We start from the raw sequence: 55,225 nt of genomic DNA, 5'->3' as shown, positions 1-55,225 counted from the left end.
ATACAGTAACTTCTGAGGTCCATCCAGGTCAGTGTGGCGGCCCCACTATCTGCTGAAGCAAGTTTGGACTCTCAGTTTAATAAAATTCTAGAGTTAGTCTGGTAAGTTAAAAAAAAGAAAAGAAAACCAGAAGTCTGACAGCAACTTTTCTAAAAAATTTTTTAAAAAAGGCATTCATTTTGGTGAACTGCAGCTTGCTTCGCCAGATGCACAGAATGGCTAGATGGATGTAGAATTTGTGGACTTCAGCTTGGCTGGGGAATTCTGGGAGTTGAAGTCCTTAAAAGTTGCCAAGGCTGAGAAGCATTGAGTTACATTAACATGATCAGATACTAATTTAGGTCAGGGTTCCAATTTTGTCGAATTTTGGCAAATTTAAGGCTTGTGGATGTCCACTCGCATGCTGGCTGAGGAATTCTGGGAGCTGAAGTCGACAAGGCTTGAAGCTGCCAAAAGTGGAAACCCCTGATTTAGGTGGTTTCACAAGGTGAAAATTCCTGACGGTTTTGAGAACCATGTGGTACAGTGGTTGAGGTATTGGACAAGATCAAGGAGGCCTAAGGTCTGGTCCATCCTAGCCCTAGAAGCTCACTGGGTGATTATGAGTCTGTTGCTTGCTCTCAACCCAGTCTACATCATATGATTGCTGTTATGGGGGGAAAATAAGCGAGAGTAATATGCATATCACCTTGAGTTCCTGTACAATACAGGATAAAAACAGACCAGGCAGTGAATAAGCTCAAAACCAAGTAAACCTTTAGTCAGAAAATTCGGTCCTTGTAATACAAAATTAGAGATTCGGGGATCTAATCATATGGAAACCTTTTCACAGAGCAGGGATTGTTAACAGAACATTTGTAGGCCCCCGAATAAAATTCAAATTAGCTTCATCTTGCAAGCTGTCATGTGAGAAAATAAGAACAGCACCAGGTGAATGAGAAAGTTTATTGCTGAAATCTCAGCCAACTTTGCACTTTGTATCCTATACTAAATTCAGAAAATTGGTATGCTTTATTCGTTACCTAGATAATTTACAGCCTAAAAAGATAGCTGGATGATAAGTAATATAAGTAGATATAACTAGAGGATTTTAATAAATACATTTTTGGAGAATTTAATGCTTGGAAAAAAATCATGATCCCTGTATTCTCCACTGCACAAGCAATATTTACATCCGTTGTCATATTTACAGATGACAATGGAAATGTATGTGTGGATCTTTAATGCTACTACCGGTATTTGTTCCTTCCTCACATACAGAATAGAATAGAATAGAATAGAATAGAATTTTATTGGCCAAGTGTGATTGGACACACAAGGAATTTGTCTTGGTGCATATGCTCTCAGTGTACATAAAAGAAAAGATACGTTCATCAAGGTACAACATTTACAACACAATTGATGGTCAATATATCAATATAAATCATAAGGATTGCCAGCAACAAGTTATAGTCATACAGTCATAAGTGGAAAGAGATTGGTGATGGGAACTATGAAACGATTAATAGTAGTGCAGATTCAGTAAATAGTCTGACAGTGTTGAGGGAATTATTTGTTTAGCAGAGTGATGGCCTTCGGGAAAAAACTGTTCTTGTGTCTAGTTGTTCTGGTGTGCAGTGCTCTATAGCGTCGTTTTGAGGGTAGGAGTTGAAACAGTTTATGTCCAGGATGCGAGGGATCTGCAAATATTTTCACGGCCTCTTCTTGATTCGTGCAGTATACAGGTCCTCAATGGAAGGCAAGTTGGTAGCAATTATTTTTTCTGCAGTTCTAATTATCCTCTGAAGTCTGTGTTTTTCTTGTTGGGTTGCAGAACCGAACCAGACAGTTATAGAGGTGCAAATGACAGACTCAATAATTCCTCTGTAGAACTGGATCAGCAGCTCCTTGGGCAGTTTGAGCTTACTGAGTTGGCGCAGAAAGAACATTCTTTGTTGTCCTTTTTTAATGATGTTTTTGATGTTAGCTGTCCATTTGAGATCTTGCGATATGATAGAACCCAGAAATTTGAAGGTTTCTACTGTTGATACTGTGTTGTCAAGTATTGTGAGAGGTGGAAGTATGGAAGGGTTTTTCCTAAAGTCTACCACCATTTCTACAGTTTTGAGTGTGTTCAGTTCCAGATTGTTTTGGTTGCACCACAAGGCTAGTCGTTCGACCTCTCGTCTATATGAATTCTATATGAATATGAATATGAATATGATATTATATGAATATGAATATGAATAGTCTATATGAATTCTCGTCTATAGAATTCACCTTTAACTCAAAAAGACTAAAGTGGATTAATCGATCGAATTTTTAAAAAGCCCAGGAATATAAACGCGATCAAAACTTCAAAGAGAAATAGGCTGACAATAAATTATGAATGATCCTCTTTTCAAAAAATGTGTAATAATGCAATGGTTGACTACGCATTTCCCATGGTGTTTATTTGCTTAATTTTCAAACTTTCCATAACACTAAACAAACATCTTGGTAATTTTAAAATATGTGGATTTCAACTCCCAGAATTTCCTTAGCTAGCCAAACAGTGGACTAATAATACAAGTTGATTTTAAAAACATGATTGGGCCAAATGTGTTTGTCTACTTTGCAATTCAGTGTTGTGTGAAAAGGTTTAAGTGTAGTCCCAAAGGAGCTTTTCAAATGTGATGGGATTGGAAAAAAAGGCACTCTTTAGATACCTTCTTCTTCCTCCTCCTCCTCCTCCTCCTCCTCCTCCTCCTCCTCCTCCTCCTCCTCCTCCTCCTCTTCTTCTTTTCCTTTTTTCCCCCCTCCTCCCTCTTGAGCCTAGAGGACAGCAGCGGCCTTTATCCTTGAAATAACATATGTTAATCTTCATCTTGCAAGCTGTCATGTGAGAAAATAAGAACAGCACCAGGTGAATGAGAAAGTTTATTGCTGAAATCTCAGCCAACTTTGCACTTTGTATCCTATACTAAATTCAGAAAATTGGTATGCTTTATTCGTTACCTAGATAATTTACAGCCTAAAAAGATAGCTGGATGATAAGTAATATAAGTAGATATAACTAGAGGATTTTAATAAATATATTTTTGGAGAATTTAATGCTTGGAAAAAAATCATGATCCCTGTATTCTCCACTGCACAAGCAATATTTACATCCATTGTCATATTTACAGATGACAATGGAAATGTGTGTGTGGATCTTTAATGCTACTACCGGTATTTGTTCCTTCCTCACATACAGAATAGAATAGAATAGAATAGAATAGAATTTTATTGGCCAAGTGTGATTGGACACACAAGGAATTTGTCTTGGTGCATATGCTCTCAGTGTACATAAAAGAAAAGATACGTTCATCAAGGTACAACATTTACAACACAATTGATGGTCAATATATCAATATAAATCATAAGGATTGCCAGCAACAAGTTATAGTCATACAGTCATAAGTGGAAAGAGATTGGTGATGGGAACTATGAAACGATTAATAGTAGTGCAGATTCAGTAAATAGTCTGACAGTGTTGAGGGAATTATTTGTTTAGCAGAGTGATGGCCTTCGGGAAAAAACTGTTCTTGTGTCTAGTTGTTCTGGTGTGCAGTGCTCTATAGCGTCGTTTTGAGGGTAGGAGTTGAAACAGTTTATGTCCAGGATGCGAGGGATCTGCAAATATTTTCACGGCCTCTTCTTGATTCGTGCAGTATACAGGTCCTCAATGGAAGGCAAGTTGGTAGCAATTATTTTTTCTGCAGTTCTAATTATCCTCTGAAGTCTGTGTTTTTCTTGTTGGGTTGCAGAACCGAACCAGACAGTTATAGAGGTGCAAATGACAGACTCAATAATTCCTCTGTAGAACTGGATCAGCAGCTCCTTGGGCAGTTTGAGCTTACTGAGTTGGCGCAGAAAGAACATTCTTTGTTGTCCTTTTTTAATGATGTTTTTGATGTTAGCTGTCCATTTGAGATCTTGCGATATGATAGAACCCAGAAATTTGAAGGTTTCTACTGTTGATACTGTGTTGTCAAGTATTGTGAGAGGTGGAAGTATGGAAGGGTTTTTCCTAAAGTCTACCACCATTTCTACAGTTTTGAGTGTGTTCAGTTCCAGATTGTTTTGGTTGCACCACAAGGCTAGTCGTTCGACCTCTCGTCTATATGAATTCTATATGAATATGAATATGAATATGATATTATATGAATATGAATATGAATAGTCTATATGAATTCTCGTCTATAGAATTCACCTTTAACTCAAAAAGACTAAAGTGGATTAATCGATCGAATTTTTAAAAAGCCCAGGAATATAAACTCGATCAAAACTTCAAAGAGAAATAGGCTGACAATAAATTATGAATGATCCTCTTTTCAAAAAATGTGTAATAATGCAATGGTTGACTACGCATTTCCCATGGTGGTTATTTGCTTAATTTTCAAACTTTCCATAACACTAAACAAACATCTTGGTAATTTTAAAATATGTGGATTTCAACTCCCAGAATTTCCTTAGCTAGCCAAACAGTGGACTAATAATACAAGTTGATTTTAAAAACATGATTGGGCCAAATGTGTTTGTCTACTTTGCAATTCAGTGTTGTGTGAAAAGGTTTAAGTGTAGTCCCAAAGGAGCCTTTCAAATGTGATGGGATTGGAAGAAAAGGCACTCTTTAGATAGCTTCTTCTTCCTCCTCCTCTTCCTCTTCCTCTTCCTCTTCCTCCTCCTCCTCCTCTTCCTCCTCCTCCTCTTCTTCTTTTCCTTTTTTCTCCCCTCCTCCCTCTTGAGCTTAGAGGACAGCAGTGGCCTTTATCCTTGAAATAACATATGTTAATCTTCATTTTGATCCTCCCCCAAGGCAGTAATAAGAATTTTGTTTGGGAAAAGCTCTTTATCGGGAGCATCTGTTTGGAAGGATACGAAAGAGGAGTTCTGGAGACTCTGCCTCTGCCTCTCCTTTGATGCTTCCGTTGGTTGTGTGAGTGCAGAGCATTGCATGTATTTGACGGCTTTCAAATCCCGATAGGTTCTAGATAGATAGATAGATAGATAGGTAGATAGATAGATAGATAGGTAGATAGATAGATAGATAGATAGATAGATAGATAGATAGATAGATAGATAGATAGATAGATAGATAGATAGATAGATAGATCGATCGATCGATCGATCTCTGTATATAGATAGGTTCTGGATAGGTTCTAAATATTTTATATTTGCATCTTAAGCCACTAGATGGCATCCAAATCACCTTTTTTCTATTACCAATGCAGGCATCGGAAGAATTGGGTTCTCTGGAGTAGGAAAAACTGCAGAATTTTGAAAGAAAAAAGAGATTTTTAGCTTAAAACGTAAATATAAGCCAGCAGTCTTGTTTGCACAACTCATTTAATCAGGATGGTTAATACCGTTGGCCACATTTGTACAACAGGCTGAAACTATTTAATTTTAAGTGTGATTCACAACAGTCCTGGGGCCAACTTCACCACGTATAGACCAATGAAGGCTTAAGCTGCCGATAGCTCATTAGGAAAATGATCTTGGCGGCCATAGTTGATTCCATAAGGCTGTTGACCTATATGTGAAAAAGACAAATTCTATTGTAATAGTCGGTAGGAAAGGAGGAGAAAAATGATTACCATCAGCTGTTTGTTTTGGGACACAACATTATCATTGCATTGGAATGCAGTGTTCTTCTAAAGCTGGGGTGTCAAACTCACTGTGTCATGGCATTGTCACGTGATGTATTGGGACTTCCCCCCCGTTAGCTAAAGCAGGCATGGGCGTGGCCAGCGTGTGACGCATCCGGCCCATGGGCCGGGAGTTTGACAACCCTGTTCTAAATACTAGTTTCAGAAGACCCGTGAAAGGGAGACTATGTCTCAATATTCCCTTCGTTAGCATCTGTGAAAAACAAAATGCTGGATTCAGGTTGTCTTCTGGTCCACCTGGGCTATCCTAATTTTTTTTAGGATTGACCAAAGAATAATCTTGTTGGACCAAATCAAACGCACATCAAGTACAGTATTTTATTTCCAAAAACGGCTTATGAAATTATTTGATTACTTTCTGGCCTTTGGGTCAAGATCAAGGGATGAGTAGAAGTTACATTTATTAAGCAAATATTCTGCTTTTCCTACCGAAGCACAAGTTGATGGGCATAACTCTTCCTTTTCCATGAACCTATATCAACCAAGCTTCCATGTCCAGGGATGGACTTGAGCCTAGATGATCTCAGCCATAATCTGAATCCTTAATTTGGTGTTTCTCAACCTTGACGACTGAAAGATGTGTGGACTTCAACTCCCAGAATTTCCCAGTCAGCATGCGGCAGCTGCATTAATCGTGCCTTTTATAATTTTGTCAACAATAAACTTAAAGACTCAAGATCCATCCCACCACTAAAAGATTTTCTAACAACAAAGAATGCAATGACGAAACAGTCAAAGCAAACCTCTTCAACATTTTCTTTGGCTCAGTTTTCGTTAACTCCGATAACACATATCCGACATTCCACAAACGAACCAGCAATGACTATGATGATTTAACTCATATAGATTTCACAGAAGACAACGTTGCAAAAGCTCTTCACAACTTAAAACCATCACTTTCTATTGGACCCACTGGACTATGTGCATACTTCTTAAAAAATTTTTCCATTAATATAGCAGAACCCCTAAGTATTATCTTTGATAAAGCTTTCACTACCAGTTCTCTTCCCAAACTTTGGTCACTAGCCACAGTCATCCCTATCTTCAAAAAAGGAGACCCCAGCTTAGTCGAAAACTACAGACCGATCTCCCTTTGCTGCGTCACCTGCAAAGTCATGGAATCTATCATCAACCAATCCATTACCTCACACTTAGAAACTAACAACCTACTCTCCAACAAACAATTTGGTTTCAGGAAAAAATTATCATGTAACTTACAACTTCTCCACTGCAAAAACATATGGACTTCAAATCTAGATCAAGGCAAATCAATAGATGCAATCTACATAGACTTCTGCAAAGCTTTTGACTCAGTAGTACACGATAAACTTCTCCTAAAACTAACATCCTATGGCATCTCAGGACCCCTCCACAAATGGATATCTGCTTTTCTGTCTAACAGACAACAAGTGGTCAAAATTGGCAATGCTTTATCAAATCCTGTTCCTGTCAAGAGTGGCGTTCCTCAAGGCAGCGTCCTTGGACCAACACTCTTTATACTATACATTAATGATCTTTGTGACCATATCTCAAGTAATTGTGTTCTCTTTGCTGATGATGTCAAACTATTTAACACCACAGACAATACTGCTATCATTCAAAACGACCTTGATCATCTATCTGCTTGGTCTAAAAATTGGCAGCTCAAATTTCAACCAGCAAATGCTCAGTCTTACATATAGGAAAAAGAACCCAAAACTAAGTACATACTAGATGGACATTACCTTACAGACGACCCCCATCCCGTTAAAGACCTTGGAGTTTTCATGTCAAATGATCTAAGTGCCAAAGCCCACTGCAACTACATAGCAAAAAAAAAGCTCTAAAAGTTGTAAACCTAATTTTGCGTAGCTTCTTTTCCAAAACACCACACTACTAACAAGAGCATATAAAACATTTACTAGACCAATTCTAGAATACAGCTCACCTGTTTGGAACCCTCACCACATCTCTGACATCAATACAATTGAACGTGTCCAGAAATATTTTACAAGAAGAGTTCTCCATTCCTCTGAAAACAATAAAATACCTTATCCCACCAGACTTGAAATCCTAGGCTTAGAAAACTTGGAACTCCGTCGCCTTCGACAAGACCTAAGCTTAACTCACAGAATCATCTATTGTAATGTCCTTCCTGTTAAAGACTACTTCAGCTTTAATTGCAATAATACTAGAGCAACTAATAGATTTAAACTTAATGTCAACCGCTTTAATCTAGATTGCAGAAAATATGACTTCTGTAACAGAATCATCAGTGCTTGGAATACTTTACCTGACTCTGTGGTCTCTTCCCATAATCCTAAAAGTTTTATCCAAAAACTTTCTACTATTGACCTCACCCCATTCCTAAGAGGACCATAAGGGGCGTGCATAAGCGCACAAATGTGCCTACCGTTCCTGTCCTATTGTTTTTTTTTTCTTTTCTTCTTCCTATATATATGCTTATACCTCCTTATATTTACTCATATATGTGTTTATATACTATATAATCTTTTTGTATGATACCTACATATATTGTTGTGACAAAATAAATAAATAAATAAATAAATAAATAAATCATTCCACACACTGGTTTTCAGTGAAGGTACAAATATTTTTTCTTTATCTCTGATGCTTTTGGAAATTGTCATGTGAAACCTTGATGAAAGCATTCTCCTTTAATGAGTTAATTCCCTTTCAAAGCTACCTCAAACAGTGGTTATTCCTGGCAGTATATGTCTTATAATCAACCATGTCTTTGGAGGGCTATAAGAAGTAAAGGTACTGTACACAATAAAAAAGAGATGGAGCTTCATTCACATGATTGTGTCACCATTTTAAACTAATCTATAGTTATATTCTGAGGATGGTCAGGGAGAAGCCTTTTTAACTCTCTTTTTACTGTCCAAACTTATCTAAGCCAGAGGTCTCCAACATTGGCAACTTTAAGATTTGTGGACTTCAAGTCCCAGAATTCCACAAGTCTTAAAGTTTCCAATGTTGGAGACCTCTGTTCTAAGCTTTGCTGTCTCTTTGCCCGCTGGAAAGCAGTCCCTCCCTATTAGGAATCAAGACTATATTCCACTACAGCAGGGGTGTCAAACTTGCGGCGTCATGATGGCATCATGTGACATACCGGGACTTTTCTCCCCTTCACCAAACTGGGAGGGGGCAGCACATGATGCATCCAGCCACGAGTTTCACACCCCTGCACTACAGTGTGCCTCTGATATATGACTGTCCAACATCAATCCAGGTCAAACAGGTTGTTCACACTGTGAAGTTGCTCCTTAAAGGAGCGCTGGTGGCGCAGTGGTTAGAATGCAGTATTGCAGGCAAATTCTGCCCACAGCCTGGAGTTTGATCCTGATGAGGCTCAAGATTGATTCAGCCTTCCATCCTTCCAAGGTCCATAAAACGTGGACTGTTTTGGGGGCAATATACAAATAATGCTTACATTGTAAACTAACCAGAAAGTGCTGTAAAATGCTATGGGGTAGTATATAAATCTAAATGCTATTGCATTTAATCCAGCCTTTAGCCCTTGGAATCAGCAACAATTCTGCCTTGCCAGAATTTTTTTGTGTTTATATGAGGATAAATGCAACCTGAAGAACTTCAGAAAGCTATTAAAATGAGGCATTATCAATTTTCATCTTCTATAAACAGCAATTTTATGTTTGTTCACTTACCCTTGACATGAAATTGTTTGTATCTTGGAATCTAAACTTCCCAACAAATATTGGAGAAGTCTTGTCACTCAAAAATATATGTTTCAAAGATGCCTTAGCAATTTATGGATCAGTTAATGAAAAAGAGCTGTATTTTACACTATAATTTATAATAGTTTACAGTTCTGTTATTGAACCACACAGAGCTAAAGCCATTACGATGATTATAGCCATCTTTAGCAAAAATACAGTTGTATTAAGTTTAATTGAATGTGACACTCTCTGGGATGGATCTTTGACATGAACCTTGACAAACTCCTGAAGTAAAATAATAGTGCTACAATTATGACTAAATCTGATGCTATCTAAACATCCATCAGTGATATTATTGCACTCTTTTTACTGTCAATTTATTTTTGAAGGAGTGGATCTCTTAATAGGCTACTTAACTCTACAGTTCAATCCTTGTTAACTTTATGAAGCAAACATTATCCTATACAAACTAATTTTATGCCATATTGCTTGAATTATCCCTCCCAAAAATTAAATTAGTGTTCCTTAGTCTCAGCAACTTTAAGATGTGTGGACTCCCAGAATTCCTCAGTTGTTGAGATTGAGAAACTCTGGTATAAATCAGAATTCCCCATGTTGTTCTAATTTCCAAGCATATGTTATGTGTTCACCAACTAATTTATGTTATTCTTAACAAATTAGAACATCCTCTTAGCCACAAGAGCCACCGAATGGCTCCAAATGCGAAAAGTAGAGAAGTACGGAGATGACACTGAAGAAGAAATTCAATGATCGTTATGTACACAGCAGCTTTGCCTGGGAGGGGGTGAGAAAACCCCCCAAAATGCCCCACTTTGCTTCTATAGCAGGAATAGAAAGACTCTGTCAAGTTTGTATTATTATATCCTATAATAAGCAAGTTGCTGTAGTTTATGTGGTATTTGTTTCTTGTCCTGGCCTATCTCGAAAGGCTGAGGGCAGGGACAAGTAAAAGAAGCAGAAGGTTCTTCTGCTAGCAGGGTAGTATATTCACCATGGTGTTTTCCTGTCTCCGTTACAGATTGTTCAATAAACAAAGCTCTGCTTCCAATATCTTACTGTTGATCATCATCTTCGTTTAGCGGCCCCATAATCCCTTGCGGGGTGGAGTCTGGGCAACTGAATGGAGTTAGCTCAGTGTTTACTGGCCGGATGCCCTTCCTGACGCCAATGCGGAGCTTTGTTCAGCGGATATATTCTCATTGTGCCCAGAGAGAAATATCAGTCTCTATGTAGGATCGAACTCATAGCCTCCTGATTATTAGGCGAGAGCTCCACCTCTAGGCTACCGCACCACTCCCAATATCTTACTGTTGATGATAGCCATTAAATCAAAACAGCAAAAAACAACAACAACAACAACCAAAACCCAACCCCCCCAAAAAATCCATTCTCTCTTTTCCCAGAATAGAATAGAATAGAATAGAATAGAATAGAATAGAATAGAATAGAATAGAATAGAATAGAATAGAATAGAATAGAATAACAGAGTTGGAAGGGACCTTGGAGGTATTCTAGTCCAACCCCCTGCTTAGGTAGGAAACCCTACACCATTTCAGACAAAAGGTTATCCAACCTCTTCTTAAAAACTTATAGTGTTGGAGAATTCTGGAGGCAGGTTGTTCCACTGATTAATTGTTCTAACTGTCACTAAATTTCTCCTTAGTTCTGGTTGCTTCTCTCCTTAATTAGTTTCCACCTGTTGCTTCTTGTTCTACCCTCAAGTGCTTTGGAAAATAGCTTGATTCCCTCTTCTTTGTGGCAGCCCCTGAGATATCGGAACACTGCTATCATGTCACCCCTAGCCCTTCTTTTCATCAAACTAGACATGCCCAGTTCCTTCAGCCGTTCTTCATATGTTCTAGCCTCCAGTCCCCCTAATCATCTTTGTTGCTCTTCTCTGCACTCTTTCTAGAGTCTCAACATCAATATCTTAAGCAGAAGAAAGATTAGAAGTACCAAATTAGAAGATACAAAATGTCACCACTGAAGATTATTCAGAAACTAAAGTGGGCCCAGAATTTGAAGTATTGCTAGTGAGTAATTCTTCCAACAGATTGAAGTAATCAAGCATTCAGTATGACATACACAGCCAACTACATCGCTATAGTCAGTCCTACATTCTTAGATCTTCAGTGGGATTTTTACATGTCCTTTCTCGCATTCTCTGAACTTCAACTTCTAATTCTGCCTTTGCCATTACAGAATCTGGAATGCCTATTACTGATCTTGAGATCATCTCCTTTCTTTCTTACATTTTAGATGTTAGGGGGCATAACAGATTTCTTTTGGCTCGGCATTCTAGAGTTTGTTTGTTTATTTTTAAATAAAAACTTGTGCTTAATTATAAATAAAATCAAACTTTTTAATAGCCTTGGTCCAGAATACCATCAAACGCTGACACCTCTAGTCTCATTTCAGATATATTGTGCCAGTCTATGCAGTTGCAAAAATCCGACAAAGTCTTGATGCTAAAGCTAATTAATGTAGAAATTAAAAATATACCTTCAGTATCTCTGTAAATTAAAAAGAATCTCTACTTTTCAAGGGGGTGTTTATATGCATCCATATACACATCCTTGAGCAGGATAGTAACAACTTGCAAGAACTTCATAAATTGTGGGGTATGTAATGTTGTGGAGAAGAACTGAGAATAGATAAGAAGGCAAGGTGATAACTGTATGGTCTTTTTATGCCACCTTTCTCCTCCATGCCTGCTCTTTAATAAATTGTTCTTCTGGTGCCCACAGTTCTCACACAGGCAAGTACAACGTTACGTATCGACATGTTCAAGTTTTCATCTTGTCAAAGGTCAAAACTTTGGTACGAAAGGAAAGAGCAAGGATTGTTTCAGTCTTAAAATGAGCTAAGATGCTTTTCCGTGGAGGTTTGATGTTTGCAGGGACTTCTGTAACTTGACCGACTTATGTTTTCTTCAGCTAAGAATAGGCCATTCTAGGCGTCTTGCCACATACCAGGACTGGCAACCATTTAAGAGAACAAAATCCCACGCGTTCCACAGGAGGGAGGAGATGGGGGTATTACTTCAACAGTTCTGTAAGTAATCTCCCTTACTCCTGTTTTAGGTTTCAGATATTGACATGAAAAATAATTAATTAAAATGCCTGCCTAAAGATAGCCCTGCAAAAGTCCCGGGTTGGACCTGTCTTCCCTGAGGTGACTCCCATATGGCTGGGAGCTATATGTGAATTATGCAACTGCCGATCATGCGAACATGTCGCCTTCTCTGGCATCTGTCTTCTGATTGAATGGCAAAGTTTGGTCTATCTTGTTAATTCTTGGCCTGCGGTAGCCCATTTCCACATTTGTGACACGCACATCATAGTTCCTGTCTCGCAGTGCTTCTAAAACATCGGAAACTATATAGGGGAAGAGCTGGTATTAAAAAAAGCCCTTCCTAAGGATGTTTTTACTGAATGTTTTGGAAATTGAATGGTGCTGGGGTGTGAATAACCAGGGGAAGGATCGCAATGCAGGCACTTCCTGTGTTGCCTAGAGCGTCTGAGATTACACAAGATGATAGGAGCATCAGAAGTTCCATCTGTGATGGTAACATGAGAAAGGATCCAAAGCTGTTTTTATAGAGGCTTGCCATTAATTAGATGTGAAGCCACTTTGCATTATCCATTAGTTTTAGCTTCAAACGTACAAAATGGCATTGTGTGACACCGGGCAGCCTTGCCATTACTCAACAGGAAATAAGAAACGATAATATTGGAGTCCAAATAAAGAGCCTGAAGAGGGATAGCAGCTGTCAGACAATGAAAGGAAGATCTTTGTAGGACAAACAAGTTTTCCACATCTTTCCCAGATGGCAACCATAGAAGGATACCACTGCACTGCACAAATCCTTGTTAAATTTTTAAAAAAGAAACAGTATTACATTTAATATTAACTGAGAGAGTCACAAAGACAGTCAGTCTACTCTGAGCTATGGTTCTGGTCAGGGGTGAAAACCAGCAGGTTCTGACAGGTTCTGGAGAACTGGTAGGAGAAATTTTGAGCAGTTCGGAGAACCGGTAGCAGACATTATGAGTAGTTCAGAGAACCAGCAAATATCACCTCTGTCTGGCCCCAGGAGTGGGGATGGGAATCTCCTGTCTGGTGGGAATGGAGATTTTGCAATATCCTTCCCCCAGGAGTGGGGAGGGAATGGGAATTTTGCAGTATCCTTTCCCTGCCACACCATGCCCACCAAGCTATGCCCACAGAACTGGTAGTAAAAAAATTTGGATTTCACCACTGGTTCTGATAGAGAACAGGTGCTCTCTAATAGCATCCCTTGATCCCCCATCAACCATTTGGACGAGCCCTTGTAGTTTTCTTGTCAAGATTTCAGAAGTGGTTTGCCATTGTCACCTTCTTCCTAGGGCTAAGAGGAAGTTACTGGTCCATCAGTTGGCTTTGTTTCTAAGGCAGGACTAGAACTCCTGTCCCTTTAACCACTACACCAAATGGCTCTCTACCAAACATTTTAGGTAGCAACGATAGCATTGCCTTGTTGACTTTTCATTATTTTATTATTTTATTAGAAGTTTGAGAATATCATATTAGGAATGATTTAAGTGACTTGGGAATATGATATTGGCTGCTTTTCGGGAGTTTCTGCTGATTTCATCTGTGCTTGGGATGGGGGAGTCATCAAGTTGAAGCCCACCCCAAAACTCCTCTCTTTCCTGAAACTTTGCCCCACTCAGTTCCCACTCTTTAAGTAGCACAAGGTGTTGTATTGCCTTTTTATACTCAGAGATTGCCTGGCTAATACTTTGCTAGTATGTTTGCAACAGAAACAGTTGTAATGGCTGGCTTGGCATGACTTTGTTTATCTCAGCACTTAAAACCCCAGAAACCCAATTATTTTTGGATTTCCAGCTAAGGCTGATAGTCTTTTAATCTTATAGAATAGAATAGAATAGAATTTTTTATTGGCCAAGTGTGATTGGACACACAAGGAATTTGTCTTGGTGCATATGCTCTCAGTGTACATAAAAGAAAAGATCATCAAGAATTCTAAGGTACAACACTTAATGATAGTCATAGGGTACAAATAAGCAACCAGGAAACAATCAATATCAATATAAATCATAAGGATACAAGCAAAAAAGTTACAGTCATAAATGGAAGGAGATGGGTGGTGGGAATGATGAAAAGATTAATAGTAATGCAGACTTAGTGAATAGTTTGACAGTGTTGAGGGAATTATTTGTTTAGTAGAGTGATGGCGTTTGGGAAGAAACTGTTCTTGTGTCTAGTTGTTCTGGTGTGCAGTGCTCTATAGCATCGTTTTGAGGGTAGGAGTTGAGACAGTTTATGTCTAGTTTATGTCCAGGATGTGAGGGATCTGTAAATATTTTCACAGCCCTCTTTTTGACTCGACTCTTTTTGACTTTGACTCGTTATACTTGTTGATTTGTGTTTATTAAAATATTTTTATCTCCACATCTTTTAAAAATGTCAAGGTGGTTTACAATAAAATGCAACAGAAAATTAAAACAATTAGAGTCATTGCTTGTTGCCATATTGCACTCATCTCTAGTTCTTAAATGGATTGAACGAGAGATCCTGCAAGTGTTTATGTTTAGCCTGGAGTCATAAACCAGGTCAAATATTTAAGCCTTAGCTAGACTTTCATGCAACAACACCTGCTGAGCAGGATTAATAATGTTTCAGATGTTTAACAGAGCTGCTTGATCTTCCCTTAAGGTTCTGCTTGTTAAATTGACATTAACAGAACAGAGGCATAGAACTCTTCCCTGTGACCCAAACATTTGTTACTTTGCTAATCTTAAATTACAATTCTTGCTTTCATGAACTGAAACAAAAGATTAACTCAGGAGCATTGTTAAACATAGATTAATTTTTTGCCTCTTTTATCATGCCCTGGTAATTTGCAATTCTTCTGCCCCACTCTCACCCCCCTCCAATTTTGGTTTATTTCAAAACTTATTTTACTGTAAGTAAACAAGGAGAACTGGGAGTTGACTATGACAACTCCATAGAAGAATTAGCTTTCGATTTTTTTCATGGTCAAATTTATATTCTTAAATTTATATTCTTATATTCTTGTATAAACGGCAAAATTTAAAGCTGGATATATGGGGAAAAAACCAGCAGTACTATACACTGAACCATTGTAAATGTTCTCCACAGAAGTTAATAATAATAATAACAACAGAGTTGGAAGGGACCTTGGAGGTCTTCTAGTCCAACCCCTTGCCCAGGCAGGAAACCCTACACCATTTCAGACAACAAATGGTTATCCAACATTTGCTTAAAAATTTCCAGTGTTGGAGCATGCACTTCTGCAGGCAAGCTGTTCTACTGATTAATTGTTCTGATTGTCAGGAAGTTTCTCCTTAGTTCTAAGTTGCTTCTCTCCTTGATTAGTTTCCACCCATTGCTTCTTGTCCTGCCCTCAGGTGCTTTGGAGAATAGTTTGACTCCCTCTTCTTTATAGCAACCCCTGAGATATTGGAACACAGCTATCACATCTCCCCTAGTCCTTCTTTTAATTAAACTAGACATATCTAGTTCCTGCAATTGTTCTTCATATGTTTTAGCCTCCAGTCCCCTAATCATCTTTGTTGCTCTTCTCTGCACTCTTTCTAGAGTCTCAACTTTGTGTTTGTGTTTGTGCCAACACGAACATGAGCTGATCATGTAGCAACCAGGACTGCTATTGGCGAGTGGAATTTCAGATTACTGTAGTATTTTCTACCCTTAGCCACTTGAAAATGTGTGGACTTCAAGTTGCAGAATTCTCCAGTAAGCCTAGCTTGCTAGGAAATTCTGGGAGTTGAAGTCCACATATCTTCAAGCGACTAAGTTTGCCAAACACTGCTTTACTGATTACATTGCCTCTGTACATTATATGGCTTGTAGCCTAGCAATGCCAGAGGTGGAGCTAGTGACCCTTTTCACTTTTGCTGTTCCCACCTGTATGTTTGTCTTCTTCAGATATGTCTGAGATTGAGAGGAGAGCCAAGAGAGTCAAGAGACAAGGCTCTGAATTCGAAAGGAACTTAAGCATTTATTTATTTTTTATTTATTTTATTTATTTTGTCACAACAGTTCATATAAGCATAAGCATGAATTAACTATATAATATATAAGCATATATATGAGTATAAGTATATAATAACTATATTATTTGGATATAGTGAAAGGAAACAGTAGGACAGGAACGGTAGGCACGTTTGTGCTCTTATGCACGCCCCTTACAGACCTCTTAGGAATGGGGTGAGGTCAACAGTAGATAGTTTTTGGTTAAAGTTTTGGGGATTTTGAGTAGATACCACAGAGTCTGGTAGTGTGTTCCAAGCATTAATAACTCTGTTACTGAAGTCATATTTTCTGCAACCAAGATTGAAGCGGTTAACATTAAGTTTAAATCTATTGTTTGCTCTTGTATTGTTGTGACTGAAGCTGAAGTAGTCTTCAACAGGAAGGACATTGCAATAGATGATTCTATGAGTTAAACTTAGGTCCTGTCGAAGGTGGCGGAGTTCTAAGTTTTCTAAACCCAAGATTTCAAGTCTGGTGGCATAAGGTATTTTGTTGTATTCAGAGGAGTGGAGAACTCTTCTTGTAAAACATTTCTGGACCCGTTCAATTGTATTGATGTCTGAAATGTGGTATGGGTTCCAGACAGGCAAGCTGTATTCAAGAATTGGTCTAGCAAATGTTTTATAAGCTCTGGTTAGTAGTGTAGCGTTTCTGGAGAAGAAGCTACATAAGATTAGGTTAACAACTCTTAATGCCTTTTTTGCAATGTAGTTGTAGTGGGCTTTGGTACTTAGGTCATTGGATATGAAGACTCCAAGGTCTTTGACTGGGTGGGGGGTCATCTGTAAGGTAATGTCCATCAAGTTTGTATTTAGTGTTTGGATTCTTTTTCCCAATGTGTAAGACATTGGGAAAAATTGTAAGCATGTTCACAAAAGTCTCCTGCACTGTTATAGTCACCTGAATTTTCAAAATAAGCTGTACTAAAGACCTGAGAAGAGAAAAAAAATGAAAGATTTCTTCTTTAAACAACTATGAGATATTCATGATATGAAATTCTCATTTATTGCTTTCTTGAAATGAATTTGCAGATTGAAATCCAAGAGCATGTGATCCAGGTTTAAATTACCATTTATTCTCTCTACTAGAGAACCTCTACCAGTGATTTTAATTCTATGAGCTATGGAATAACTAACAAATTATCATTATATCATGAAATTACAGTTATATTTAGAATTAATTCATTATTAGTGTGTATATTTCCAGGGAATATTGTATTAGCATATTATTGATGTTTGGAATTAGCATATAAGAAGGAAGCTGAGCCTGAGACCTTATGGGCTGTAGTGTTCTTCACAAGGCATGAGATAAGGATAGAGAGAAAGGATAAATGATGCCAAAAATCAGAAAGTAGGATTGGGCATAGGAAATATGGAAGGACACAGTAGCAGAATGGTTGCATAATAGACTGTAATCAGATATTGTTATTTCTGTTAATACTGGGATATAGCTGCTGAGATGTTCCTTAAATAAAAAGGTATTGAATATGTTCAGCCATTGGTATCCTACTCGAGGTATGCTCAAAGTTTAATACCTCTCATACCATGTGCTGGTTTGAAACATTTGACCAGAAAAAGCCTACTGCTCTACAGCTTAAGAGTGGTGGCAGCTGATTATTCCAGAGAGATCTGCAAGACATTTGATGGACAGCAGACAGCTTAATACAGTGGAAAGAATGCTTGGAGACAGCAACATCAAGTTAAAAGCTTAACTTTTGTAAGAAAGTGCTCTTGCGTGAAAGAAAGATATTTAGCCATTTCTCATTCTAGCACTACATGTAAAAATCCGAAAAATGATGTAATGATGCATCCTGCCATCATCTATTTCTTTATTCAGGCCAATATTTTGTCATTGTAGGTCATGTTAATAAGTTGGAAAATAAAATATATCAACAGTCCAGAGTCGTCTTAGAATCTGATGATCACATGCCTTAACATTAATCACTTTAGTTTACTTACTTGAAAAGGAATGGTGATATGGAAGAACTACACAAGAATATATATATATATGGACCTGTAGTTGTCTTTCGAAAGTAGAGAACATAATGCCTAATTATGAATTGAAACGGATGCCTGATTCATGCTATAAATATCTACTGCTGTCTTCACACTGAAAAGATGTCACGTTAATAGCCATTTGGCTATGTTAGAAAAGTTTGGAAAGTTTAGCATATTTGTTTGAATCCAAGCTCAACTATTCCCTCATGTGGAGTCAATATAGGCAAGAATTAGGAGGCCCGTTCTGAGGTGAACACAATGTATGGTAGTTATACTTGGACAAACAAGCCCCCCCCCATTGCTATGATTGGAATGTGTAGGTGGTTGCCTAGTATACCTATTTCAGTATTATTGACTGAGTGCTGATAATGCTACACTACTGACACACACCCCAGAGATCTTGTGTTTGGAGAAGCTGAGAGACTGGAGATCCCAGGAGGATAGAGTTGGGAAGAAGAGAGCATTTTATACTCAGAATAACAGAATTGGAAGGGACCTTGGGGGTCTTTTAGTCCAACCCCCTGCCTAGGCAGGAAACCCTACACCGCTTCAGACAAATGGTTATCTAATATCTTCTTTAAAACTTCCAGTGTTGGAGCATTTACAACTTTTGGAGGCAAGTTGTTCTGCTGATTAATTGTTCTGTCAGTAAATGTCTCCTTAGTTCTAAGCTGCTTCTCTCCTTGATTAGTTTCCACCCATTGCTTCTTGTCCTGCCCTCAGGTGCTTTGGAGAATAGTTTGACTCCCTCTTCTTTGTGGCAACCCCTGAGATATTGGAACACTGCTATCATGTCTCCCCTAGTCCTTCTTTTCATTAAACTAGACATACCCAGTTCCTGCAGCCATTCTTCATATGTTTTAGCCTCCAGTCCCCTAATCCTCTTTATTGCTATTCTCTGCACTCTTTCTAGAGTCTCAACATTTTTTTTTACATCATGGCATCCAAAACTGAATGCAATATTCCAAGTGCGGCCTTACCAAAGCATTATAAAGTGGTAGTAACACTTCATGTGATCTTGATTCTATCCCTCTGTTTATGCAGCCTAGAACTGTGTTGGCCTTTTTGGCAGCTGCTGTACACTGCTGGCTCATATTTAAATGGTTGTCCACTAGGACTCCAAGATCCCTCTCACGGTTACTACTATTGAGCAAGGTACCACATATACTGTACCTGTACATTTTGTTTTTCTTGCCTAAATGTAGAACCTTACTTCTAGCAAGAATGAGAGAAAGATGTTTTGATGTCTTATTTGTGGGCTTCCTAGATGCATTGGGTGGGCCTCTGGGCCAGAAGAAATGCTGGTAGGTGGGTTAGGCCTATCCAGACAAGTAGGTAATTCCATCTTGTTAAGACAGGTGTTACTCTGAGCACATTTAGCAAAAGAGAAAGACAATTGGATTGTTTATGTGCTGGCTTTGAAGAGACTTCTTACCATAGTCTGTTTTGTGAAGGAGTGGATGTACTGGGAGATTCTTCCGCTGAGGTAAAAAAAAACCAAAATGGTGTTGTTTGATGCTCCTGGTGCATCTGTGAATCCCCTGCTCTTAATGATACTACATGTCATTATACCTCAAAGTGGTTTCATAAACATTTTTAGAATAAAGTCAGAGTAAAACAGCCCATCAAAAAACTATCTCAAGAACAACTGATTTCAGGGAAAGGTCCTCATTAAAAGATCAGTTTTAAAAGGAGCTTTAACCATGTCAGTGTTAGGGACCTGTGCAGTGGTGAAATTCAATTTTTTTTACTATCGGTTCTGTGGGCATGACTTGGTGGGCATGGTGTGGCTTGGTGGGCATGGCAGGGGAAGGATACTGCAAAATCCCCATTCCCTTCCCATTCCTGGGGGAAGGATATTGCAAAATCTCCATTCCCACCCCACTCGGGGGCCAGCCAGAAGTGGTATTTGCAGGTTCTCCAAACTGCTCAAAATTTCTGCTACCGGTTCTCCAGAACCTGTCAGAACCTGCTGGATTTCACCCCGGACCTTTGTACCATAAAAAGGAAGTCATTCCATAGGGCAGATATCACCACAAAGAAGGCTCACCTGTGCATTATTGTTAAGAGTCAGCATAAAGAATAAACCAAGGTCCCTAGGAGACTCGTGTAATAAGAATCTTTTTTAAAGATAAACTCAGCTCTAAGAAACACTATGGAGTCTTGTTCCTTAGAACAAGAAAAATAACTTGTTCAAAAAGGTTTTGTCTACCAGCAGATAAATTTGCACAGGCAGGTTCTGAAAACTTTTCATTAAACAATAACTTACATGATGATTGCAGGTATGTCACATAGAACACATTCAGAGATGCCCTTGTTGTGATTTCAAAACTCACTTGCAGGCAAACACATTTGGTGGGCAAAAAGGAGCAAGTGCCAATATTCCCAATGAAGAGATTTGGCATTCCTTGACTTACAACCATTCAAAGTTAGGGTTAGGGTTAAGGCACTGAAAAAAAGGGATTTACCACCAGTCCTCATACTTATGACTCTGGCAACATCTCCATGTTCCCATGATAGCAGTTTGGATGCTTGGCAACCAGAATGTATTTACAACGGGGGCAAAAAATTTAAAACTGGGTGTGAATATTTAAAAATTATCTTCCTTAGCAATGGAAATTCTGGTCCCAATTGTGATTGTAAGCAGAGGTGGGCTTCACATACTGTAACAACTGGTTTGCCCAGCACCGGAAATGTAAGCGTGCGCACATGCATGCTCACTTCGCTCACACGCGCTCCATCCACACATGTGTGCAGCTTCACAAAACACAGCAATTCGCTCACTCGCTCCTTCTGCACATGCATGCAATGTCAAACAACACAGCAATTCGCTCGTGCATGCCATCCATACATTTGTGTGGCGTGAAAAACAGAGCGATATAGGATGGAATTGCGCCCGGGCAGGTGATTGGCTCACCCGCAGGTCACCACTACCGGTTCGCCCAAACCGGTCCGAACCAGATGAATCCCACTTGATTGTAAGTCAAAGACTGCCTTACTTTTATTCTTGAATTCTGTGCCTTGGAGACTCTCAGACGAAGGTGATAATATATGAAATGAGAACTCCAGTTTTAACGCCTGTGATATTCTATGCAAATTAATAAATGAATGACCTCAAATGACAGAGCTTAAGATATGCATATGTTCATAGAACTGACAAAAGTGTGAATGCTATTGCTAATAGGCAGCCAATGGCCCAAATAAAATAATGTTATGATGCAGAAAAGCTACTGCAGGAGAGCTGCTTTCTCTCCCATCTCCTTTGCTCCAAATATGTCTTGTCTGAATTTGAAATCTCAGTTCTTTTGCCTGTTTATCCCCTGAAAGTTCAGTGTTGACACTATTTCCAGGTATTTTAAAAGCTGTAGCAGAACTGCCCTGCAGTAACTTAGCAACTACAATATTTCTGCAAATGCCTTGGGTATGTACTGAAGGAAAAATATGCCATCTGCTCACATGGCTTTCATTTTGGCTATGGCAACATGATCTGACAAATAGTAATCAGTGGTGAAGAAGTGGGAAACACAGCTGTGACTTCTGACAAAGGGTTTTCGGTATTTCTCTTGTACCTTACAAGGGAGAGGGTTATGAAAACAGCAGCTCTTGATCACACATTGGCTAATATAAAGCAGCACCCCTTAGCATGTAAATAAGACTCAGCACCATCTTTGACATCACCAAGAAGATATCGAACCGAAAATAAACCTAACAAAATGGCAGTCACACCTTTTCTCTGTTGGACATGACCAGGGTTAAAGCCAGCTCTTCTCTTTGCCTAATCCATCAAACCCAAATTGACCCTTCCTGCCCAAACAACCCCCTGAAAATCCATCAAACCAAAGAACAGAAACTTCCTACAAGCTCACAGCCAAGGTCAAAGTCAGCCCTAACAAAATGGCAACCTGAAAAAAACCCATCCTCCATCATTTGATGATTTCAAAGCTCCATCTCCTTCATAATAAACTTCCTTACTCTGTTGACTTCCTGAAAGGGTCATTTTGCCTGATAATTAGATTTAACCTAAGGCAGGGGTCCCCAACTCTATTAGGAACCAAGCTACAGAGCTGGGAGTGAATGGCAGGCGAGCTGTCAGCGTTCCAGAAAATCCCCAACTCCAAGTAAAAACTCTGAAGCAAGCATCTTTCAAAGTTCTATTTACTAGGATAAGTAAACTGGCACATCTGGGAAAACCTGAATCTGAGAGGTCCGGGTTTTCCCTCAGTAAATCAAAACGCCCAAACCATACCCTGGCTCCGCAGTCGATCACATGCTCCAATCGCCAACCATCCCATCTCGAGACAGCACTCTGACCACTCCTCCAGATGCAGGATCGGCTTGACCTTGACCGACAGGAAGAATGCTATTATGTCTAAAGACAACCCCTCTACTAAATCCCCCCTCTTACTTTCCTACACATGAGAAAGTGGCAGCATGGAAGCTTCTGGCCTAATATGGCTTCCAAAGCTGACACGAGCAAGCAAAGCTCCATTTGGGTATTTGTAGCCGCTTCCCAGTGTTAGCATCAGAGCCTCAGTTCCAATGGTGGGATTCAAGTAATTTAACAACCAGTTCTCTGCCCTAATGATTTCTTCCAAAAACCAGTTTGCCAAACTGCTCAGAAAGTTAACAACCGGTTCTCCCAAAGTGGTGCGAATTGGCTGAATCCCACCACTGCTCAGTTCCACCTTAGATATTCAGGCATTTGATTCTCATAGAAGTGTGAATTCTACTGCAAACTCCACGTGTGAGGGTTTTTAGATGGTGCGCTCCTCCCCTCCCAGTCTGTGGAAAAATCATCTTCCATGAAATCAGTCTCTGATGCCAAAAATGTTGGAGACCACTGACCTAAACTACACTGACAAGGACCTGCCTTCTTCTCCAAACTGGACAGCAAATCAGACCCCTGGGATTTCCTGCCTTGTAGCCCTCAACTTCTATATAAGTCTGTAGAGATTCTCAGTCATCCAAGTCATGGTTGTCCCAAAGGTGCTTTTTCAGAAGGCAATTGGACTTTCTTGTTTTTTCTTTCAAAGACGTTTCACTTCTCATCCAAGAAGCTTCTTCAACTCTGATAGGATAGGATAATCCTTCCATTCCCCACTATCCTATCAGAGCTGAAGAAGCTTCTTGGATGAGAAGCGAAACATCAAAAGAAAAAAAAATAAGCAAGTCCAGTTGCTTCCTGAAAAAGCAGCTTTGGGATATACAAATCTGTATTTTTCCAGTGTTTGGAGTCCCCCTTTACTTGTAAAACAGGCACCCAAAGATCATTGCAATAAAGCTTGGTTCTTCTCTTCAGTATTATGTCCTTCTTCAGACTGAATTTGTGACAAGGATGATATATTGACGTGTCTATCTCAAGATACTTGCCTCTTCCTATTGCTACCAGTGCTGCCTGGAAGACACATTTAGGATCAAGGCTAAATGGTTCAAACTGTACAGTACATTACATGCAATATCAAGTGTTAACTGCATCCAGGATAGCCAAGCCTCCAGGCTTACTCTAATCTCATGTATTTATCATCACATCTTCACCAACTTGCATTTCTTTAAATGAGGACAACTGTAAATGTTTCAGAGGTGGGTTTCAGCAGGTTCTGACCAGTTCTGGAGAACCGGTAGCGGGAATCTTGAGTAGTTTGGAGAACTGGTAGTAAAAAATCTGACTGGCCCGGCCCTAATCTATTGTCTGCCCCCCCAAATCCCAGCTGATCAGGAGGAAATAGGGATTTTGCAGTAACCTTCCCTTGGATTGGGGAGGGAATGGAGATTCTACAGTATCCTTCCCCTGAAGTGGGGTGGGAATGGAGATTTTACAGTATCCTTCCCTTGCCACACCCACCAAGCCATGCCATGCCCACCAAACCACACCCACAGAAGCGGTAATAACAATTTTTGAAACCCACCACTGAAATGTTTGTTTTTAGTAAAAAGGGTCTCTAGTTATTTGTTAAATTTATAGGCTATTTTGCTGTAGGGCTATTCTAGGCAGTTTACAATAATAAAAAGGAAAAAATTGAAAACAGAACCAAAGTAAAATAACAGAACAATAAAGTGCACAATATTGGCTATAAAACACATGTAAATCTGCACATGTAATTTTACACATGCCCAGGTCTCTCTAAAAATGGCTCATCAGACAGTCATTTTTAACACAACAGAAGGAAAAAATTATAAAATTCATGGGGAGGTATCACGTTAACTATTTATCGTAGCTAAAACACCAGATACAATGTCTATAGCACAAAATGGCTTATCTGCTATGTGGCAACAGCAGTCTTGATCCTACGCAGGAACTATGAACAGCAAGGCTAGAAAACAATTCCTTCCGTATATTTATACCAACAGTGGAAATGTAAAATAAATATTGCTGAATTCTGGGGCAGTGAGATAATTGAACCTGTGTAGCCATGTGCTTTCAAAGGAGTGATTTTCCTAAATGAAATAGGACAAGAAGCCAAGGTGGTGCCCATGGACGCTGATTCCCATCAAGCTGAGTATATATACTCAGAGTATGTATAGATTGATGTTATCTCTCAAATGCTACCTTCAGCATTCTTGGGAAAGTCACTCAGGTATTTAGTTGAACAAATGGTGGTTAATGAAATATCTTCAAGAAAACCACCAAGCTCAGAGAGCACCGAGGATTTCAGAGTTCAACCCTGAGCTACAAATATTCTTTTCTATTGGTTATCAAATCTTTTTCAGCACTCTCCCTTCTTATTTTTATTTATTTTTATTTATTTATTTTGTCACACAGTATATATAAGCATAAGCATGAAATAACTATACAATATATAAGCATATATATGAGTATGTAATAACTATATTAATTGAATATAACGAAAGGAAACAATAGGACAGAAATGGTAGGCACGCTTGTGCTCTTATGCACGCCCCTTACAGACCTCTTAGGAATGGGGTGAAGTCAATAGTAGACAGTTTTTGGTTGAAGCTTTGGGGATTTTGGGAAGAGACCACAGAGTCAGTTAGTGTATTCTTCTCATCACTCTGCTTCAATCTCTATTGTATGTTGCTTACCAGTACAGAAAGAGAAGTCAGAGCCAGAGGTGTTTGTGAGGAAAGTCAAATAAATCAAGGTAGAAACTACACCTGTACAAATCTGTAAAGCAAGGGCAGGATTTCAATTGGGGGAGCGCAGCTGCCATCTTGTTTCATGCTGTGAAAAAAATCTACTTTATTGGTTTTAATAATGTGACACGTGTTTGGTCACCAGGAAAGAGATATTGAGTGGGACTTGATTCAGTTTGATTCTGCCATGGTTAGAACGTGACCAATGGTGGGATTAATTTTTTTTTACTACCGGTTCTGTAGGTGTGGCTTGGTGGGCGTGGCTTGGTGGGCATGGCAGGGGAAGGATAGTGTAAAATCTCCATTCCCTCCCCACTCCAGGGGAAGGTTACTGCAAAATCCCCATTTCCTCCCAATCAGCGGGGACCCGGGAGGCAGAGAATAGATGGGGGCGGGCCAGGCAGAGGTGGTATTTACCGGTTCTCCGAACTACTCAAAATTTCTGCTACCAGTCCTCCAGAACTGGTCAGAACCTGCTGAATACCACCTCTGAACTTGACCTAAGGGGTGTTTTTTTCCACAAACTACTGGGAGTTAATAGTGAGATTAAGGCTGTTCTCATAAGCATCAGAACAACCAGAATGTATGCTCTGAGACATGCAATAGAAGCATATGGTATCCTAAGGAAACATGCAATGATTTTAAAACAATTCTCAACTGTCATTCAATAAAACTTCAGCTAGATGCCAATTGTGAACAATGAAAGTTATAGTAACACAGGAAGTAACCAAATACCTTTCTTTCAGATCAATTTTACAGCAGTATAAAACATGCTTTAAAAGCAATAAACAACCAATGTGTGTTTAATTTCAATAAATTTATGTGGGCTGGTTCAAAAGAGGAAAAGAAAGTAGAAGTCTGAAAGTTTCCCCTTGTTCTAATCATTGTTTTCCTGCCAATGTTTCTACTGACTGTGCTATTAGTATGCCTCGTCTTCATCTGACATAAAACTCTGTAAAAGGAGCCTATGAATTCTCTCAAGGCAAGTACGTGAGCTGCTTCTTTCCAAGTTTAAACAGTCCTCGTGTCTTTCTCATGGCTTTCCCATCCTTGCTAAATAGAAAGCAACCTGATGAAATGTTTCCAAAAAAGTCATAGCAATGGAGCCTCAGAAATGTTTCCTGGACAATAAATACGATTCCAGTGTAACAGAACAATTTATCTGCTGCAGCTTCCTTTGCTCTCCTTCCGCAATTATTCCAATGGTGTTGTGAAGACTAAGTTCATAGAATTAAAAAAATTGTGGACTTGGAAGGGATTCTAAGATCATCTAGTCCAACCTTCAGCATTGTGCTGGAAGCAATCCATGCAAGGTAGCTATCCAGCCCTTTCCTAAACACTTCAAGAGAAGGAGGATGCAGAACGTCTATGCCAGTGTTTCTCAACTTCAGCAACATTAAGATGTGTGGACTTAAACCAGTGGTGGGATTCAAAACTTTTTGCTACCGGTTCTGTGGGCGTGGCTTGATGGCTGTGGCAGGGGAAGGTTACTGCAAAATCCCCATTCCCTCCCGATCAGCTGGGACTCGGGAGGCAGAGAATAGATGGGGGCAGGGCCAGTCAGAGCTGGTATTTACCGGTTCTTCGAAGTACTCAAAATTTCCGCTACCGGTTCTCCAGAACTGGTCAGAACCTGCTGAAACTCACCTAACATAACATAACATAACATAACATAACATAACAACATAACATAACATAACATAACATAACATAACATAACATAACATAACATAACATAACATAACATAACATCAGAGTTGGAAGGGACCTTGGAGGCCTTCTAGTCCAACCCCCTGCCCAGGCAGGAAACCCTACACCATCTCAGTCAGATGGTTATCCAACATTTTCTTAAAAATTTCCAGTGTTGGAGCATTCACAACTTCTGAAGGCAAGTCGTTCCACTTATTAATTGTTCTAACTGTCAGGAAATTTCTCCTTAGTTCTAAGTTGCTTCTTTCTTTGATCAGTTTCCACCCATTGCTTCTTGTTCTACCCTCAGGTGCTTTGGAGAACAGCCCAACTCCCTCTTCTTTGTGGCAGCCCCTGAGATATTGGAACACAGCTATCATGTCTCCCCTAGTCCTTCTTTTTGTTAAACTAGACATACCCAGTTCCTGCAACCGTTCTTCATATGTTTTATCCTCCAGTCCCCTAATCATCTTTGTTGCTCTTCTCTGCACTCTTTCTAGAGTCTCAACATCTTTTTTGCATCGTGGCGGCCAAAACTGGATGGAATATTCCAAGTGTGGCCTTACCAAGGCATTATAAAGTGGTACTAACTCTTTATAATGCCTTGGTAAGGCCACACTTGGAATATTGCAAGTATTGCAAGGAATATTGCAGAGGAATACCTCTGACTTAAACTCCCAGAATGCCTCAGCATCTTAATATTAACTGAATGCCATCTGGTATTTCTCTGTTCAGTGTAACCTAAAAGGATTGTTGTGGGAATAACACTGCAAAAGATACTCCTAAACGAGAAAAGTGGAAAATGCCACCTTTCCAGCTGCATAGTCTGGATTTTTCACTATGCCCCAGGTTACCAAAAGATTGCTCACTTCATAACATTATGAACCATTACATCGCAATCACATAAGATTACTAGTAAGGCCGGCATGCTTCTTCAGGACTGGTCTAAAATGAAATTGACACATGTACGTTGATGATAAATATAGACTGGTATCTTAAATTACACTATAAAACATGAGAAGGGAATTTAAGCCAGATGTTTTTTAAAAGGTTAGAGCATTTAAACTGATTTTAGGAACAATAACAATTTGCAAAGAGTCTGATAATGTAGTAAAAGTATGTAATTCCCCTAAGAATCTGGGGCATCTAAGCTTTGTTTTGAAGAAACTTTGGTAGCCGTTGGTAAGCAGATCCTATTAAGACCAAGAATCCTCAAAGGTTCCATGTCATCAAGCAAATATATGACTTTGTTTCTTGGTGTTGGATGATAAGGCCAAGCAACTATATCTGTAATAGTGGTTGGCTTGAAATTTCAAATGTGAGCTTATTCCAATCATGCAGAAATATGCACAGAAGGCATATAACCACAATGACCAAAACTGGAGAGCAAAAATCCAGTGAAATGCTAGATATTAGCAAAGGGATAGAAACACCCTTGAATGCTTTGTTACCATCCAATGAAAATTTCCGCTACGGTTCTCCAGAACTGGTCAGAACCTGCTGAAACTCACCTAACATAACATAACATAACATAACATAACATAACATAACATAACATAACATAACATAACATAACATAACATAACATAACATAACATAACATAACATAACATAACATAACATAACATCAGAGTTGGAAGGGACCTTGGAGGCCTTCTAGTCCAACCCCCTGCCCAGGCAGGAAACCCTACACCATCTCAGTCAGATGGTTATCCAACATTTTCTTAAAAATTTCCAGTGTTGGAGCATTCACAACTTCTGAAGGCAAGTCGTTCCACTTATTAATTGATCTAACTGTCAGGAAATTTCTCCTTAGTTCTAAGTTGCTTCTTTCTTTGATCAGTTTCCACCCATTGCTTCTTGTTCTACCCTCAGGTGCTTTGGAGAACAGCCCAACTCCCTCTTCTTTGTGGCAGCCCCTGAGATATTGGAACACAGCTATCATGTCTCCCTAGTCCTTCTTTTTGTTAAACTAGACATACCCAGTTCCTGCAACCGTTCTTCATATGTTTTATCCTCCAGTCCCCTAATCATCTTTGTTGCTCTTCTCTGCACTCTTTCTAGAGTCTCAACATCTTTTTTGCATCGTGGCGACCAAAACTGGATGCAATATTCCAAGTGTGGCCTTACCAAGGCATTATAAAGTGGTACTAACTCTTTATAATGCCTTGGTAAGGCCACACTTGGAATATTGCAAGTATTGCAAGGAATATTGCAGAGGAATACCTCTGACTTAAACTCCCAGAATGCCTCAGCATCTTAATATTAACTGAATGCCATCTGGTATTTCTCTGTTCAGTGTAACCTAAAAGGATTGTTGTGGGAATAACACTGCAAAAGATACTCCTAAACAAGAGAAAAGTGGAAAATGCCACCTTTCCAGCTGCACAGTCTGGATTTTTCACTATGCCCCAGGTTACCAAAAGATTGCTCACTTCATAATATTATGAACAATTACATCGCAATCACATAAGATTACTAGTAAGGCCGGCATGCTTCTTCAGGACTGGTCTAAAATGAAATTGACACATGTATGTTGACGATAAATATAGACTGGTATCTTAAATTACACTATAAAACATGAGAAGGGAATTTAAGCCAGATGTTTTTTAAAAGGTTAGAGCATTTAAACTGATTTTAGGAACAATAACAATTTGCAAAGAGTCTGATAATGTAGTAAAAGTATATAATTCCCCTAAGAATCTGGGGCATCTAAGCTTTGTTTTGAAGAAACTTTGGTAGCCATTGGTAAGCAGATCCTATTAAGACCAAGAATCCTCAAAGGTTCCATGTCATCAAGCAAATATATGACTTTGCTTCTTGGTGTTGGATGATAAGGCCAAGCAACTATATCTGTAATAGCGGTTGGCTTGAAATTTCAAATGTGAACTTATTCCAATCATGCAGAAATATGCACAGAAGGCATATAACCACAACGACCAAAACTGGAGAGCAAAAATCCAATGAAATGCTAGATATTAGCAAAGGGATAGAAACACCCTTGAATGCTTTGTTACCATCCAATGAATATTTGGATTTCTAAGTCCAGACGATCTGGTAGCTCTGCGCTGCGTTCCTAAATAGTGTGAGGGCCCTGGAAAATCTATATACTGTATATAATTAAATTTACTATACACAATTTTTTTTCAATTAGCATTCAATGATGCATACATTATATGATATAAAGGAATTAATAAAAAGGAAGAGCAATAATTCCCTCTGAAACTAACCTTCTGCAGAGTCAATTTGGATAGCGAGATGGGCAGTATATGAACAAATTTTAAAAAAACAAATGAACAGTCTTGCTTTTTCCTCTCTTCTTTCTTTTTCAACTAGAATAATTTGCTAACTAGGGTAAGATGAGTAGGTGGCTTGTAGAAGAACAGGTGGCTAGAAGGGGAGGATCTAACATCCTCAGCCTTCCCATTTACATGTTCAACCACACTCTTGTGCTCTGCTTGACATGTGGATGATGAGGTTCCACATTTGAATTTAGCAATAGCAATGGCATTTAGGTTTATATAAGGCCCCAAAAGGGGGATGTGGTGGCTCAGTGGCTAAGATGCTGAGCTTGTCGATCAAAAGTTCGGCAGTTCAGCGGTTCAAATCCCTAGTGCCGTGTAACGGGGTGAGCTCCTGTTACTTGTCCCAGCTTCTGCCAACCTAGCAGTTCGAAAGCAAGTAAAAAATACAAGTAGAAAAATAGGGACCACCTTTGGTGGGAAGGTAACAGCGTTCCGTGTGTCTTTGGCATTTAGTCATGCTGGCCACATGATCACGGAGACGTCTTTGGACAGCGCTGGCTCTTCAGCTTTGAAACGGAGATGAGCACCTCCCCCTAGAGTCAGGAACGACTAGCACATATGTGCGAGGAGAACCTTTTACCTTTATGACCCCAAAGGACTTTACAGTTCTCTCTGGGTAGTTTACAGTGAAGAACCATTATTTGCACATTCTCCCCCACACAATCTGGGTCCTCCTTTTTCTGACCTCGGAAGGCTGAGTCAACCTTGAGCCCCATCAGGATCTAACTCCAGTTTGTGGGCAGAGATAGCCTGCAACACTGCATTCTAATCACTGTGCCACGACAGCTCTCATACAAACTTCCTAGCACTTACAGTATAATGTTACCTAGTTGGGTAATGTAATGAAATGTCTGCAAGAAAACAACCAGGCTCAGAGGACCCAAAACTATTTAACTTTGGCACTGAAACTCAGGATAAAATAATCTTGTTGCATACATTGATGATTCTTTCAGTTATATTTATCCTTAATATTTCTTCTGGGCTTTCCATTAAAGCTTAGTTGGCCAGAGTGAGAATTAGATGCTCCGTTGGCATGATTTAACATGGCTCCCCTTCAATGTGTATTTTCATTTCATCTTATGTAAGCTTTCCCTCTATCCTAACATCGATTTAGTATTTCTGGCAGGCTCTTATCTCGCAGCACAAACACACCTCAGAACTGTTGCCAACAGAAAGTAGAATAGCCACCTGCTCTGTTTTTTGGATGAAGGATCAAACGATATCCGTATGGTATGACATTAAGCAAATAGGGTGGCTGTTTCAAATACTCATGTAATAGCAACAATAGTTAATATATCCCATATTTCAAAAACCATAGGTGCTTTCCCAACGTTATCAAGTTGTTACCAAAGTAGAATAGAATAGAATAGAATCTTTTATTGGCCAAGTGTGATTGGACACTCAAGGAATTTTGTCTTGGTACATAAGTAATGGATGACACACTGTTTGCATTTGTATTGAAGATGTTTTTTATGTATGTTTGTTAAAAAGAAGAGAATACTTTTTTATATATACAGTATATAGTCAATCATCCAATTTTATTTGTCTTCCCTGGGAAGACTAACACGTAGGGGTGTCGACAAGGGAAAAAGGAGTAGAATGCAGAGTTCCAGCCTGTCCCATTCAATGACTTTTTGCAATGCTATTCTTGACATTCTACATTCTTTATATTCTGCATAGCACTGAAGAAACAGTAGCCTGTATGCACAGGGTTTCCTCAACAGAATTCAAACCTTATTGACACAGAGCTATTAGTTAAGTAGAAGAACGCGTTGCTGGTTTCACCAAAGGTGCAGAGAGTTAGCAAAGTGACTGGTGTGGAATAAGAAGGCCACAGATACATTCCAAGTCAGTTTTTCTCCATTTCATGAACTCTAAGATGTACAAACTTCAACTTCCAGATTTCTCTAGCCAGCATGTTCAGTAATCCACCAATGAGAAGATAGCTAAGCAAGGGAGCTTAGTTCAACCTTCTTCAGCCTGGGTAAATCCATATTATTTTGGTCTTTTAATTTCAAGGCAATGGGCTGGAAATTCTGAAATGACACTTTTCTGAAGGATGTCCATGTTAAGTTCGGGTATTGACGAGGCAGGAGACCAGGTTAGTGACAACAGCTCTTTAATATAGTGTGACCCAGCAAAACTCTGGAGAAAAACCTCTCCTTATATACACTTCAGCCTGAGGCTGCAACCAATCAGGAACGAGATATTTCCCGCCTAAAACTCCCGCCAAAACTTACAGTAATACATTACACTCCTTCCCTCCCAGAAGGCACTTTGCCAATATTTGCATATTACTTCTCTACGTAGTCCTGCAGGTACGTGGGGCGTCTCCTGACTCTCCCGGACCTGCGCAGTTCACTTTCTGGAGTTGAGTCGAGCTTGCCGGAGGGACTTTTCGTTCCTCTGAGCTCCTCCTCCCGGCCATCCGGCCCTGGATTATTCGCCGGCTCGGACCTGCTGTCCTCTAGAGGGACCTGAGGTGTCGCTGGACCTCGCCTGACTCAGATAAGTCTCTGTTTGGTTCTATGCTTTCTGTTTGTTCTCGGCTCCAGTCAGCTGTGGGGTTAATTAAATCATAGTCAGGGCTGGTCTCGCCTAATTCTGCCTTATCGCTCAATCTGTTTCTTAATTGATCTATGTGGCGCCTCCAAACTCTGCCATCGTCTATTTCCACTAGATAAGATTTGGGGCCCGTTTGTCTATGACTATCCCCTCTTCCAGTTTGGGCCGTCGCTGTAATTATGGGCCCACACTGAGTCTCCTATGTTTAATTCCCGGAGTCTATCTGGTTTTGTTTTGAACCCGTCCTGCACGTAGTTCGGTGTAGCCGGTCTAGCGGGCACCTTAGCTTCCGCCCATTAATAGCTCGGCTGGGCTGCGGCGGTGGCCACACAGGGGTCCTGTGTTGGACTGTTAGGAATGCGTCGATTTGTGCCTGCCAATCTCCGGGGCTGCTTCGTGATAGCGCTTCTTCGCACTCCGAACAAAGCGTTCAGCAAGGCCGCTCGACGCAGGGTGGAACGGCGCTGAGAGGGCATGTCGGATGCCCTCTTCAGCCAGGTACCCTTCAAATAATGCTGCGGTGAACTGTGGGCGTTATCGGACACGAGGGTGTCCGGTAGCCCGTGCGTGGCGAAAAGGTGTTTTAGTGCTGAAATGACAGCTCCCGCGGTTGTGGATTTCATTAGATGATCTCCAGCCATTTGGAGAATGCATCCACCACAATTAGAAATGTTTGGCCGTGGAAGGGCGGCAAAATCAATGTGTATGCGGGACCAAGGGCCTTGGGGTTTCTCCCACTCCAACACTGGGGCCGAGGTGGTAGTGGTCTGATTCCTGACATACCTGGCATCGCCAACCCTGTCACTGATTTCCTGTCCATTAGGGGCCACCAGACATAGCTCCTGGCTAGCCCTTCATCCTTACAATTCCTGGGTGACCTCATGCAGTAGTTCCAGGACTTTTTCCTCAGCTTCTCTGGAACTACCACCCTATCCCCCAGAGCAGGCACCCCTTGCACAGACAATTCCCTCTTTTCTTTACAAATTCTCTAAACGGTCGCCCGCGCAGCGGGCCATCCCCTTTGAACCCAACCGATTACAGTTCTTAAGACAACGTCCCGGTAGGAGGCCCGAGCCACTTCCTGCGATGTGACTGGCCCAGAGTCCCAAGAGTCAATTAGTAGAACGGGGGTGCCCGGAGTAGGGTCCTCGATTTCCCGGCAATGGGCATCTGCTCAGTGCGTCCGCATGCCCCAGCTCTTTCCAGGCCGATGCTGCAGTTTGTAAGAGTAGGCGGCCAAAAAATAGTCCATCTGGTCAGCCGGGTGATAGTGCCACTGGCGTTGGGCGGTCGCCAGCCAGTAACCCAATAGTGGTCTGTGGTCAGTGATAATGTCAAAGTCTCTCCCAAAACGTATTCGTGAAATTTTTCACCCCTGACACTATTGCGAGAGCCTCCTATCTAGCTGGCTGTAATTCTCTCAGCCGGGACATCGCTCGTGAATAGAACGCTATAGGGCTTCAGTGCCGCTTTGGGAGTCTGTGGCTAAGTACAGCTCCTACTCCATAGGGGACGCATCACAAACCAATACTAACGGCAGTCTGTTGTTGTATTGTATTAACAGGCTATCGCTTGATAGCAAACTTTTACTGCCTCAAATGCCCTATTCTCTGACTTCCCCACGACCAAACAGTGTTTTTCCAAGCAATTTATGCAACGGTTCAGCAACGGTTGCCTTGTCTTTTAAAAACACGGCGTAAAAGTTTACCAGACCCAGGAAAGCCTGGAGTTCTGTCTTGTTTTTGGGTGCTGGGGCTCTCTTTATCGCCTTGACTTTGCTCTCAGTGGGTGAATCCTTTTGTCTATTCTATAGCCCAAAATTCAACAGATTCGACCCCTATCTGACACTTGCTTGCTTTAACTTTTAATCCTGCCGTCCTAAAAATGGCCAAAACTTTCCTTAATCGCTTCCCCAGTTCTCTTAAATCTTCCCCTGATACCAACACATCATCGAAATAGGGTACGACTCCCGGTAACCCTTGTAGGAGTCGCTCCATCAAATTTTGGAATAGCCCCGGGGCCACACTCACCCCAAACTGTAACCGGGTGCACTTAAAGGCACCCCGGTGCGTTACAATGGTCTGGGCTTCCGCTGTGCTAGCATCTACGGGTAGCTGTTGGTAGCTTGTGCCAAGTCTAATTTGGCGAAAACTTGTCCGTGCCTAGTGAGTGCAATAAGTGTTGCACTACTGGAACTGGGTAGGCGCTCTTTTGCAATGCTTTGTTCAAGGTAGCCTTGTAATCAGCACAAATTCTTATGGACCCGTCTGGTTTTATAGGGTGACGATTGGCGTCTCCCATTTGGCATGGTCAACTGGCACTAGTATCCCTGGCTGACTAATTTATCTAACTCTTTGTCGATTTTAGGTTTGAGTGCAAAGGAACCCTCCTTGCCTTTAACCTAATGGGAGCTATTTGGGGTCTAAATTGAAGGAGATAGGGGTCCCTTGTACTTGCCTAAACGGTCCTCGAATCGTCTGCGAATTCCTCCATTAGGGCGTTTGCAGGTTGCATCCGCTCGGTGGGCGCCAGTCACCCCATTCCCAACGCCTGAACCAGTCTAGCCCCAGCAAGCTTGGCAAGGTTCCTCGACTAACGTGATGGGCAGGGTCTTTTCGTATGTCCCGTACTTGACCTCGACGGTCGTTGTCCTCGAACAGGGATGCGGTTGCCCTGGTAATCCTGCACCCGGAGCCGTTGTTTCTGTAGCTTGCGCTGCGATGTGCGGCAAGGCTTTCACAAAAGTGTCCCAGGACATGATTGTGATAGCTGATCCTGTGTCTACTTCCAGTCGGCACGGTACGCCTTCAATTGTCGGGTTTGTGAAGATCTTTTCTTGATGCGGGTAGCTGCGTGGTCTATGGTAACAGTCATTCGGTTTGACTTCGCTCTTTCTTTCCTGGCCAATCGCGGTCGCCTTGCCGATCTCGCTCTGATTGGCTGGTTTGAAATTTCGGCGGAATGTGGGGTTTGCATCTCTGACTCAGAGCCGCTCTGATTGGCCGATTTGAATTTTCGGCGGAAGGTTGGGGTGCTCGGCAGACTTGAGCCAGGTGCCCTTCCTTTCACACCGCCGCAAATGGCGTCCCTGAACTTACATCTTTGGCGCTGATGTCGCCCGCAGCTTCCGCATTCCTCCGGGTCTTCCTTGTCGATTTTCCGGTGTAGTGGACTTCTTCCTCCTCTTCGCTGGTTGACTCACGATAGGTTTCTTCGTGGTGGACTGTGCTCGGCTTTGCGCCCGCCATCGGCGTGAGTCGCTTTTGTAAGGTGTCTGCTGCATGGTTGGACATCTCATGGGCTCTGGCTTCGTCCAGAGCGTTTGCCAATGTCAGGTTGCTCTTGGCTAGCAACCGTCTCCTCAAACGGATGTCTCTGACCCCCCGTATAAGTTGTTCCAGCAGCTCTTCGTCCAGATCGCGGTACTCGCAATGCTTGGAGGCTTGTCTCAGGGCTGCCATGTAGTCGCTGATAGACTCGCCTTCTTGTTGCCTCGCTCCCCAAACTCGCATCACGAACGATTTGGACGGGCTGGTGCGTAGTGATTCTTCAGGAGGGTCTGAAGGGTCTGCCACGACACGGAGTGTAGCGGTGTTGGCTCCGCCAGGGCTTCTGCGACGGCGATGACTGCGGACCCACAGTGGCTTATGAAGTAAGCCCGTTTGCGGTTGTCGGAGACTCCCTGTAGCTCGTTTGCCTCCAGGAAACTTTCGAAACGGGTCATATATATTCCCCATGTTTCCTGGGCAGGGTCAAACGGAGTGGGTGGCGTGTAGCCGGTCATCGCTGCATTCGCTATCACCTTGCTGGGTTTGATTCTCGTAGTGAGTTCAGCTCTGTTCTGGTGCTCTGCCTCAAGATCCCACCTTCGTCGCCAATGTTAAGTTCGGGTATTGACGAGGCAGGAGACCAGGTTAGTGACAACAGCTCTTTAATATAGTGTGACCCAGCAAAACTCTGGAGAAAAACCTCTCCTTATATACACTTCAGCCTGAGGCTGCAACCAATCAGGAACGAGATGTTTCCCGCCTAAAACTCCCGCCAAAACTTACAGTAATACATTACAGTCCAGGTTGGGGAAATTAATATACCCTATCAATATTTCATCTTCTCCATCCAATTGAACATTTTATTTATTTATTTATTTATTGCATTTGTATATGGGCAGCCTTCAAGTGTGCAGCACATCCTTTAAGTGTGCAGCACACAAGTATTATATACATCTTGCCAGATGGCAAATAAAAAAGAAGGAAAGAAAGAAAAAGAAAGAAAAATTACAATTGGATAGGCTGCTACACTTCTAAAATATCATTCATCAGTGATATTAACTGCTAGGATCTTCTGTTAGATAATTCAGAAAAGTATTATTTCAGTCACTTTGTCTTTGTGTTGCATTTTTTTTGAGGGATGATAGATTTTCACTTAAATAATGTCTACAGAAGCATGTGAGATAATTCTGCCAACCATATTAGCTGGGAAAGAGATTATCCAACACCCTCTTTCTTAATGATGATGACACCCAAATGACAAAATGTGCATCTTGTCACAATGTGAATGTTGCTCTTGTCAATGAGTGTTGCAACACTGCATGCAAGTACATAAGAGGAGTAATTTGAGTAACAATGAGATGATACACATCCCTACTCCCATGTGGATGCTTGTTGGAATAGCCACGTAACAGGGACACATGAGTTCCCTGTACTTATTTTGGTATCCTGAAGAGCCCTCTCTGATTCAGTGGATAAATGTTAGAGCCTACTTTTTTGGTACACAGTCTAACAGTAATGAACATAGAATAGACTAGAATGGAATGGAATGAAATAGAATAGAATAGAATAGAATAGAATAGAATAGAATAGAATAGAATAGAATAGAATAGAATAGAATAGAATAAGATGGAACGGAACAGAAAGGAATGGAACGGAATGGAAAGGAATAGAAACTTTATTGTCACTTTGAATGTACACTAATTGGCATATATTAAAATTAAATTTCATTGCATACAGCTCTCAGAGTGTCATCATCTCCAATATACACTACATAACCATGACAGAATACATACATACATACATACATAATTATGTAAGTAAAGGTAAAGGTTCCCCTCACACATATGTGCTAGTCGTTCCCGACTCTAGGGGGTGGTGCTCATCTCCATTTCAAAGCCAAAGAGCCAGCACTGTTCGAAGACGTCTCTGTGGTCATGTGGCCAGCATAACTAAATGACAAAGGCGCACGGAATGCTGTTACCTTCCCACTAAAGGTGGTCCCTATTTTTCCACTTACATTTTTTTATGTGCTTTTGAATTGCTAGGTTGGCAGAAGCCTGGACAAGTAACGGGAGCTCACCCTGTTACGTGGCACTAGGGATTCGAACTGTTGAACTGCCAACCTTTCGATCAACAAGCTCAGCATCTTAGTTACTGAGCCACCGCGTCCTTATAATTATGTATATACCCACACATATTATATGACACAGAGAAACAGCACAGTCTAATTCAATGTATACATGTACATGGCGAGAAAAATGAATCTGGCGAGTAGAGCACATGTTGCGCACAATTAAACAAGAGAACTTCCAGGAAAGATTGCCTGGTGTCACCACATGCAGGACTTGGCCCTACTCAATTTATCCCATTTCTGCAACTCCTTACCTGAAGGTAGTTGAAAGTAGTCTCTCAAGTTAACAAAGCACCATTTTAGATCGGCCTTGTATGGATGGTTCTAGATTTCCCCACAGAAACTTCATTGGAAGGAGAAGGTGCATACATCTTCTCTTTCCACTTCATGTGCAGCCCTTGGTTGAAGATCAGAAAGCCAAACGTTACTTCCCTAGCAGGAAGACACTTTAGCATCTGTATTGAAAATAGAACTGTTGGAATGAGATCCTTATTTACATCACTAGCAGTTAACATAGAAGCAGAATATTTGTTAAGTTGGTTAAGGGAATTTTAAAGTTACTCTTTCAGGATTTCGTTCCATTTCAGTGAGTGGTCTAACTGTAAGGTCCTGGATGCTTTTTGAGCTTGATTGCTTTCTTGCAGATGTTTCATTATCCAACCAAGTAACATTATCAGTGCTCAGTGGCCAAACTCTAGATGGCAGATTTGATTCTGATTCACCTCCTCTTTTATGAACAGCCTCTTGAAAACCTTGTCTTCTGCATGGAACTCTGCACATATTGGTAGTCAGAGAGGTTCATGACAACTTGAAACATAAAAATAAATGCAATAAAAATAATATCAATTAAGAATTTATAGCTTGCCAAAACTTCCAGTGGGAGTCCCAATAAGAAGGAGGCTTCTTATTAGGTATTTAACACCAAAGAATATAAAATAGAATGTTCTTTATTGGCCAAGTGTGATTGGCCAATAAAGTATATATAAACATAACATATGTTTATGAAAGAATTTATATTCCAAAAAACCTCTTGAGAAAATGAACGAGGAGGTAAACTTATGAATAACTAAGACCACATGACTGAATTTTCAGACTGAAAATTGGAATCCCTTGGTTTTCAGTTTATAGCAGTTTAGCTAGTTACTTCATCTTGTAATACAAAGAAGGTTTGGCACCTGCTGTTCTTTCTTTCTTGGACTCATCCTTGTAGGAATATGAGAAGCGAAGAGATTACTATAATAAGAATGTGGGGCAGGACAGGAACAGGTGGCTGTGCTTGTCAAATAATCTGCGCAGAACCTGGAATTTGGAAGCTCGTTTGTCAAAAGATTAAGACCTCTTGAGCCTAAAGAATATTGAGAATTCCAGGCAACCTGCAATTCTGTCTCTCTTTCTCCCTGTCTCTCTTTCTTGTTGCTTTGCCAATCAATATATACTGGATGCTTGAAGCAGAATCAACTTTCTGGAAAAAATATATAGAACTATCCCCCCCAATTCAGAATTCTTGACATTCTTATAACCAAATCAGAACTGGATCTGAAAATATGAAAATCTAAATATATTCTCGCCTCGTCACCCCCAATACTTAAATAACCTCAACTGAATTCTGCTCACAGGCTTAACCTCACTTAAATAGGGAGCCTGTGACATCACTGCTTATGTTGCCAATGCTCTCCTCCCTCCGACTACTTTAGCTCCAGCAGAAGAATTCTCACCCAGACAGCACTGGACGATGAGAAGAAGCTGAGAGATTCTGGGCATCACACTCTGGTGCTCCAGCCACCTTCTGCAGGTAGAGCAATAGATGCATTTGATATGCCTAGATCTTATTTCTTCTTCAAAGAAGAAGAAGAAAAAAGAAAACTAACATCCCTGAGGTTTAAAGCTATAGGAACTTCTGGCTTTCCCATTGTATTTGTGTCGCCAGAAAACTTTTAATTATGTATAGTATTGGCATTCTTTGTTTCTTATTAAAGTACTATTACTAATCATTGGACATAATGCTTGATTTATTTATTTATTTATTATTTATTTATTTGATTTTTATACCGCCCTTCTCCCGAAGGACTCAGGGCGGTGTACAGGCAAAAAATAAAACAGATAATACAATATACAATTTAAAATGCAATTAAAAAACTTATTTTAAAATTAGCCTGAGAAGTAAAAATATACAATAAACTAAAAACCCCATTTAAAATTAATTAATAAGAATTTAAGATTAATAAAATTCAATTTAAGCCAGCCCCGCGCGAATAAAAAGATGTGACTTCAGTTCGCGACAGAATGTCCGAAGGTCAGGTATTTGGCGTAAACCCGGGGGAAGCTCGTTCCAGAGTGTGGGAGCCCCCACAGAGAAGGACCTTCCCCTGGGGGCCACCAGCCGACATTGCTTGGCGGACGGCACCCTGAGAAGTCCCTCTCTGTGAGAGCGTATGGGTCGGTGGGAGGCATGTGGTAACAGCAGGCGGTCCCGTAAGTACCCAGGCCCTAAGCCATGGAGCGCTTTAAAGGTAGTAACCAAAACCTTAAAGTGCACTCGAAAGGACACAAAATAATAAGGGCACAGGATAATAATAAGGCTCAGGGGCTAGGACGTTGAGCTTGTCGATCAAAAGATCGGCAGCTCAGCGGTTCGAATCCCTAGTGCTGCCGTGTAACGGGGTGAGCTCCCATTACTTGTCCCAGCTTCTGCCAACTTAGCAGTTTCAAAAGCATGTAAAAATACAAGTAGAAAAAATAGGGATCACCTTTGGTGAGAAGGTAACAGCGTTCCGTGCGCCTTTGGTGTTGAGTCATGCCGGCCACATGACCATGGAGATGTCTTTGGACAGCGCTGGCTCTTCGGCTTTGAAACGGAGATGAGCACCGCCCCCTAGAGTCGGCAACGACTAGCACGTATGTGCGAGGGGAACCTTTACCTTTATATATTTGAAATGGAGGTTGGATCCAGGGAAGCTGGATTGATCAGGACCACTGGTTGGATCTGATGGGACAGGGTCACTTGTATTCTGCTATTGCAAGGCCAGGCAGGCTTATCTTTCACAGAACTAGTTTAACATAGAAGCTGAATAATAATCTGAATGTCTGAAGAATATAAATGCAATCTTAGCTTGTTGGGGGACCAACACAGGAGCTTTAGGCAAGCTACCATCTTTCAACCCAAGACCTTTGTAGAAAAGAAAACAATAGCTAGGGTTAAGTCAGCAAAGATGTCTGGAAGTTGAATCTGTCCAGGTAGAGATGTCTGGATTTCTTATCTTGTTGGTTCGAAATGTTTGGCTGCTTATCCAAGTAGCTTCTTCAGTCTGAGCAAATTGGTCAGGGGGAAACCAATCAATATGCTACTTGGATTGAAGAATGAAATATTTCGAACCAACAAAGAAAAGGCGTCCAGTTGCCATGGCTCAACTTCCAAACATTAGTCAGTGATGTCCTTTATAAGAGTCTCAAGCATTACTCTGGACACTGTGCTTTTCAAATGTTTATTATGTTTACAGCTTTGTGTTTTGTTATATTGCTCCGCACTTAATAGTACTAACATGAAACATCCTATTATAATATTTCATCAAGTTAACCTGTAGCTGGCAGATACCTTAGCTGTGTATCCTTTCCTGAATACATGGATCATGGACCGCTTAGAGAGGGCTGTCAAAGCACTATAAAGTGGTATATAAGTCTAGATGTTCTTGCTATCAGCCCCTGTAAAATCAGTGTAATCTTTGAATTCGGTGGAATTTAGTCTCTTCATTTATGGATCATTTAGAAAGTTTGAAAATTTAAATACATAAATCAAGCTCAATACCACCTAACAAAACAAAAGTATTTGATGCTCAGGTTATTTTACAAGATGTTCCTGTAGCCTCTTAATATTCTTGAGTTCCAAAAAAGTATGGAAAAAAACATTCACAGAATTGCAGACTATCTAACAAGTTTCTCTTAATCCTGTTTTTTAAAATATGGCACTATGATTTTTTTTGCTTCCTGAAGATATAGAGCTGTAGTGCTGCATGCAAATAATAAATGCATTAAATAAATATAACACATAAGTGCAAAAAGTAATAAATAAATATGGAACTGTGACCCTCAAGTATCAGAAAAGTACCAGGCTGGGTATGCTATTTATTGACAGGATATTAATCAGCTAGTGAATCTTGAATTATAGCTATGCTATTTTTAAGAATTATTCTTTTATATGTCTTTATGTGGCCCAGAAAGCATATCTCCAAAAGGACAAAGGAGAGGGAGGGAGAAAGAATATAAAATTCTTTTCTTAACGACATGAAAATTTGCAACTTTTCCAAATAATGGAAATGACAGTTATTCCCAAGATAGATTTCTAACACAAATTTATGAAGGGAGTCAAAAGAGAATGCAATCACTGCACTAATTTACATCCAATCAAGAAATCTATATGAACGATGGCATGAAATTTAATGCTGCCTATTTTGCCTTGATTAAAGTCCTTTGCAGACACTTCTATGCATATAAAATATTCACTATCCTACATATCTAAAAAGCTTAGTGTGTCCTGCAAATTTGGACCAAAAAAATATTAAAAGTCAGGCTACCATTCGAAAAGAACCAGCAGAGATCCCCTAATTTAAAAGCTATCTTGTTGCAAGACTGCTGGCTTTTTCCAGCATCAGTTTCTGTTATTAACTGAGCAGAGTTCTGTAGACCAAGATGCTTGGAAAAAACCCAGTATGCATGGAATTCTCTCACATCAAGAGCAGGGTGGGATTATTATCCATTTCATTCTACAGTCTGTGAGGGTTACTGGGTTCACGGCAGCAATTTGACCAATGTAGAGAAGGATCAGAATTACTTCTCTCTCTTTTTTTTTCATTTGGGAGTTATCTTTATATTATATATTATATATCTTTGAAGAGTATTCAGCCTCCCCTAGGAAGGAAGGAAGGAAGGAAGGAAGGAAGGAAGGAAGGAAGGAAGGAAGGAAGGAAGGAAGGAAGGAAGGAAGGAAGGAAGGAAGGCCTCTGAAGGAAGGAAGGAAGGAAAGAAGGAAGGAGGGAATGGAAGGGAAGGGAGGGAGGGAGGAGTTCTACCTATACCTGGCTGGACCTTTCCAAGGTAGTCCAGGATTCCTAGCCATGAAATTGCCAATATTCTAAACATTGTCGTTCTGACTCCTTTGGAGGATATCAGATAGGGTAAGATTGACTTTATGATTTCAGTGCAGGACCTTCACAGTTTTGACACTTTTTCTAAGAAATTAATTTCAGATATGTAAGTCTCCAGCATCTGCAGACTTGAACTGTATCTGCATCTGCATATTCATTAACATTTGCGGTCAAGATCATAAACCCAAACCCAGATCTATACTGTTGCTAAGGAAAATGACTATGGGATGAAAATCTTTTCTTGTTTTAGGAAATGTCTGTTTATCACTTGTTAGGCTTTTAAAAGTAGTGCTATCCTTTATGTGTTTGCATAAGCCACAGTGGCGCAGTGGTTAAAGTGCAGTACTGCAGGCTAATTCTGCTGCCTGCTGGCTGCCTGCAATTTGGCAGATCAAATCTCACCAGGCTCAAGGTTGACTCAGCCTTCCATCCTTCCAAGGTGGGTAAAACGAGGATCCAGATTGTTGCGGGGCAATAGGCTGACTCTGTAAACCGCTTAGAGAGGGCTGTAAAGCACTGTAAAGTGGCATATAAGTCTAAGTGCTATTGCTGTTAAGAATAAGTTCTATTTAAGTGCAATTAGTCTTATTCTTAAGGAAGTGAACATTAGGATGCAGTCTAATACTTCCAGTAGAAACGTGTGCATGCTTGCTCAAAAATAAGGCCCTTTGTATTCAATTCAGTTAGGAAATCAATTGTGGTCTTATTAGAAACATCCTGTTGGTTTCCTTGAAGGGAGACCTTCCATAATATATGCTCTCATTCTCTCCAATTTAATTAATCTGAGAGTCTGTAACGTCCACATCTGAGGAGGAAAAAAGTGGCCCAGATCTCAGTAAATCTTAAATCTCATGAGAGTTTTGTATTCCCACACAGCTGTTGCGATGCACTGAAATCTATTTATTTATTTATTTATTTATTTTGTCATAACAATATATGTAGGTATCATACAAAAAGATTATATAGTATATAAACACATATATGGGTAAATATAAGGAGGTATAAGCATATATGTATATAGGAGGAAGAAAAGAAAAACAATAGGACAGGAACGGTAGGCACATTTGTGCGCTTATGCACGCCCCTTATGGTCCTCTTAGGAATGGGGTGAGGTCAATAGTAGAAAGTTTTTGGTTAAAGCTTTTAGGATTATGGGAAGAGACCACAGAGTCAGGTAAAGTATTCCAAGCACTGATGATTCTGTTACAGAAGTCATATTTTCTGCAGTCTAGATTAAAGCGGTTGACATTAAGTTTAAATCTATTAGTTGCTCTAGTATTATTGCAATTAAAGCTGAAGTAGTCTTTAACAAGAAGGACATTACAATAGATGATTCTGTGAGTTAAACTCACAGAAAGTATTTCTGTGAGTTTAAATCGTATGCAATTCTGGTGTTCTCAAGAGATCACATGAGCTTTTGGGGTTGAGATTGATGGGGAGGGATTTGTGCGGGAAAAGGGATGATGCAATAGTTAAGACTTCTGTGCAGAAGTGAACATCCCGTTCTCTAATGCCACCCATTGTTTTATTATAAAGCTCATTTGCTTCAATGGAAGAAGGCTACTATATTTTCTAATAGTGTTGCTCGACGGCTTTGTAATGGATTCTAGTTTCATTTTGTATGAACTTTGAACTTTCTAACGAAGGATTCACACCCTTGAAAAGAACTGGCCCTGCAGAAAAGTGAGGAGGGAAAGAAATGTTAATCTTCAGATTTATCTCCCCTCTTACAATAAAGAATAAAACTGAATTGATAACTTCTCAGTGTCCCTAGATGCTGAACTTCAGTATCCTTATTTTCAGTGTCGTTATCTGAATTACTGTTTTGGATCGCTGTTTTGTGTTCTGTTATGTTTTGTATATTGGTTTTATTATATTCTATTTGTGTAGACAGCTTTATCTGGGCTCCCCCCTCCCCCTCCCCGCTGCCCTGGAGTCCTCTAGATAGAGGGTGACTAAGAAATATTTTTAATTACTCCAGTGCAAACCCATTTATAGCCCTGGCTATGCATACAGATGGATTAGATGTCTAGGTAATTTCAGTTTGGCAGCGTCTATATAGGGTTCATTTGTTCAGATCAGATCCCATCTCAATATATTTGATACTACTATCTTTTTAATCAGCCTATTTATCATAGAGTCATCCTATTGACTGGGAAATCCAAGAGTCAAAATCCATTAATACAATGGGCAACAGTTTGGAGATGGTAGGTCTAACCGTATGGAGAGATACTTGCAACTTTTTGCTGTGTGCAGGAATTAACATAATAATAGAATGACAGAGTTGAAAGGGACCTTGGGGGTCTTCTAGTCCAACCCACCACAGGAAACCCTATAGGAAACCCTATATCATTTCAGACAAATGATTGTCCAATCTCTTCTTAAAATCCTCCAGTGTTGGAGCAACCACAATTTCTGGAGGCAAGTCATTCCACTGATTAATTGTTCTAACTGTCAGGAAATTTCTCCTTAGTTCTAAGTTGCTTCTCTCCTTGATTAGCTTCCATCCTTTGCTTCCTGTCCTGCCTTCAGGTGCTTTGGAGAATAGGTTGACACCCTCTTCTTTGTGCTGTCTCCTTTATTTTCCAAAACACTTCAGGAAAATTGCAAGTATTGATAGTAACACTTTGCTACCATATCAACAAAGTACTAAAGGTGATGCATTTGTGGATCTTAAGGATGTTAAACTTTTGAGTTATCAATTTCATTACCTGAGATATCTCTGTCTTTTCGTTTGGCAAATATTTACATATAGTTGGATCCCATTTTGTTCTAAAAAATGTCAAAACTGAGGAAATACGTGGCATGGGATTTGACATGCCTTGTCATCTTTCTAATCTCAAGAAAGAGGCCAGACAAGTCTTCATGCCATCTATATGGTTCACCTGATTTCTTGTTTGAAATTTCATCAATTTGATGTAATGTCACTCATTTCAATAGCACTTCAGTAGGGCAATAAGAAAATATGAAATGAGATTGACATCCATGCTGTTTTCTTGGCAACAATACAGAAATGGTTTTCAACCACTCAGTCTATTAGATTTTCTGCTGGTATGTCATTCATTAGATTTGGCACTGCCTTGCTGTTTGAAGTTAGCCAAGGTCAATTAGGTATTTCAATTTAATTATGTTTTTATGAAACATTTTTGAGAAAGGAAAAAAGAGGCAAGAAAGGGCAGTTAAACACTAAATAAATAGATAATTTACAGGTAACATGGAATTAGGTGAGAATGCTCAACATTTCATAGATTTTAAAGAAAAATACCGCATGGAAAAATTGCAGATAGTTGTTAAAATCTAACCCATAAATAAATATCAACAATAATAATCAGCATTATATAAATCAGACAATGAGATTAGGAGTAACAGAATTTCTATCCAAAGTGCTGAAGATTTATTCTCATTTAGTTTATCACTGATGATACAAGATTAGTAAGATTTTATGTTAAGAGAAATCCAACTTTCATACAAGGAAAAAGTCTATTATAGAATTCTAATTCTAAAATGGGTTAGGTATTCCAAGATGCTGTTAAATGATAGTAAAAGTCAATGGTCAAATTGATATTTTACAAATGATCTTGGACAAACCTGCCAACAAAACAGGGGGGGGAAAAACTCTATTAGTGTTTGGCAATATTTGGTTAGTAACAGCCGAAGAAAAGAGATACTTATAATCTATAATTAAACCATTTATGATAACCTTTTGTCCTGAAATGCTATTACTGACAACTATTGAAATATATTAAATATTACATACAATATCTATATACAGTAATCTTCAATACAATTAAGTAATTAATTGTAAATTAATTTTAATATTAATGTTAAAATATCTATTGAACAAATAGTATCATAAACAGGTGCCTAACTTTTCCATATTATTTAAATATTTTTATTCATATAAAAATATCCTTCTAATTTTTAGATGTATTGTGAAAGGGATCCAATATCCCACCATTTATGGGATGCCTTGGGCACTTTATAATGCCTTGGTAAGGCCACACTTGGAATATTGCGTTCAGTTTTGGTTGCCACGATGTAAAAAAGATGTTGAGACTCTAGAAAGAGTGCAGAGAAGAGCAACAAAGATGATTAGGGGCCTGGAGGCTAAAACATATGAAGAATGGTTGCAAGAACTCGGTATGCCTAGTTTAATGAAAAGGAGGATTAGGGGAGACATGATAGCAGTGTTCCAATATCACAAAGAAGAGGGAGTCAAACTATTCTCCAAAGGACCTGAGGGTAGAACAAGAAGCAATAGGTGGAAACTAATCAAGGAGAGATGCAATTTAGAACTAAGGAGAAATTTCCTGACAGTTAGAACAATTAATCAGTGGAACAACTTGCCTGCAGAAGTTGTAAATGCTCCAACACTGGAAATTTTTAAGAAAATGTTGGATAACCATTTGTCTGAAATGGTGTAGGGTTTCCTGCCTGGGCAGGGGGTTGGACTAGAAGACCTCCAAGGTCCCTTCCAACTCTGTTGTTGTTGTTGTTGTTGTTGTTGTTGTTGTTGTTGTTGTTGTTGTTATTATTATGGATTCTTCTACCTCAAGGATGGATCAAAAATAGATCAAAATTCAACTTCAATTGCTTAACAAGAGTACCCACATATTTTTCTTCTCATTCCCAGATTACTGTCAAATGAAGAAATAGAATTGTAACCAGCAATAGACTCAAAACCTACTCAGTTTTCATCTTCAGAACAGAATTCCTAGAGTCGAGTATCTAATAAAAACATATCTTTTATAGCAGGGTAGATATTTCTAGATCTTGAGTTCCAGTAAAACAGACTAACAATGCACATATCCAAAATATGGCTAAATTTCAATGATTTTCTTCCAAGAAAGAAGCTCACACCATAGTACAAAAGCAGGGTTCAAGTGGAAAGTGGGTATCTCCACATTTCAATAGAAATCACATTAAAGGCAAACTAGTTCTAGTATTTGCTCGTTGAGAACCAGTTTCATACAGTGGTTAGGGCACCCAGCTGGAAACCAGGAGAGAACTATGAGTTCTAGTCCCATTTTAGGCGCAAAGCCAGTTCAGTGATTTGGGCCAGTCACTCTCACAATGGTGAAATCCAATTTTTTTTACTCCCGGTTCTGTGGGCGTGGCTTAGTGGGCATGGTGTGGTTTGGTGGGTGTGGCAGGGGAAGAATACAGCAAAATCCTCATTCCCTCCCCACTCTGGAACCAGCCAGAGGTGGTATTTGCCAGTTCTCCGAACTACTCAAAATTTCTGCTACCGGTCTTCCAGTACCTGTCAGAACCTGCTGGATTTCACCCCTGTTCTCTCAGGCCTAAGAAGAAGAAAATGGCAAATTATTTCTGAAATCTTGCCAAGAAAATTGTTGCTACTTATTGGTGCAGTCACTAAGAGCCAACAATGAGTTGAAGGCATGCATAGACCAACTGACAGACAGACACACAGATACACGTATGTTCTAGTATTTGAATAAGCACAAGGCATTAACCATGATGTACTTACACTTTTGAAGCAGCTGAAGATGAGTCTCAAAATTCATGGAAGGCAGCCTGTGCTTCCCTTTCATTTTAATGCGATAAGAATGGAATCACTAAAAACTTTTCTCCAAGATACAATGTGTGTACAAAACCATAAAAAACATAAATAATTGGAAATCTAAATAGCATTCTCACGAAGGCCATGTTTGTTGAAGCGGTTGGGTGATGTTGACAAGATGGCTTGTGGCTCGATAGAAACTGAAGGAGGTGATAAGCTGTTAGAGATATCTTCTGCCTTTTTTTTAATATCTCTTGCTTGCATAAAGGTTAGCAATAGAAACAACATTTACTTATGCTAGTTGTGTTATAAATAGGCCTGGAGAATGCTTGTGATACTCACACCTCTAGTTTTGTTGGGATCTTTCTTGTTCTTTAGGTGAGGACAAGGTTGGTCATAAGGACAAAGGGAAACAAGAGCTTCCATATCCTGTTCACCACACAGACGAAGTCTCTCCTTTACGTTGATTCTTCCTGGCCATGGATAGATCCACGCAAGAGCTTTTCCTCAACTTTATGATAGTTCTGATAACAGTACTGCTCATGTGGCTTCTGGTGAAGTCTTATCAAGAATGAAAGACTCATATCCCTGGAATCATGGAAGGATCTGCTTCTGGTGAAGGATGAGAACGCTACTCTTCAGAAGTGCTTTTTGGTGTGCTCCAATTTTAATGTAGGAAAAAATGTAATGCATTTTTTAAAAAATCAAAATACCTCATTTATATGTATCTAACAATTCAACTGGATCTAAGAAGGTGTACATTAATTTCTTTTCAAAGCATGGCATAAACGCTCTTTTACCTGAATTTCTTTTTTGTAAATGATGGGTGTCATTTAGAATCACGATAGTAGCTACAAACATGACAACTAATTAATGCATTAGCTTATCGTGACTTCAACACTTATGAAGTCTTCATTGTTTCAGTTTTATGTAATCAATTAATGGACATATGCTGCTCTACCATTGTTATCATTTGGATAAATAATAACATTTGATGCACTTCCTGTTCTTTTTAATTGTCTTCTTGATGTTGCCTTTGTAAGCAAGCCTTTTCTTACAGGATAACAGAATGTTATTGTATTGCAAGAACACTAAATTCAGATCTTTAAATATTGTTGTATGTATTCTAATTCAGCAGTATATAAAAGCCGAAATTTGATAAAACACCAATATTACCGATACACCTAGATCAGGAATGGATCAAGATACAGAGTTTTAATAGGACAATAGGTTGAAACATGAAACTTAAGTGTCTGGAAGTACTATAAATCTGAAGCCTTCAATGAGCAATGTCACTTTTCCCCCAAAACATAAATTCATAAACATAAAAACCTTGCAGTTGTAGAGTCCCAGAATAGGATCTGGAGAAAGGATCTTACAAAGGCAAAAGAAGGTCATATGGCTTAATATGTTGTGCTGAACCCATTTAACATACAATCTAATTTCTTATTTATGCACAGAAATATATCAAATAAATATACTGTATGTATCTTCTCAGAGGTTTTTCCCTTTGGGACTTAATTCTGGAAGAAATCTCATTACATTCATTGAGACTTTATCCACAGATAAATGGGCATTAGCCTGACTTCCCTGTAGACTTGTTTTCTAGACTAGACTAGAAATAGTCTGCTCATTTCTCCTGTTGTTCAGAAATGGACTTCATCTTTTAAAACCCTAACTGAAACAAATATGATGAGTACCATTCATCCTCAAATACATCACCATCTTCCTGCTTTTGTCACATTGGATAATGTAGTTTTTAAGTCTTGAGGGGTCTCATCTAAAATTTTGAGAAGTGTATGTGTTCCTGGGGCTGTCCAACTTGCAGGTCACTAACTCCACTTCTACCCCTACCATTAGAGGATCCATTGCATCTTCTCAGGCTTCTTGTCGCATACATGTTGCCAAGCATTAGCGCATACCACACCTTCCATTCCAGCAAGGTAACCTTAGAATCTGGTCAAAGAAGTTGACTTATGCTAAAAGAGAGATTATACATAGCCTTGACATTTAGCATCCTCAATCAAAAGAAGCAACAACTATTTCACTAAGTTGCAAATTTCTATTCCACTTTGTGGCTAGTTGCTGACCAATAGAAGCACCATACAGAGACCAAGTAATTTATTTTTTTATAGCTGTGAATTTCCTGCCACTGAATACAGAGGCATCCCAGTTTTATATATCATGTCTCTCCTGGTATCTATCCCACTTGAATACATGTGTCATCACATATTCACAGATCTCCACCCCAACTTAAAATTACTCTCCCACCTCTTGGGAATATACAGATGAAACCAATGCTTTGGTGCTTCAGCAGCTGTTGGGCTAGATTTCTCCTCTTCGCTCAAGTATGGAGCCATGGAGAGTGCTTGAGAGATACTTCTCATTGATTTAAAGGCCATGTTTAAAGGCAAGCATAAAATATGACTCAGCTGCTTGACACACATCTCAGAAGCCAGGGGAAATCCCATCCCATGAGACAGACAGTTGTATGGCATTTTTTTTAATTAACAAAAAGTCACAGGATACTTTAGGTTGAAACAAAAAAGCTAATGGGAAGCAGAAATACTATTTTTCCCTCTAGCTAATTTTTTTTCTTTGCTTTCTAATAGTGGGGAAAAAACGGGGCGTTTCAAGAAATGCAAACTTAGCTTCTTTTAAAATATTTTCTTATCCTCTTTATTATATTGTTTCTAATATCTTAAGGCAGTGAACATACATAATACTATTTCCTCCTTCTATTTTTCCTCAGCCATGCTGTGTGATTTGGGCTGGGCTAAGACAGAAGGACTAGCCCAAAGTCACCCAGCCGACTTCCATGCCTAAAGTGGAACTAGAATTCACTGTCTCCTGGTTTTCTAGGCTGGCCACTTCACTGGACTGGCTCCCTATATAAAATATAGTTAGCTATATTTTATCTTTTAAAAGGTCCATTTCGAACAGGAGTGGGTAATTCTTGATGAATGGAAAAGAAATATGTACACTGGAGCTGACCTCTACTGCTCTATAAAATTTCTTTGGTAACAATATGGAATGCCTTTTTCTGGAATTTGTTTTCGTTCCTACTGGGAAGAAACAAAGCTATATTGGCCAGTCAAGGTCAACAAGGAGTCTATCATTTTACCATTTCCCATAATTTTTGAAATTCCAACTTGGTTCCCCATCCAAGTTTTAACCAGGAGCTTTGATGCTTAACTTCAAGGGTCAGAGTAGATGCTACTTCCTGCAGATGACACCATATTTAATATATGCGGGGGAGGTGCTGTATCATTTCTTTTAAACCAATGCCAAGCCTTATACTTTTAAGTAACTTATCATGTGTGGGTGTTTCTCCATCTGAAATGATGGGAAAATCAGCCATTCATCTTTTATGGCTGGGGTTGGAAGAGGTGCAGTGGACATGCCAACTGACCTCAGTGCTTAAGCTGTCTATGGTGCCTTAGAATTTCTGCAAATTCAATATTGCAATAATAAAGAATACAGACATGAAACTGGGACTTTCTCTACACCGCATTGCTTGGTAATCCTTAAAGATAACAAAATCCCATCCACCCCCAATAAGGAAAGTCTGGAAGGCATGACTTATTTTTACCATGAAAGGATAGTGATGTTGTGACCTAGGCCCAAATAGTTATTGCCAGACACAATCAGTCCTAAACAAACATATTTTATTAAAACAGCTGAGTGTTGAGAATTACTTCATTCTCATCTTAGTCCAAATTAATTCCAAAACAAATCATTCAGAAAAAGTACTTCGGCCTTATCACAAACCTTTGTCTTCTTTGGCACTCTGCCAAAGGCTTTTCATGACAAAGCCCCATGAAGTTCAGAAACAAGAGATGCCGGCTAGAAACAATTGTGGCAATGTTGCTTTCCTACAAAGAGTCCAAGAGCTGTTGCTGCTCTTTTAAGTCTTATGGGAGGGGCTAATCATCTCCTGGACTTACTCTCGAGTTGTCTTTTTTGCTTTAGCTGCTCTTGCCTTCTGGCAGCTCTTCGCATGCATGCACTAGGAACAGGCTCCTCCTGTTCCTCTGCCTCTCTGCTGTCTGCCTCTGGAAGCTCCGGAGTCTGTACATCATTCCCAGATGGCCCTGGCCCCATCTCTGCTTTCAATGCAGAACTCTCATCCGGGCCTTCCCCTGACTCCAGGACTGGCCCATGTTCCTCCCCAGCCTCCTCACTGCCCGACTACACTGCCAGCTCCGCAGGCTGCTGGTGGACCACAACAAGTGAAGAAGAGATGGAGTCTGACAAATAAATATCGGTACAACTCCAAAATGTGTCCCTTGAAGACTCAGTAAATCATTCCTCACTTTAGCAGCTGTGATGGGTCAGCTTTACCTTAGGTTAACTTTAGTAAGTTTTGCAAAGCCATTCAGCACTGGTCAAGGATGCAAGCCAGCCAGCTCTTTCTCCACAGCTTCAAATATTTTTTATCTTCAGGAATTTCAGGAGGCAGAAATCTTCAGACAGGCTTAATTTGTCTTCCTCATCCTCATGTATTCATTTTAATCATTTCCACTGAGAAATAAGTCACAAAAGGGCTCAGTTCTAAGTATATATGTTATAACTGGAAGGAGCTGACTGGGCTGAAGACATGCACAATTACCACTAGATGATTCCTAGATAAATGAATGAACAAGCTCTGCAAGGGTATATCATAGCTGAAATGACCTTGGTGATGTTAAAGTTTTCTCTATGGACCTAATTCTTCAACAGTTCATTTTCAGGTTGTTGTAATTGTCAAGGTCCATCTAGAATTCTTGGTTTAGAGCAGGGGTGTCAAACTCGATTTCATGAGGATGCATCAGGTTTGCGTTTGAGCTCAGGGGGCCAGGGTGGGTGTGGCCAGCCTGACATCACTCGTGTCAGGGGCGCCTGTTGTGACCCAAGCATTCTGCCAGGGAAAACTGGCTCCCGAGCTCCATTTTCAGCTGCGAAAATGCGAACTCGCCTAGCTCTGTTTTCGCTGGCAGAGGCACTGCAAGCCAGTCCTTCGCTGTTTCCAGGGCAGCCCCATGTGCCAGATCTAAGAACCCTGTGGGCCGCATCTGGCCCCCGGGCCTTGAGTTTTGACACTCCTGGTTTAGAGCATGGTTCACATTTGGAGAAACAAGAACTTCAAAGATGAGAGGGATGACGTAAATAGTCATTGTTAGGATTTTCCTTGATTCATTTTTTCCTTCCTTCCTTCCTTCCGTTTTGTTTTTTTAACTGTGCTAAATGAACAATTTTCATGTGCTTCTTGCAAAACAAGAAGAAAACAAGATTTGCCCATGCAAACAGATTTTTCAGAATGTTTGTGCTGATAACATCTTGATGGTTCCCGTACCATTAAGTCTCTCCATGAGTTTCAAGATCTTTCAGCTACTACGTTTTTTTCAATTTTGCAGTGCAGAGCATTATGTAAGTTAACTTTCTTCTTACCTTGTGAGTCAAACCCCAGAAGAACGGTGAGGAGCAGAACTACTTGAGCACTATGGGTTATAGCAAATTCAGAGATCAAGATGATATAGGGAAAAATTACCTTGGATATCCCTAAACATATTATATAAATTATGACTTCCTTTCTGCCTTAGAGGTACTTATTCTGCATGTTAGTCCAACCCTTTGAATCTATCTTTCAACGCTTAGCATCAATTATGCTATTTGTGGTGATGTTTGAGCCACTCACTTCACTGCCACTTAAATCCTAAAGATGCAAAGGGTTGTGGTTTTCAAGTGCTCTAAAAACCTGCTAGTGCCTGGCAACTGTATCGTACAAGAGGGATTTCCCAGATGTTTCATCCTTACAGAGAACTGAGATATCCCTGTATCAGACTCTGTTCCAGTTGGACTAAGGATCAGCAAGAGACTAAATCAGAGGTATTCAGCCGGTTCCATTAGCCTGAACCGGTAGCAGAAATCGCTGTTGGGGCCGTCCACCCACCCCGCCTCTATGCCATCCTATTTAGGCACGTTTTTGAGGTCGGGTGCATGTGTGTAAGGTGTGCATCCCAGAAAAGCGCATGCGCGGAAGGCTGGCCGCATCCATGGGTGGGGCCCGTGTGCTC

At 40.0% G+C, this 55,225-nt stretch overlaps 1 protein-coding gene and 1 long non-coding RNA gene across 2 annotated transcripts; one reads left to right on the top strand and one right to left on the bottom strand.

Annotated features, from left to right (window-relative positions):
* Positions 1–4,999: 4,999 nt before the first annotated feature.
* Positions 5,000–43,354, bottom strand: LOC131200009 (uncharacterized). The gene is made up of 3 exons (XR_009155477.1): positions 41,255–43,354; positions 38,762–38,904; positions 5,000–5,536 (listed from the first exon to the last, which is right to left on the bottom strand). It is a non-coding gene; the product is annotated as an uncharacterized LOC131200009 (long non-coding RNA).
* Positions 40,143–50,663, top strand: SLN (sarcolipin). The gene is made up of 2 exons (XM_058186305.1): positions 40,143–40,299; positions 49,548–50,663. Exon 2 carries the CDS (start codon positions 49,649–49,651, stop codon positions 49,742–49,744), a length of 96 nt encoding a protein of 31 aa, XP_058042288.1. The 5' UTR covers positions 40,143–40,299; positions 49,548–49,648; the 3' UTR covers positions 49,745–50,663.
* Positions 50,664–55,225: the final 4,562 nt, after the last annotated feature.

Source organism: Ahaetulla prasina, chromosome 5 (genome assembly GCF_028640845.1).
Source record: "Ahaetulla prasina isolate Xishuangbanna chromosome 5, ASM2864084v1, whole genome shotgun sequence".
NCBI lineage: Eukaryota > Metazoa > Chordata > Lepidosauria > Squamata > Colubridae > Ahaetulla > Ahaetulla prasina.
Note: the sequence above shows the minus strand (reverse complement) of the source record. Positions and strands in the feature narration are given on the sequence as shown.

Excerpts from the sequence above, each read along its gene's own strand:
- SLN (XM_058186305.1), top strand. The coding sequence starts at position 49,649 with ATGGATAGATCCACGCAAGAGCTTTTCCTCAACTTTATGATAGTTCTG.